At 37.1% G+C, this 72,089-nt stretch overlaps 2 protein-coding genes across 5 annotated transcripts; both read right to left on the reverse strand.

Annotated features, from left to right (window-relative positions):
• Positions 1 to 27,875: 27,875 nt before the first annotated feature.
• LOC141674429 (uncharacterized) lies at positions 27,876 to 28,439 on the reverse strand. The gene has a single exon (XM_074481135.1). The coding sequence runs from the start codon at positions 28,437 to 28,439 to the stop codon at positions 27,876 to 27,878; it is 564 nt and encodes a 187-aa protein (XP_074337236.1).
• A 5,032-nt stretch (positions 28,440 to 33,471) lies between these two features.
• On the reverse strand, positions 33,472 to 38,471 carry LOC141670559 (protein DETOXIFICATION 43-like). 4 transcript variants are annotated; one of them, XM_074476465.1, is made up of 13 exons: positions 38,364 to 38,471; positions 36,377 to 36,496; positions 36,140 to 36,261; positions 35,472 to 35,986; positions 35,239 to 35,374; positions 35,060 to 35,156; positions 34,833 to 34,933; positions 34,559 to 34,722; positions 34,378 to 34,449; positions 34,176 to 34,292; positions 33,983 to 34,078; positions 33,765 to 33,886; positions 33,472 to 33,678 (listed from the first exon to the last, which is right to left on the reverse strand). In XM_074476465.1, exons 2-13 carry the CDS (start codon positions 36,451 to 36,453, stop codon positions 33,633 to 33,635), a joined length of 1,665 nt encoding a protein of 554 aa, XP_074332566.1. In that variant the 5' UTR covers positions 36,454 to 36,496; positions 38,364 to 38,471; the 3' UTR covers positions 33,472 to 33,632. The 4 variants fall into 4 exon arrangements, with proteins under 4 accessions (XP_074332566.1, XP_074332569.1, XP_074332567.1 ...); XM_074476468.1 differs by lacking the exon at positions 38,364 to 38,471 and adding an exon at positions 38,160 to 38,180; XM_074476466.1 differs by lacking the exon at positions 38,364 to 38,471 and adding an exon at positions 36,662 to 36,731.
• Positions 38,472 to 72,089: the final 33,618 nt, after the last annotated feature.

Here is a 72,089-nt window from a genome sequence, read left to right on the forward strand (position 1 = left end):
AACTTGATATAGCTCAACATCTGCTCCAAAGCTTCAGCAAATAAAATATTTATAAAAAGTTTCTTGAAGACATCCATAAAGTTTTAGAACCGTTTATCTTGCTTTTGTTTCTGCAAGCGTTGGGGATATAGAGGAGGCGGATATACATGATTCTTTGGTGTTAGTGCTTGACCTTGGGACTCCTGTTGAAGTGTTGGTGCTTGAACTTGGGACTCATGTTTAATTTCAATTAATTCTTCATGTATCAACTTTTGAGGTTCCTCATTAGATTCAGATTCCCTTGCAGCCTCTTCATCAGTATTCTTTGTATTCCCCTTAATCTCCTTATCACTTCTCAAAGTTACTGATTTACAGTACACCTTCATATCATTATTTGAATTTTGATCAGTGTCACTGGGCAAGGAGCCTTGAGGATGATTATTAAGTGCACTAACTAGTTGCCCCATTTGCATCTCCAAAGCTCTCATGGATGCATTTTGACTTTGAATCATAACATCTATTTTTTCCATATATTGAAGAAGATCTTCAGTATTTGACTTCTTCTCAATCTTTTATGACCTTGGTTGTTGTTGAAAACCTGGAGGTACATTAGAATTTTAAGGCATTTCTGGTCTAGCATTGTTATTCCATGAAAAATTGGGATATTCCTCCATCCAGGATTGTACGTATTTGAATATAGATTATTTTGCTGATTACTGAATTCCCCACGTAGTTCACTGTACTCGACTGTGATGCACCATGATACATCAGTGGACATTGGTGAGTTAGATGTCCTTCCCCACACATATCACAGAATGTTGGAGAATTCTGAACTTGTTAAACCTGTTGCACTGGCTGATGCCTATCCACTGATAATGACTCAAGCATTTTATTTAAGGCTTCAAATTATGATACCATTTTAGCTGAAAATGATGTAAATGGATCAACTTCATATAATCCTGCTAATTTCTTTGAACTTGCTCGATCATACACTCTATAGTTATTGGAAGTGATGTCTTCTAGTATCTCGAAAGCATCTTCTGGATATTGGTTTGTCAACGAACCTTTTGCATCTCCGTCAACTTGAGTGGCACATTGTAAGGTCAACCAATTATAGAATGTATGAATCTTCTGCTAATCAGATAGTCCATGATGTGGAAACTTCCTCAAGAGATCTTTGAACCTCTCATAAGCTTCATAAAGAGATTCCATATCGAATTACTGAAAACTCTGAATTTCTTTGATCAGATGATTTGTCTTTTATAGAGAGAAGTACTTGTTTAGAAATTTCTCAACAAGTTGATTCCATGTAGTGATAGATTTGATTGGTAGAGAGTTCAACCATTCCCTTGCAATTCCATCAAGTGAGCGGCTGAATAGCCTTAGTCTTATAGTCTCCTCAGTAACACCATTAACCTTGAAATTATCAACAATCTCAAGAAAATTCCTCAAGTGAGCATTAGGATCTTCAGCCGAAAGACCATGAAATTTGTTGTTCCTGATAGCCTACATTGTAATTGAAGCAACATAAAAATTATTTGCAGCAATGGCGGGTCTTGGAGTGAATGCCATCGAAAGAAGGCATTATGTACTCCCTAACCCGCAAACGCTTTTCCGGTGGAACTCCATCAACTTTATTCCCATTATCACCCATTGTATTAAACCGGTTCTTAGATTCCTTGACTTTCTTACGCAACTGTTTCGTAGTTTTCTTAATCTCCAAATCAAGTTAAAGAAGTGAAGACGAGTCACGTCTACGCATAAAAAATCAAGCCCATACTAAGCTGAACAAAAGTATAATTAATAAATTCGATTTCAAAGTATGAAATAGTGCAATGATATTAACAAATAATTACTTAAAAAAGGTTCCCTGACAGTGGTGCCACAAACTTATTGTCGATTTTACAACCTTAACACAAGAGCACGTATTGCAACAAGTAGTATAAAATTCGTTCCCACGAAGACTATTAATAAGCTGCTAGATATCAATTACTACTTTTTTTAATTCGAGTCCATTAGAAATCAATCAATTATTTACTAAATTATCACTAAATAATTGAACTAACACAAACATTGAATAATTATTTTCAAGAGAATAAAAACCAGGCCTTTAACTTCATCTTATGTTCTTCAACAAGCTTCTTCGTTAACCTCTATTATCGTGGTCTAATTGTTAGTCTAAGACAATAATGTATTCACAAGGACCTTCCAAATCTTAAGTGACTCTAATCTATGCAATAACCTCCATGTAGAGTTTAAAAGTATAAACATCATTAAGTTTCATCTCAATCGAACTTCTTAGGGTGTTTAGTTATATTCATATCCTAACCACAAATTAATATAAACATTAATCCTAAGATATATTGATTTGGCCTTAACCTAGAATTTCTCTTCCAAGTCCACATAAATTACGAAATCAATCTCAAGTGTGATCAATCTTTGAGAAGCATTAAACATAAATCAACATAAACAACTAATACGACCACAAAAATAGAGAAAAAAGAATTAAACTTATATATTAACAAAAGAATTTATTAAAGGACTAGAGAGAAAATTAGTTCATCATCTCAAAAGAAACCAATACACAAGAGTATGTAAACATAATAGAAAAGTAAGGAGAATATATAAAATCTGTATTGCAACAATCTCCTCTTCTTCAGCTTTTTCCCTCTTTGAGCATAGCCTCTCTTTTCTTCTCCAGGAACGTTATACCTATTAATAATATATCGCTAATGCTTCTTGGTTCCACTTTTTCACGGAAGGTAGTGCCTTTGTCAAAGCTCGTGGAATAATGGACCATAACCCCATTCTTTATGAGGAACCAATGCAACTCCGTAATTTTGGCAAACCGTTTCAATTTTTCAATTATATGATTAATATTCCAGATTTTCTTGATGTCATCTCCTTGACCTGGGGCCTTGATTGTATTGGCTTTCTTATAGTTCAGTTCAATACCAAGCATAAGCACGCTAAACGTTTGCTTCGTGATTTTAACAAAGCCCGTGGTTTAGTTCACAATAATGTTCAAATAGCCAGAACCAAGTTTGAGGATTTTCAAATCAAGTTGGGTTCCTCAAATGATAGCTCTTTGTTAACTATTGAAAAAGATTTAATCTCTAATATTAATGTTACTCTTCTCCATGAGGAATCCCTTCTTTTATAGAAAGCTAGAGTGAAATGGATGAATTTGGCTGATGGAAACAATGTTTTCTTTCACCAACAGTGCAAAGTTAATTGGAACCACAACAAAATTATGTCTCTTGAAAATGATCAAGGGGTTTTAGTTCATGGTCAGATGGCCTGTGACAATGTTGTTGTCCAGTACTTCACCAATTTACTGGGACCTTTGAGAACTCCTAACCATGTGGATTTATCTATGGTCGATTGTAAGACGCTTACTGAGAGCTAAGCAAGAATGCTCGAGGAACCGGTCAATGATCTTTTCATCTATGATACCATCATAAAAATGAAAAAAGAAGAAATCCCCAGGTCCTGACGGGTTTAATGTGGAATTTTTCCTTGCTTCGTGGGATATTACTGGTCCTAGCTTTTGTAATGCAGTAAAGTATTTTTTTTCCAATCAGGCTTTATGCATCCTGCTGTGAACTCCTGTTAGGTCACACTTTCACTGTAGAGGGGGTGAATACAGTGTTTATTACAATCAAATCAAACTTCAAGAACTTATGTAACAGAAAACAAACTTTATTTAAACAATAAACTCTGTTACAATCTGGAACTGTTATCTCTCAGTGATGAACAAAATATCACGAGAGCTGCTAGGGTTATAATAAATAATATTCTCGATAATGATAACACTTATAGCGTAAACCCTATGTCTGTGTTTATATACTACACAGTTACAAGATAATCGCTAATTGATATGGAATATAATTCTGCTTCCTAAAATATATCAATCAGATATCTTCTATTCCAAGTATTCCATTCTTCACGGAATTCCTTCTTCATGCATATCTCTTCTTATGTTTATCTTGATCTTCTTAACTTTAATCAGCTACTGTCCTTATCTGATCGTCCTTCAGCACTTAAGTTCTGATATCTATCTCCTGATAACATAAGTACTGATATCCCTTAAGTTCTGACTTCCAGTATAAGTACTGATCAGTTAAGTACTGATTTGTTCTGTTCAAATAAGATCTGAAATCTAAACATAAAACATATTAGCCATGACATTATCAAATATATCTAACAATCTCCCCCAACTTGTAAATTAACAAAATATACAAGTTTAACAGATATTTGATGATGTCAAAAACATTAAGTACAAATGCATGAGAAATAGACAAGATAACTACAACTTACAGTCCTTAAAGTTTTTACCAATTCAACTTCTGATAACAACTTCAATTTGTATAAATATCAGAATTTAAGCAGTTGTAGATCTTCGACTTGGCTTCATCATTTTCTGATCTCTCTGATGTCAGGAGTTGTTCTGAGATAATTCTTCAACAAACATTTCTCAGCATATCTGAGTTCATCAATCATTCTCCGTTTGACATCTTTAAGCTCTGCAGTATCTTCACCAGTTTGAAATATTGCAGCTCTGAGATCATTAATCTTTGCTTTTCTCAACTCCCGATCTAGTCTTATGACATAAGCTTTATTAGACTCTAGATTGAATTCAAGCCCCTTAATACCAAGATATGTTCTGATCTGTGCAGTATTAGGCTTCATATCAACAATATCACCATTGTGATTTCTGTACTTTGAAACATATCTGCTGTCAGACTTAACAGAATAAAGTCTTTTCTGTCTCTGAATCTGTTCCTTTAAGTAGTTTGCAGCAGTCTCTGTTATTCTGTCATCCACTTGAAGTAAGAATAATACATGCTCCAATTCTTCAAAATACTTCAATGGAATGGCATTTTGTCTTATATGATAAACCCTACCATCTGTCATGAAATACAACATGATGTATTCTTTCAAGTAGGTATGGTAAACCATCTGTACAGATTCTAGTTGATTCAATCTCTCAGGAGTTGCTCCAATACCTGGTTCACTCAAGGAAGTTGGATCATCGGTAGTGTTGTGTACTCTTCTTTCATCAGCACTTCCCAATCCAGTTTTATCTCTAGCTTCCTTTCCAGTAACTACTCTTGCTTCAAAACCACTTGAAGTAGTCTTCAAAGATTGAGTCTTTTTTGCTTTAGTGAATCCTGGTAGGAGTGTTTTAGATTTATTTTCTGATATCAAGTTAACTTGAGCACTGTCAGAGGTTACTTGCTTCTTCTGAATATCAGAACTTACAATTTCTTGACTCTGAACAACTTGAGCCATGTCAGAGGTTGTTTTAAGAACTTTTCTTGAAGTCAGAGCAAGATTATCTTTTCCATCAGTAATTTCTTCTTCATCAGGAGGTACATAAGGCTTGATAGGTTCACCAACCTTTTCTTTACCCTTGGATCTTGGATCTATCTGTGGTTGTGATCTAGCCAAAGTTTCTTCAGTATGTATCCTTTCTTTGATCACAATGCCTTTAGGTTTTGGAAGTAACTTTTTACCAGAAGCTTCAGATTTAGATGTGACTTTCTCTGATTTAAGTCTGGCTTCTTCTTCCTTTAAACTTTCCAAGTCCATCCCTGGATTTTCTTGAAGAAATAACTGTCTTGACATTTCCTCATCAAGATCTAGAAGTTCATCAGAACTTATCCTTTTACCAGCAGCAGAACTTATTCTTTTCCCAGTATCAGAACTTGTTCTGTGACTAGCTTGTCTTGATGTAAACCTTCTACCTTGACTATGACCACCACCCATTCCAGAGTTTCCTTGGTCATCTTTTCCATCATCCTTTCCTTGCAGTGACTTGTTGGTTTTGCATTTGGACTTAATTACCTTCTCCCCCTTTTTGGCATCAGCAGGTAATAAAAGAGAGATAAGTAGTTCCACTGAGGTCTGGATTTCAGTAAGTTGCGATTGCTGAGAAGCTTGATTTGTCAGAATTTGATCAATCTGAGCTTGTTGCTTCTCTTGAGTTTTCTCAATATAAGCAACCCTGTCAATGGTAGGTTGGAAGAACTTTTTCTTATCAAGTTTCCAAACTTGTTCCTGTTTAATAAAGTTCTCCTGAATCTTGTGTAGCTCTGCATGAGTGTTGGAATGAAGACCTTGTAGATGTTTAGTACTCAATGCAGTGACTCTAAGCTGGATTTTAAAATCATCAGAATGTAACATTTCATCAGCTTTAGTCAAGTGCTCAGCAAGATGTAAAGCATTTGGAACACATGAAACTGAGTTCCATTCCTTAGTCCACTCCTGACCTGCAGGAGTTTCACTCCAAGGTACTGGTGCATCCCTGATAACAAACTCCTTTAGCAGTTCAGACTTAGGAGGAGTATGTCCTGAAGGACCTGCTTCATCAGCATCTACAGTTGTAGCAGCTTCACCAGTATCTCCAACATTTGCAGCATCAGAACTTAAAGAATCAGTATCTTCTGATAAAACAACTGTATGAGTAGCAATGGAGGCTTCAACATCCTCTAATTGCTGATCTGATACTAAGTTCTGATCAACAGCCATATCCTGATGCTCACCTAAAATCTGATCATCATCTTGATGCAGAGAAGGTGTTAGTGATAACTCAGGAGTTTGAACAGCATCAGTAACAGGTGTTGTGGAAGGATTATTTGCTGTTGGAGCTTCTAAGAAAAGTATTTCAGGCACAACCAAGTTCTGAATATCAATTTCAGCACTTGTGCCTGGATCAACAAGAGATATAGAAGGTGAATTAGCCTTGTCAGATACAGGTTCCTGAGATGGAGTTGATGGAGAAGAAGTGACTGGAGCAAATTCCTTGTCTTGTGAGATCAGAGATTCCTGATCCCCTTCCTTAGCTGCTTCCTCCTCATCATCTGAAACTGGCCTCTGTGCCCTCTGTTTCTTGTACTTCCTTGTTGATTTGGATTCCTTGGGAGTTGCAGGAACCGTCATACGTCTAAGCCTCTTGAGAAGCCTAGAACCCCCAATTGCAGAATCCTTCTGAGAAGTTGCCTTCTCAGCTTCATCTATCATAGGTTCTGAAGAGGGAATCTGATCCTCAGAATCTGATTCATCTCTCAAAGTAATCCTCCTCTTCTTCTGAGATGTTTGAGGAACAGTCTTTGTTCTCTTTGGCTTAGAGGATGTAGGCTTCACAGTAGGTGCTGAAGAAGAAGGTTGAGCAGTCTGTGAAGTGGAGAGATAGGATTTGAGATAAGTTCTGAGGGTAGGTTGAGTAGAATGAGAGGTAGGGACTGAGGTTGATGGATTTTGGTTATGGTGAGTTGGTTGAACATTTGAGTAAACAGATTTGTAAGTAGCAGGATCAGCATTTACCAGAATCTGTTTCACAGACTGAGGAATCTGTAATTGTCTCACCATTGATTTCTTTGTGTCAGCATTTATCAGGTCGTTAAAGTACCTTTTTGCAACCTTAAAAGGTGGGGTTTGAGTGCTGACTAACTGGGGTTCAGCAGTACAATACGTATAAATAAGTTGACAGAATCTAGCAAAATAAACAACATCTCGATCCTCTGTCATCCTATCCCCAATAAAACCAATTATTCCAGTTGCAAAATCAAAATGAGTTTGATGGATAATAGCATACCCGATGTGCTGACTCAGAATTGGGATGGCATCAAAATTTGAACACTTGTTGCCAAAAGCCTTGGTGATGCAATCGAAGAAGAAACTCCATTCTCTTCTGATATTAGCCCGTTTCAACTGTCCAAGTTTCGTCAGACTCTTTTCATATCCCAAATCAGTCATTAACCCCCGAAGTCCTGATTCCTCTGGTATAGAGAAGGTACAATCTTCTGGAAGATGTAATGCTCTTCGTACTGTACCAGGAGTGACTACATAGGATGAGTCACCCACTTGGAAGATAATACTGGGAGTTCCTCGTTTACCACCATCATCATAAACTCCAGTCCTCCAGAACCGCAGAACTTGTTGACTTGAAAATAATTCAGGCTGAGTTAAGGCGTACCCAACCTCACTATGTGCAAGAAGATCTTGCACAAAATGCAATTCAGATGGAGCTTCAGTATGATCAAGAATTGCAGCATAGTTGTTTGGAACAAACTTTGCTCCATCAATGATTAAATCCTTTGGTGCCATGTGAAAAAATATTGAAATTCAAGTATGCCTGTTAGGTGTGTGAGATAATGTCTGTATGAAAAACCAACGTGAGAAAGAATGAGAAAGAGAGTAAAAGTAAGAAGAGAGATAAAGTATAAAGAAAATAAAAGATTAAAGAAATCTTCTCTCTGTTGTTCTTATACTCGAAGAAAAATGTTACCGTTGGACACCTGTCAGACATGCAGTAATAACGGATAGTTACTGGGCTCGAGAAAACAGGAATGATTACTTATCCAGTTGCCTTGATTCAAGGAAAAACCATTTCAGTTATCAAGAGACACAGGTTTAATTCAAAATTGAAACCGTTAGCACTGATTGAATTGTTTTTTCACTGCAACATTAATATTCTGAAAATGAATCATGTTAAAAATGACCGAGATAATTTCGATGAATAAGTGCTGACAAAGAATCAGAACTTAAATAAAGACAAAATTTAAATGGTCATCAGAATATCAAGCAGGATTTAACAACACAGATAAAATAACTCAGAGACAAAATCTTGAAGTAAAAACAGTTTTCATTAATATATCAAGTCAATACATATATGAAATAGAAATTACATCAATACAAGATTTTCCCTAAGCTTCTAATCCTAACGTCAACAGCTTTAGTCCTAGCTAAGAAGCCTGACAAAGCTGAGGATGAGAAGAACAGGAAGAAGATGAGATTAAGTCATCCTCCTCTTCCTATCTTCGACAAACAAGATAGCGAGTCGAATGATTCGCTCTTGCTGACGGATAGCTTCCCGCCTTTCCTCCTCCAGGCGCTCCAGATGGCGATGGTAATCCATCTCGAAGAATAGAAGGTGAGCCAGCACCTCCTGTGGGACAGAGTCCCAGATCTCCTCAGGAATGGCTGTTATATGCCACTCCTGCTGCTACTCGGCACAACTGAGCTCCATTGTGAAGGTTTGTGTGTTCAAAAACATGTTGTATCGAACCATTGTGTTTTTGACAGAAGAAGGAGGATAAGTGTGTGAGAAGAATGTGATGGAAAGACTGATGTGAAGTGGTTGCATATATAGGCAAGAGAATGCCAAGAGACACAAATATATTGAATGCAGACAGGTAGAATTAATTCTACCTCGTCTCCCTAGACCTTGAAAAAGAATAACAGTCATTGGAAAAGGAATGTGCACATGTAACAAGAGTGAACTGTTCAAGGACGAGTGCCATTATGTTTTAACCATAGACTATTAATCTTCCACTTCAACATTTCGAAATTAATCTGAGACTGTTACCAAATTTTACTCACAGATAAGTCAAGTAAAGGGTTAGACTGAAAAATCAGAACTTAGACCTATACCAGAACTTAACAGTCATCAGAACATAATGTCTTAACTCGAACAAGGAATATCTATCTTAGTAAATACTCATACAAGTTCTTAGTTATGAACGTCAGAACTTAATCATCAGAACGTGTAACTAGAACTTGTCCTCAGAATTTGTGCAAAAGTGACACAATGACTGTTGATCTAAAATAACATAGACCACCACAGAAATTTCATCATTCATATGGAGTGATGTGTGTGTGCATTAAGCTAAATAACAGACAAAGAGTAAAGTCTGATCTACTTCAGTACATCTTAGAAATAAGTCATAATTAAAATTTTGCTAAAGAGCTGCCATTATCCTGAAACCTACTGATAAATGAGTTCATGCATGAGTTCACCTCTACTGTTTTTGTGCTAATTTTATGCATCTTTTGAAATTCTATTTTACAGAGGCTTCTCAGTGTAAGTGAGTCACGACTATTTATCAGAATTTATGCTATTATCAGAGTATTTCTCCAGTAATCATAGAGTGTGAAAAGTCACCAAGAAAATATTTTGCTTTTCTAATGCATATTTACTTAATACCAGCAATGCACTTGGGTCGTCCCTTTCACATTTTTACTCTAGATCTCAAAGGAGTACCTGATATTATTCTTTGATTATTGTTCTTCTTCTTTTGATAAGTGAGGTTTATCAGCACTTAGTACATTCAGCAGTTTTACTAGAATCAGAACTTAAACAGATGAGTAGCATTATTCTAATTTGTGACTTAGTAATAAGATATACAAAGTAAACTTAACTAAGCTCAGTTATCAGAATTTGCTTGTGTCATAAGATTTCCACAGAAATAATTACTTCTTTCATGGGATCATTTGTTTATTGAAGACTAGTAGGTCAGTATCTAGCACAGTTATCCTCATAGGATTGAATAGTTACTGAAACAGACATATCACTTATCAGAGTTTAGAAACATATATCAGACAACAGTCAGTACTTAAAGACATTTATCAATTAATGCACAGAATATACAAAGAGATTAATTCTGTAAATACTGATCATAAAGTCTGATAACATAGAACAAGTTTAAGCAGATTTAGAGAAAGAACCTGAAATCATTCCAAGTTCATTTACCAATTTTGAAAAGGTAGCTTCACACAGTGGTTTTGTGAAGATATCTGCTACTTGTTGATCTGTGGGAACAAAATGCAATTCCACTGTACCTTCATCCACATGTTCCCTGATGAAATGGTACCTGATGCTGATGTGCTTTGTCATAGAGTGTTGAACTGGATTACCTGTCATAGCAATAGCACTTTGATTATCACAGTAAATAGGGATTTTGAAATACGTTAACCCATAATCTAGTAACTGATTCTTCATCCAGAGAATCTGTGCACAGCAGCTTCCTGCAGCAATATACTCTGCTTCTGCAGTTGATGTGGAAATTGACTTTTGTTTCTTGCTATACCAAGAAACCAACCTGCCTCCAAGAAATTGGCAGCTACCACTTGTGCTTTTCCTGTCAATTTTGCAACCTGCAAAATCTGCATCTGAGTAACCTATTAATTTAAAATCTGATTCTCTAGGATACCATAATCCTAGATCAGCTGTTCCTTTAAGATACTTAAAGATTCTTTTTACAGCTGTTAAGTGAGGTTCTCTTGGATCTGCTTGAAATCTTGCACAAAGACAGGTAGCAAACATGATATCTGGTCTACTAGCAGTTAGATAGAGAAGTGAGCCAATCATACCTCTGTAATCAGTAATATCTACTGAATTACCAGTATCCTTATCCAGTTTTGTTGCAGTGGCCATGGGAGTGGATGCACTTGAACAGTCTTGCATTCCAAATTTTTTCAGCAAGTTTCTGGTGTACTTAGATTGACAAATAAAAGTTCCTTCTTCACTCTGCTTGACTTGAAGGCCCAGAAAATAACTAAGTTCTCCCATCATACTCATCTGATATCTTGACTGCATTAGGTTGGCAAACTTTTTGCAAAGTTTGTCATTTGGAGACCCAAAAATAATATCATCAACATAAATCTGGATCAAAAGTAAGTCCTTGCCATGGTTGAGATAACAATGTTTTGTCAATAGTTCCTCTGTTGAATCCACTTTCCAGAAGAAACTGAGCTAAAGTCTCATACCATGCTCTAGGAGCTTGCTTAAGTCCATAAAGTGCTTTATCAAGCATGTAGACATAATCTGGATGTTTGGAATCTACAAAGCCTGGAGGTTGTTCAACATATACTTCCTCTTCCAATTCTCCATTGAGAAAAGCACTTTTCACATCCATTTGAAAGACAGTAAACTTTTTGTGAGCAGCATAAGCCATGAATATCCTTATGGCTTCTAACCTAGCAACTGGAGCAAATGTTTCATCATAGTCAATTCCCTCCTGTTGAGAATATCCTTTTGCAACCAGCCTTGCCTTGTTCCTTACAATTATGCCATCACTGTCAGTTTTGTTTCTGAATACCCACTTTGTACCAACAACCGATCTATTCTTGGGTCTTGGCACTAAGGTCCAGACTTTGTTTCTTTCAAATTCATTCAACTCTTCCTGCATTGCTTGCACCCAATCAGCATCTTGAAGAGCTTCTTCCACTTTCTTTGGCTCAGACTGAGAGAGAAAAGAATTGTAAAGACATTCATTCGAAGTACCTGTTCTAGTTCTGACACCTGCCTCAGGATTTCCAATTATTAAGTCAGGTGTATGTGATTTTGTCCACTTCCTTGCAGATGGAAGATTTTCTCTAGAACTGGATGCTCCCCCATGATTCATGCTGTCTTCGGTTTCATTTTCTGATGCTCCCCCTGAAACTATGCTCTCTGAGTTGGATCCTTCAGTATTTAGATTTTCAGTACTGTCAGTACTTGGCTTATCAGAACTTGACGAATCAGAATTTGAAGAGCCAGATGTATGTTCTGATGCTTCTTGAGATGTGATAATATCTTGAGTATGCTCCCCCTGCATTGGTGCATCTTCCTTTGACGTAGTCACCACAGTTTCAATAACATCAGAGTTTAATCCATCAGAATTTACAGTATCAGGACTTAGACTGTCAGGACTTGAGGTATCAGAATATGAATCTTCATTTTCAAATCTCAGCTTATCATGATCAATGAAATCTTCAAGTCCGGTGATCTTCTTGTCATCAAAAGAGACATTGATAGATTCCATGACCACTTTTGTTCTCAAATTATAGACTCTGAAGGCTTTTGTAGAAAGTGGATATCCTACAAAGATTCCCTCATCAGCTTTTAGATCAAACTTGGATAGCTGTTCAGGATGAGTCTTGAGAACAAAACACTTACATCCAAATACATGAAAGTATTTGAGATTTGGCTTCTTGTTCTTCACCATCTCATATGGTGTTTTTCCATGCTTGTTAATGAGTGTTGCATTTTGAGTAAAACAAGCAGTCTGCACAGCTTCAGCCCAGAAATAGGTTGGAAGCTTTGCTTCTTCAAGCATTGTTCGTGCAGCTTCAATTAGAGTTCTATTCTTCCTTTCAACAACTCCATTTTGCTGTGGAGTTCCAGGAGCAGAAAATTCCTGCTTTATTCCATGATTTTTGCAGAACTCTTCCATTATCAAATTCTTGAATTCAGTGCCATTATCACTCCTCAAAATTTTCACAGAATCTTTGATCAATTTATCCAGATGTTTGACATGATCAATCAGGATAGATGCAGTTTCACTTTTTGTGTGCAAGAAATACACCCATGTGTATCTGGTGAACTCATCTACTATGACCAACACATATTTCTTCTTTGCAATAGACATGACATTCACTGGACCAAATAGATCAACATGAAGTAGATAATAAGGCTCAAGAATTGATGATTCAGTCTTGCTCTTGAACGAAGATTTTCTTTGTTTAGCCTTCTGACATGAGTCACAAAGACCATCAGGAACAAACACTGATTTTGGCAGTCCTCTCACAAGATCTTTCTTGATCAGTTCATTTATCTTGTTGAAGTTTAAATGAGAGAGTTTCTTGTGCCAATTCCAGCTTTCTTCAGTTGAGGCTCTACTCACTAAACAGATTGCAGAACCATCAGAACTTGTTGAAAGCTTAGCTTCATAAATGTTACCACGCCTGAATCCCTTCAGAACAATTTTTCCTTTAGATTTACTAACTATTTCACAATGTTCTGCAAAGAAATCAACATGATAACCTCTGTCACAGATTTGACTTATACTCAGTAAGTTGTGTTTAAGTCCTGAGACCAGAGCTACATCTTTAATAATGACATTCCCAAGATTGATATTGCCATATCCCAAAGTTTTTCCAATGTTGCCATCTCCATAAGAAACACTTGGGCCAGCTTTCTCCACAAAGTCTGATAGCAGGGCCTTATTTCCAGTCATATGTCCTGAACATCCACTGTCCAGAACTAAAATATTTTTCCTGTTGCCCTGCAATCAAAAAGACCACTAATTATTAGTTTTAAGGACCCAGACTTGCTTGGATCCTTTGGCCTTTTTAGGTTTGTTAACATTTGCAGCGGATTTAACATCAGATTTTATGTTAACAGTTTTCTTATCAGAACTTATACTAGAAGGAACAACAGAAACTTTCTTTAAAGAAGGTTTTATTTGATAATAATCATAGTACAAACTATGATATTCCTTACAAGTATAAATGGAATGCCATAAACTACCACAATGAAAACAAGGATTTTGTGGTTTGTATCTAACAGACTGACTCTTAACTCCTGACTTTGTAGATAAGGAGTTAATATTCTTATTCTTCCTGCAAAAAGAAGCCAGATGGTTAGAATTTCCACAGTTATGACATGCTTTCCTAGGAGCATCAGGAACAGATTTATAGTTATTGCTTTTATTCACACCTTCCTTTCCATTCCTGTTTTTCCTAGGTGATTTTACCTTGTTTGCATTCTTAACATCTTTCAGCTTATGCTTAAGCTGCTTCTTTGTCATTAAGCCTATGTTAACTTCAGCTGTCTTTTCCTGTTTTAGTTTGTCAGAAGCTAATTCCTTTTTAACTTCTGATTTCTCATTTTCGGATTTTTCAGTTACAAACTTAACAGGTTTTAACTTCGGCTTTTGCTTATCAACAGGCTTAATTTCTACAGTTCCTTTTTTATTTTCTCCATAGCCTAAGCCCTCTTTCCAGTTTTCACTGCTTAGCAAATTTTGAGTTGTTTTGCCAGAGTTAGTCCAAGTTCTGATAATCTCTCTCTCCTTTTCTAACTCAGTTTTTAGAGATTCATTCATTTTTAGCACTTCATCCCTAACATAAAAAGCATCATCTCTATCCTGCTGAGTTTGATGAAACATGACTAACTCTTTTTCTAAGAAATCATTTCTTTTCCTAAAAGCAAGATTTTCAGAAGTTAATCTTTCACATGTTAAAGTTTGATCTCTATAACTAACAAACATGGTTTTAAGATATCTTCTCAACTCATTAATATCATCAGTATGAAAAGCATAAGTAGTCTGAGGTACCTTTGTTTCAGCAGCTTCAGAACTGCTCTCAGAACTTGATTTATCAGCATTTGCCATCAATGCATAGTTCTCCTCACTTTCAGAGTCTGAGGTGTCTGTCCAGCTTTTCTGCTTTGTGACAAGAGCTTTGCCTTTGTCATTCTTGGTCTTCTTGCAATCAGGAGATATGTGGCCTTTCTCACCACAATTATAACATTTAACATTAGCGTAATCTCCTCTGTCAGACTTTCCTCCTCTTCCTTCAGATCTTCTGAAATTCTTCTTATCAGAACTTATGCCTTTCCTGGAAAACTTCTTTCCCTTCCTGAACTTCCTGTATGCAATCTTTGTGATTCCTTTCACCATAAGAGCACACAGCTTCATCATCTCCTCATCAGCATCAGTTTCAGGCAAGCTTTCAGAATCTGAGTCATCATCACTCTCAGAACTTGATGACTCAGTATCAGATTTTATGATAAGAGCTTTACCCTTATCTTTCTTTGAGGAAGGTGGTTTGGGGGATTCCTCTTCAACCTTGAGAGCAACTGTCCTTGACTTTCCTCCTTTCCTCTTGCTTCTTTGTTCCATCTCAAGTTCATAAGTCTTGAGCATTCCATAGATTTCATCAAGAGTTGTTTCATCAAGATTGTAGTTGTCTCTTATTGTTGTTGCCTTCAAATCCCAACATTCAGGAAGAGCTAACAGGAATTTGAGGTTTGTATCTTCAAGATCATACTCCTTATTTACTAATGACAAGTCATTCAAGAGTTTGACAAATCTATCATATACATCAGTCAATGACTCATTAGTCCTAGAGTCAAAGTGTTCATACTCTTGAGTGAGTATTGTCTTCCTGTTCTTCTTAACTGTTTCAGTTCCTTGACACCTTGTCTCCAGTGCATCCCATATCTCCTTAGCAGTCTTGCAGTTGATTACCCTGTTTGACATTACATTATCAATGGCACTATGCAATAAGTGACGTACCTTGGCATCCTTAGCAATAGATGCTATATCTTCAGCAGTGTAATCATTCTTTTCCTTTGGTACGGTCATTGCTGCTTCACCTGCAACTACAACAGCGAGCTTGGTAGGTTTGTGAGGCCCTTCCTTGATTCTATCAAGGTATTCTGGATCTGTTGCTTCCAGAAACATGGTCATCCTTACCTTCCATATGGGATATTCAGATGGTCTCAATATGGGAACTCTGATAGTCTCATATCGACTCTGAGTTGATGTCTTTGATGATTCCTCAGTTTTGGTAGGCTTAGTTGGAGTTTCTGTGTCAGACATGATTGTGTTTGGATCTTTAACTGTATGTGTGTTAACAGATAGCTCTGATACCACTTGTTAGGTCACACTTTCACTGTAGAGGGGGTGAATACAGTGTTTATTACAATCAAATCAAACTTCAAGAACTTATGTAACAGAAAACAAACTTTATTTAAACAATAAACTCTGTTACAATCTGGAACTGTTATCTCTCAGTGATGAACAAAATATCATGAGAGCTTCTAGGGTTATAATAAATAATATTCTCGATAATGATAACACTTATAGTGTAAACCCTATGTCTGTGTTTATATACTACACAGTTACAAGATAATCGCTAATTGATATGGAATATAATTCTGCTTCCTAAAATATATCAATCAGATATCTTCTATTCCAAGTATTCCATTCTTCACGGAATTCCTTCTTCATGCATATCTCTTCTTATGTTTATCTTGATCTTCTTAACTTTAATCAGCTACTGTCCTTATCTGATCGTCCTTCAGCACTTAAGTTCTGATATCTATCTCCTGATAACATAAGTACTGATATCCCTTAAGTTCTGACTTCCAGTATAAGTACTGATCAGTTAAGTACTGATTTGTTCTGTTCAAATAAGATCTGAAATCTAAACATAAAACATATTAGCCATGACATTATCAAATATATCTAACAACTCCGCTTTCATTTCTCTTATTCCTAAAGTTGTGACCCCAACTCGGATGCAAGACTTCAGGCCTATCTCTCTATGTACTGTGATGTACAAATGTATCTCTAAAATCATCGCCTCTCGATTAAAAAAGGTCTTGCCTCACATTGTGGATAAAGCTCAATTTGCGTTTATTCCAGGACACTCTATTTCTGACAATATCCTGCTCGCTCAGGAATTATTTAGAGGTTATGATTGATAATCTGGCATTCCTAAGTGTGCTCTCAAAATTGACTTACACAAGGCTTTCGATTCGCTCAGTTGGGAGTTTATCTTGGCAGTCTTGAGGAAAATCGAAGCTCCAACAATGGTCATTAAATGGATCTCTGCTTGTTAATGTACCACCAAATTTTCAGTCAAGCTAAATGGTGTGATACATGGTTACTTCAAGGGTTTCAAAGGATTGAGGCAAGGGGATCCAATGTCCCCCTACATTTTTGCCCCTGCATGAACATTCTTTCGTCGCTTTTAAACCGCACCCCTAAAGACTTCAAATTCCATTGGAGATGTAAAGAGCTTAAAATAACTCATCTTTTTTACGCTAATGATGTGTTATTCTTCTATCATGGTTCCCAAAATTCGGTCTCTCACATCTTGAATTCTATTAATATCTTTTTGAATTGGAGTGAGTTGTCACCTAGCATTCACAAAAGCTCAAGTTTTCTTTTTAATTGTGATGAGAGCTTCTCGGCTTGGTTTGACAATTATGTGGCCACTCCTAGAAGTTCCCTTCCAATTAGAGTTTTAGGGGTTCCCCTTATCTCCTCTCAACTCAGTGTTAACAACTACAACTGTATGCCTTTGGTTGATAAAATCACTTCCAGGCTTAATTCTTGGGCAGCTTTGTTACTCTTTTTTGCTGGTAGAGACCTTCTAATCAAGTCAGTCATTTATGCTATCGAAGCCTTTTGGAGTAATCACTTCTTACTACCGGTTAATGTTCATGAAAACATTCAATCTCTCTTTACTCAGTTTCTGTGGAAGGGGAATATAAATTACAAAGGTAGAGCTAAAGTCTCCTGGACCACCGTTTGCTTGCCTCGGGAAGACGGTGGTTTAGGTATCAAAATCATGCTAGACTGGAACCGTGCTCAGATTTTGCACCACCTAGTTCGAGTAGTCACAAAGTCCAATGGTCTCTGGGCAACTTGGATTAATGAGACAGTTCTTAAAGGAAAGCATTTTTGGACTATGCCTCTTCATACAGATTGTTCTTGGATTTGGAAAAAGATTTTGTGACTTCATCAGGTTGCTTTACAATTCATCTCCTTCTCTATTGTTAATGGTGATTCAATTTCTCTTTGGTTCGACCCGTGGTGGGGTAATGCTTGTTTGGCTAATAGCATCTCCTCCCCTATCATTACTGTTGACGGAGGAATTTGGGAACAATAAAACTTAAGGTTAGTAGCCGGAAACAAGATCTGTGATGGTAGTTCTTCGTCGGAAACGTGAACAGTAACCGATGAATCCGATAAACAATATTCATCGGAAAAGATGAACAGTGTTTGGTGGTGATGATTATTGGGGGCTGAGATTGCTTAGGATTAGTGGTGGCTCCTTTGCGCTCTCGCTTCTGACCCTTCACAATGTGCCTACGTACCCCTATTTATAGGGGATCAAGCCCACGTAGTTCTTGGGGAACAAGAAACCTAATGGGCTTAGATTTCTTATCACGAGGCCCAGTAGGAAACCCACTGGAAACCGTCTTCTACTAGTTGTAGGAATGTCCACCGATGAGGCCCAACCACAAAGGCCCAAGGCTCGTCTGCTGCTTCAAGACTTTACGGATAAGGCATCTCCCTGGCCAAGGATAACCCTCCGCTACCGGCTGTTTCTCTAGTCCGCGGACGCAGGTATAGCCGTGGTTCACCCCAAATGTTGGACGCATCCTTGTCCCCCGATAAGGAGCCCCTACCAGATTGCAGGACAAGTGATCCCAAGCTTTTGGGTGCAAAGTGCAGGATACTCCAAAGTCTCCCAACGAGGACACCCGTTGACTACAGAGACAGAGCTCCCAAAGCACACACCAGATTTCACCCCATATCCCCAGTGAGGACACCCATTGACTACAGGAGGAGGCCTTCAGTCCAGGCATACCCCTGGAGGTCTCTGACCACGGACACCGCCTTTCCTGTAGATATGCTACAGGAAGGAGTTCTTTAATAGAGTACCTGCATCAAATAGGTTAGTAATAACATTCTCCATCTTCCTTGAATCTTCCAGAGAGTCCATCCAAGTAGCATATCAAAGTTGCATTTATATGTCAAGTAGAAGTTAAGGGCGCGCCCTTACATTCCTGTATATTGGCGCCGCCCTATGTCATCAGCCTTTGATCTCTTCCTATATTATTCTACATCATAGGGCGCTCCCTAAATTATTCATCGTTAAGGCTTGCTCTAATTCTGTCCAAGCCAAGGTGTAAGTCTGTCAAAGCAATCCGTCCAAGGAGCCTTTCTTACTTAAGGCGCGCCCTAAAGCTCTCCGTAGGACATATCCCAATCAAGGAATTCCTCTCCCCTTTTTCAATCATTGGACGCGCCTCCTTATTACCTTGAAGGCGCGCCTTTGGGGATAATAACCACAACCATTAATCAGCTATTCAATCAATGGGGCGCGTCCCTAGGGCGCGCCTTCTTTTTTATGGAAAGTTAATCTTATCTTTTCCTAGATTTCAGGCGTTTCTCCTTCGATTTTTCCTATTTTATCAATCTCATTCTGAATATTGTTTATACCAATTTTTGGGCATAACAACTACCCCCAAATTCCATATGTCATTGAAAATGGGATTGGAATTTTTCTCATCCTTATCAAAATCTGTATAAAGAAATCTTCCCATACTTTTTACAGGGCGCACCTTAAACAGGGCGTGCCTTCTAATTTTTCTTTACAGTTTTAATGATGCCATAATAACCAGATAAGGCGTGCCTTCAAGAGGGCGCGTCTTGGAAGTTCATACGGTTTAAAAATAGTCCCCCTTAGGGATTCGTGATTGATGTGACTGATTTGACAGCTATCTTCTTTTTACTATAAATACTAGTCACAATCAGTCATTTTTTTACTTTTACCCTCTCTCTTACTTCACCCCCTTTTCCTTTTCAGAGCACCACCACCAGCGGCACTATCCTTCTGCTCGAAATCCTCTCTCTCGGCCACCATTTCTCCAATTTTTTCCGATCATTCTCTTCTCCATTCGAAAAGGTATGTAAAGCTTCTTTCTTTTTTGAATTTCATTGCATAAATCACATTGCATGTTACATTGTCTTTTCAACTTCCTTCACTGTTCTTGATGATATGCATAAAATGATGTATATATATGTGTATGTATATGTTTAATTCTGACTTCTTGTTGTTTTAGATCTAAATTTATTAGGTCTAATTTCTAATTTCATGTTTCTAGGAAGCCTAATCGTTTATCCCTAAATTCAAAAGCATATATTTTATGATAAGGCGCGCTTTTACATTTATACTGGGCGCGTCGTCGTCATCTACTTATCCGATAGCTTATCGCTCATAGCAGTCTCTATGGATCCTTTAAATGTTAGGACGCGCCTTCTTAGCGTATGATCCGTCTCAAAGTAAACTGTCATAGATAATAGGAAACATCATTTTCTTAAGCCTCCCCTTATTTTCTCTATTTCCTTCATACTTTCGTATCTCATTCTTTCGCACAGGACGCGCCCTCAAAATTTCTTTTGGTTTTCTTGACAGCTGGAAGACGAGGGCGCGTCCTCTCCTTTTCACCCTTTCAAGAATTTCCTCACAAATTTGGGGATCTATTCGCCTCCAAATACTTACTTAGATCCTCAACCCCCAAACGCCCACCATACTCCTGACTTTCTGAACCGGGTGGCGCACCTTCTTCAAGACTCCAAAAAGGGTACTTTAATGGCAGATTCCTCAGGTAGTTCTTCTACAGACAACATTCCTTTGTCTCGTAGACACGGGAAGCAGAAGCTGGTCCAAAAGGACAGATCCCCAGCCCCAGATAGGACAGAACTGGACGACGATGACTAGTTTGAGAGTTTGAATGCTGATAGGTATAGGGGTATTGAGAGGGGTGTCAACGTAGGTGCAGGACCTTCTAAAGTATCCTACAAGGCTGTATCCCCAAGCCCATCTCCTCAACAAACAGAAGGCGCGCCTACTTCTCCCGTCCCTAAGGGCGCGCCTGAAGTAAGTGTGTCACCTCTACGTGATGAGGAAAATTTCTTTGACGAGGACTCCTTCCAATTTTCTACCTCTCCTGAGCCTTCTCCAATTCCCTTCCAACACTGGGAAGTTTCTGATAGTGAATTAGACTTTGATTGGGACGAATTCGAGCCATGCAATGAAGCTGTGAAGAAACGTTTCAGGAAGGAGCATGGGAAGCTTTTCTGCGTGGGCCTGTCCTCAGCTTGTTCAGATGAGCAACTGGGATGGCTCATGGAATTTTATGACATGGAGGGCATATGGGCGCGCCCTTTAAGCATGATGCGGCCCCATATCTTCAATTATGGGAGAAACTTTAAAATTCCCAGAATGGTGACCAGCCCCAAGCTGGTATCTTTGGGTATAGGCGCGCCCTTACATCCCTACCTTAGGGAAGTGATAGAACTGTACGATGTGGCTCCACTCCAACTTTCTCCCAACAGCTACAAGTTTATCCTGGCTCTGTTCATCCTCTATATGGACTTGGGTTTCCCTCAACCGTCAATGGCAGAAGTTGCTTATTTTTTTAATCTAAGAAAATCTGACCATGGGTACTACTATTTGGTGGTGGACAAGCAGCACAACAAGAAGGGTTTTTCCTCTGGCAAGCTTAGCCATGAAAAAGGCTGGAAGGAAAACTTCTTTTACCTGTACGACGTTCCCAGAATAAGGATAAGATTTAACAAGTCACCAAGTAAGGGCGCGCCCTTTCGTTTCTTTCCTTGTGTTATTTCTATGTTCTTTATTTCTTTTCTCATCCTTATACTTATTCAGACAGACCAGCGTCCAAACCTCTTAAAGGCGAGCCCAAAAAACGAGTTGAAGCCCTCCTTAGAGTGGTTGCTGACAGGTGGAACTTAAAAACCTTAGTCACCCGGACCAACTTGATGTGAGTAGAAATTCTTTCTGACCAAGTAGGAATGAAGTGTAAATATGTAAAATTTAGGAAGGGTGCTCCTGTTTCTCGTGTTATTGACTTAGACAGTGAAGAAGAAGCTGAAGAAGAAAACGAAGAAACAGAGGATGGCTCCTTACAAGGACAAGATCCTTCAGGTTCATTAATTGTAGAATCTAAAGGCGCGCCTTTTTACTATTGGTGCGTCCTTCTCTTCTGTTAACTTTTTGTTGTCATGTTGGATAAAAACTTATGTTTATTTAATCTTTCCACATCTTTAGGGCGCGCCCTTTTACTCTAGGCGTAGCATTTTACACATGTTTATCGATACTGCCTTTGTCAATTGCTTTTATTTATTGCTCTGTTCAACATACTTAACTATCACGCTTAACTAACATGTTCTATATTTTGTGCAGAAATGGCTCCTCCAAGAATTCCCAAGTCTTTTGGGGCGCGCCCTGGTGACAAATCCAAGCCTAAACCGAAAAAAGATGCTCCTGCAGCACCGACATCCGTCCCCAATCCAACTCATATTCCTCAAACAACTCTTATCTTACAAAGGTCCGTAATTGACCTTACAGATAAATAGGGCGCACCTAAGAGGCATAGAGTAGAGGGCACGCCTTCTGGCTCTTCTGCTGCCTTGAACGCTCTTGGCCCCATGGGTTTCCTTCATGTTTCGGATGAAGAAGTGGAACAGTGGCAAGCTATGGATTTGGGAGATGCTGCGCGTGCTTCTATAAAAGCATCTTGCCAATTGTTCATCCACTCCACTCGAGTGGTGGACAAGTTACTTGGGAGATGCTGCGCGTGCTTCTATAAAAGCATCTTGCCAATTGTTCATCCACTCCACTCAAGTGGTGGACAAGTTACTTGAGGAGGGGGCGCGCCTAGAGAGGCTGCAGGGTGACAACAACATTCTGAGGAACACTCTCAAAGACAAAGACTTTCTGCATGCCAAGGATATTAAAGCTAAGGACTCTGAGATCTCTTTTCTCAAGGATGAGGTGGCCAATCTTACTTCTCAGTTGGAGATTGCCAACAAAAAGGCTACCTCTCTTCATACTGAGCTTGGTGGAGCCAACCTGAGGATTGAGTACCTTGAGGAGCAACAGAAAATAGGTTGGCCTGATGAAAAGAGGGAAATGGATGATGAAGCATTTGCCAATGGCTTCCACTTCTACAGGGTTGGTTTTGTAGCCAATGACCCTGATTATACTTTCGAGAAGTTTGGGGAGGAGAAAGATGCCGAGATGGTGGAGTTTAAGAAAAAACATGCTGCTGAAATCAAGGCGAGGAGGATAGAACTTGGGTTGGAGGAGGAAGAAGGCGAGGGCACGCCACAAGAGGAAATCTCCAAGGACGCGCCTGAAGCTGGTACCACTGTTCCTCTTCAAACCATTCCCCCAACAGATCAATCTTAAGGCGCGCCTTGATTTATGCCTTTCCTTTATTTGTACTTAAGTTTTAAATACTTCTGAGGAGCCAACCCTCTTTTGATGATGTGCAAAGTTGTATGACTTATCTCTCTGCTACCCTTTTACTTTTGCACGTATGGCTCGACGTTAATTTTATCTTTCCCTGTATGCATAAAAATTTGTTAAGGCAATTTGATTTTTTTTCTTTGGCCAGTTATAAAAACATGACTCATATTTTCACGAGGGCGCGCCCTTATATCATCACAAATCTTGTCAGTTCATTATGAATGATGTTGATTCAAGGCCCGCCCTTTTATATCAGAGCACATTCGTGGGTGTTTTATGTGATCTCGAAGTTATTATCGTCCCTTTTATCATAGCACTTAGATACAAGGGCGCGCCATAGTGCGAATAATGCATTCTTTTTCTTATCAGTAATGCCTTCGCGATTTTTTATTTATTTATTAGTTCAAGGGTGCGCCTTAATTCGATTAGCTTTTGTTTTAGCTAATTTTTCTGTCCATGTACATTTATTCCTTTCACCCTTGAATACTATATTTATCTTGGTTGTGAAGCAGAAGTTATTAGATAGGGCGCGCCTCAACATAGGGCGCGCCTCTGGTATTTTTCAAATGAGAAATTTCATGTTAAGCAAATAAAGTAATTTTGAGATAACTTTTCTTTTATTGATAAAGCGCTCTAGTGTATATATTACACCAGTCCCATGGCTACTATGCTCTATGGGGAAATTATTTGAAATTTTTTTTTCTTCCTTCTGCTAGTTCCAAGGTTTGCAGTCACATGTACTACCCCCTAGGCTAGGAGGAATTTATTTGCTACTAGCCTATTACATAAAAATCAAAATAAAAAAATAAGGGGGACACAGCCACACCCTACTGATAGTACTTCAGCAAATGTTCTGCATTCCATGCTCGAGGAATAAGTTTACCATCCAGATCTTCTAAGCGATAGGTTCCCTTCCAGAGTATAGCTTTAACTTTGTCTGGTCCTTCCCAATTAGCTCCAAGCACCCCGTGCTGAGCTATCTTATTGTTATGCATAACCTTTCACAATACAAGATCTCCAACCTTGAACGGTACGGATTTTACCCTTTTATTGAAATACCTTGCGACCCTCTGCTGATATGCAGCAAGCTTCAATTGAGCGTTCGCTCGGGCTTCGTCTAACAGATCCAAGTGGAGCCTCTGGTTAACTTCTGCATCTTCCTCGACAAACACGTCTCTCCGTAGGGATCCTGCTCCTACCTCCACGGGAACCATGGCCTCATACCCATAAGTCAGCAGAAAGGGGGTTTCTCCTGTGGTCGATCTAGGGGTCGTATTGTAAGACCAAAGGACCATGGGCATCTCTTCTGGACAATCTCCTTTTTTCTCTTCTAACTTTGCCTTCAAGGTGTGTTTTATGATTTTGTTTATGGCTTCTGTATGACCATTACTCCGCGGATGATAAACCGCGGCGAAGTCTTTTTTAATCTTTAAGTCCTCACACAGTTTCCTTAACCCTTTACTGTCAAATTGCTTTCCATTGTCTGAGATGAGTTTATAGGGGATACCGAACCTGCATACTATGAAATTGAACACGAAATCCCTTATCTTCTTTGTCGTGATCGTGGCTAGTGGCATAGCCTCTGCCCATTTGGTGAAGTAGTCCACAGCCACCACGGCATATTTCACGCCCCCTTTAGCTTTGGGTAATTCTCCAATGAGATCAATTCCCCACATGGCAAACGGCCAGGGGCTCGCCAATGATGTAATGGTGGATGCCGGGGCGTTGGAATAGTTGGCGAATTGCTGGCAACGATCACAAGCCCGGACAAAATTGAAGGCGTCTTCCCTCATAGTCAGCCAGTAATATCCTTGTCTGAGCACTTTTAATACCAAGGAACCACCCCCCGAGTGATTGCCACAAATCCCTTCGTGCACCTCTCTGAGAATATAATTTCCTTCTACCATATCCATACAACGTAACAGTGGCTGATTAAACCCCCTTTTGTATAATATCCCATCGTATTCCACATACTTTGCAGCCTGGTACCGAAGACGTCGAGCTTGTAATTTGTCTTCTGGTACAACTTCTGTTTGAATATAGTTATGGATTGGGGTCATCCAGTTTTCTTCTGGGATTTCTTGCATTTGAAGCACCTCTACCTCCGGAATACTTGGAATTTCCTGGATTCCCAAAGGGATTTGCCCAAGTTGAACGCTGTCCATCTGTGAACCCATATTGGCCAAAGCATCTGCATTACTATTTTCTTCTTGCGAAACACTTTCTAGCCTGGCATTTGAAAATTTGTTCAATAGGCGCTGCGCACATCTCATATATAGCTCCGTTCGCGGTCCCCGAGCTTGGAATCCTCCATTGACCTGGTTCACAACTAATTCGGAATCACTCCGAACTATCAGATTCACGGCCCCTACCTCCAGAGCTAATTTCAGACCGTTGATCAGGGCTTCAAATTCAGCATCATTGTTAGTAGCATAAAACTTGAAGTGGATAACACTCATCAAACGATGCCCCTCCGGCGTGATCAAGACAATCCCGACACCTGAACCATTATTGTTCACTGCCCCATCCACATGTAATATCCACCAAGGGTGGGGGAGTCCCTGCTTCTTTTCATCCTGGTGACTTTCTTGCGAGGTTGGTTCTGTCAACACTATGGCCTTATCATCAACTTCTTCATCGAACTCAAGTATGAAATCGGCCAGCGCTTGTCCTTTGATTGCCGTGCGAGGACAGTATTCCAAATCGAACTGCCCTAGCTCCACGGCCCATTTTAACATTCTTCCTGACAATTCGGGTTTATGTAGAATATGCCGGAGTGGATAAGCGGTGCGAACTTCTATTCGGTGAGCCTGAAAATACGGTCTTAGCTTTCGTGCCGCAAGAATAAGAGCGTACACTAGTTTTTCCATGTTGGTATACCTGGTTTCCGCGTCCAACAACCTTTTGCTTACATAGTATACGGGCCACTGGTGGCTTGCTTCTTCCTTTACCAATACTGCACTAACGGAATATTCAGACACCGCCAAGTAAAGAATCAATGTTTCTCCGTCTTCTGGTTTGGCCAACATCGGAGGATTTCCCAATTGCTCTTTGATTTTCAGAAAAGTTTTTTCACACTCAGGAGTCCACAGAAAATCCTTTCCCCTTCCTTTGATTGCCTTGAAGAATTCTTTGCACCTATCTGACGACTTTGAGATAAATCGATTTAGGGCCGCAATCCTCCCTGTCAGACTCTGTACTTGTTTGACGCTGGTGGGGGGTTTCATGTCTAGCAGAGCTTTGATTTTTGCCGGGTTAGCCTCAATCCCCCGGTGATTGACCATGAATCCCAAGAACTTCCCCGACTCCACACCGAACACGCACTTCTGCGGGTTTAGTTTCATCCTATATTTTCTCAGAATATGAAACATTTCAGCTAAGTCGGTAATGTGGTCTTCCGCCCTTTTCAATTTGACGAGCATGTCATCCACGTATACTTCCATCGTCTTCCCAATCTGCTTCTTGAACATTTTATTTACCAATCTTTGATAAGTGCCACCGGCATTGATCAGTCCAAATGGAATTCCGATATAGCAGTAAAGCCCTCTATCAGTGATGAAAGATGTGTGCTCTTGGTCGGGCTCATACATAAGGATTTGGTTATACCCGGAGTATGCATCCATGAAGCTGAGCAAAGCATGTCCTGCCGTGGCGTCGACCAACTGATCAATTCTTGGTAGGGGAAAACTATCTTTCGGGCATGCCTTATTCAGATCGGTGAAATCCACGCATGTTCTCCATTTGCCGTTGGGCTTTTATACCAACACCAGGTTTGCTAGCCATTCGGGGTAGAAGGATTCCCGAATTAGTCCAACGTCCATGAGCCTTTCTACTTCCTCTTCCAGGGCTATAGCTCTCTCTCCGCTTACGGCCCTTCATTTTTGTCGAACCCCTTTATGCTTGGGGTCGATATTTAGTCGGTGGCACACTATCTCTGGATCAATTCCTACCATATCGGAATGGCTCCATGCAAATACATCAAGGTTTGCCAAAAGAAATATTGAAAGACCTTCCTTCAACCTTGGTGCCAACTGGGATCCTATTCTCAAGACTTTACTCGGATTTTTTTCATCGACAGGGATTTCAATTGTATCTTCTGCTGGCCCCATCTTCTCCGTCGGCATTGGTATCCGGGGATCCAGGTCAGGTGAATCATGGATTTCATTTTCTTGCGGAGAGGGCGCATCCTCTTTAGGAAGAGTGTCGACTTCTTTAGAAGGCGCGTCTTGCATAGCAGGGGCATCAACTTCCTTGGTATGTTTTGCGGATAAAGGTGTTCCTTTAGGGGGAATGGCACTATCATGTTCGAGGCTTTGCAAGGCATCGAATCTCCCTTCTAACCGTTCCCCATGGAAATCTTTTTGGACTATGGTATCCATCGCCTCCTCTTCTTCCAACATCTCAATTCTGATTGCGTCTTCTAAGTACAACATTGTTGGGGGTGACCCGGAGGGATGCTCATCTTCTTGCTCAACATAATAGTGGACTCAGATTTCCTCGGTTGGTTGCTCAATGCTTTTCTCTTGGTCTACGTCTGAAGTATCTTCGGCATGGGAGTCTTTTCTAAAACCTTTCATAGCTTGCCTGTAGCACTCCCGAGAGTCATACTGAGAACCCTTTATACTCCCCACCCCATTTGGCGTTGAAAATTTGATAGTTAAATGGTGGATTGAAGTGATAACTCTCATCTCCCGCAGAAAAGATCGTCCCAGCAACACGTTGTGGGATGATTCCTGATTCAGGACCTTAAATTCCAGCATCTTTGTCACCGACAACGGGCTTTCCCCCAAAGTACATGGAAGCCGAATCGATCCCATGACTCTAACTCCTACGCCGGAAAAGCCATAGACCCACGAATCTTCTCGTGACATATCCCGATTAGGCAGTCCCATCTTCTTAAAGGTGTTGTAGTACAGGATATTTGTCGAGCTTCCATTATCCACGAAGGCCCCGTGAACATTTTTGGTTCCGATTTGGATGGAAATAACTAGTGCATCATTGTGGGGATGGTGTACCCACCGGGCATTTGCTTCTCTGAAGGTAATATCCATGGACTCGCCCTTAAACACTTTGGGCGGTCGAGTTTCCAACCTGTGAATGTCCGTGAGAGGCCTGAATCAAGCTTCCCTGGCGTATCTTACCAAGGCTCGGTTACTGCATTCCATCCCGGGATCTCCCCCGTAGATTGTTCGGATACTGCCATCCCTGACAAATTTACTTTCCTCCGGGGTGTCATTGTTCGATCTGCGCGGGGCTCGTCTTTCTTCTTCCCTCGTTCTGTCATCCTTGTGTTTCCTTACTTCCTTGACTACCCATTCTCCGAGGTACCCTTCCTTGATAAGCGCTTCGATTTCATCTTTTAAATGTCGGCACTCATATGTGTTATGTCCAGATGATTCATGGTATTCGCAATATTTTTTCTTATCTTTGCTTTGCCATGATGATAAAGCTTCAGGTTTTTTAAATAGCCCTTTATTTTTGTTTACTTCGTAGATATGATCGATAGATGTGACCAAAGGTGTGTACCGGCTTGTCCTGTAGTCATAGTTTGAGGGAGGACTCCATCCCCTCCTTGTGCTTGCTGTATTCACCCGGTCCGGGCTTCGACTATCTCTTCGGTACCTTGGGCTTGGAGACCTATCCCTCTTCCTCCCTTTGTTTCTTTGACTCGATTGTGAAGTCGTTTGTACTTCTGCCAAAGATTGTTCTATGGCTTTAAAAGATTCTGCCAAAGCGAAGACATCTACTAGAGTGGCCGGATATTTCCCTTGCAAGTGCTTCCAAAAATCCGAACCAACCCTTAATCCTGCGATCAAGAAGCTTTTCAGGGCTTCGTTCGATGCTCCCCTTACGCTAGTAGATTCAGCGTTGAACCTTTTGAAGTACGATGTCAAGCTTTCATTTTCCCTTTGCCTAACATTGGCAAGAGTTGTGACAGAGGGCGCGTATCTCGCCGCGGCTTGGAACTTGGTTAAGAACAGAGTCTTCATCTGATCCCATGAGGTGATCACTCCTGGCCCGAGCTTTTGAAACCACTGCTGGGCACTTTCTCTAAAGGTTGCTGCCAAGAGACGGCATCGAGCCAAGTCCGGGACTTGGTACACATCCATCTCTATATTAAAACGACCCAGGAATTCCACCGGATCTGAGTTTCCGTGGAAACGGAGATCGCTAGTAGTGTTGCGATACACGGCCGACAACTGTGCCTCTCTTACTGCCACCGAAAATGGGGAAGGGATTTCGGCTGTGGCCGTCACCCTGCCTTCCAGGTGGTTAAGTAGCCTTTTTAAGTCTCCCACATTGAAAGTTCCCACGCCTGGAATGGTCTGTATTTGAGGTTGCGGACCTTGGGGCTGTAATGGAGGTAACTCCACTTGATTTCCTCCGGGAAGGGCTTGCTGCTGGCTCGTATTCTGGGCGTCTTCGGGTATCACAATTACTTCAGGATTTCGTCCTTGATTTCTCCCTTGATTCTCTTCTCCACCTTGGCCGCGGCCCGAACCGTACCGCTATCATAGTTTCCTACATTTCTGTGATCATCATGTTCCGCATAATCATAGCCATCTGTTTGGTTATTCCTGGGGGAATCGAGGTGACCGCGGTAATTGTCGCGACGGTATCCCTCTAAATATCTACCTCGGCCTCCACCTCTTCCTCTCCATTGAGGCCTTCTTCAACGATCGTTTCCATACCACGCCCATATCGATCCAGCGATCTGCGAGGAGGAGCTCTCTTATGATCGCGGTGCCGCTCCCGACTTTCCTGGGAATTCAGGGGCACACGCGTTGGATCGCCATGTAGCTCCTGATTTTCCTGGGAATTCAGGGGCACACGCGTTGGATCGCGGTGCCGCTCCCGATTTTCCTGGGAATTCAGGGGCATACGCGTTGTATCATGGGGCGTCACATCTCCACGATCAGCTTCTTTCTGCCATTCAAGTAACAACATTCTCAAATCATCATCGCCCAAGCGAATCCCCAAGCGATCTTTCAAAGCTGCGAAGCCCCGTTGCTGATTCTCCGGCATCGACTCTGCCTGTCGGCGTTCCTCGAGACTACGTCCAGACCGGTGCGGATGGGTGGCTCCCCGGGTGTCTGTCCGCAGAATTTCCCATCCATCAGCATCTTCTTCCACTAGCTCCATGATTGGTGACGTGTCATTAGAATAGTCCAGGCATCGCGGGGTTATCGGTACACGCCCTCCTTCAGTGCGGCCATGGCCGGCTGAGACATCCCTATCAGTCATGGGTGCTTTTCCAGGTGCATGGTTCGCTCGGTTGTGGCGAAGACCCCTCCTGGCCTTGCGCCGTTCCACAGTGCTCAACCTTGAATCAAAACCATTCAAAGCATTTCCTATGCGATACAGTTGTTCCAACAAGTCGGCGTTGCTGATGAGCACAGGTGGCTGTCCTCCGACGTCCGGCGTGGGACGATCAGTCATTGGCGGAACGTAGGGTTCATATTCATAGCCATGATCAGAAACTTCTTCAGAACTTCCATCATAAAAACTTCCATCATGATATTGAGACATCCTTCCTCCCAGATGTAGATCTTGATTAGCCCCTCCTTCTAGCGCCAATTTGTTGACGGAGGAATTTGGGAACAACAAAACTTGAGGTTAGTAGCCGGAAACAAGATCTGTGATGGCAGTTCTTCGTCGGAAACGTGAACAGTAACCGATGAATCCGATGAACAATATTCGTCGGAAAAGATGAACAGTGTTTGGTGGTGATGATTATTGGGGGCTGAGATTGCTTAGGGTTAGTGGTGGCTCCTTTGCGCTCTCGCTTCTGACCCTTCACAATGTGCCTACGTACCCCTATTTATAGGGGATCAAGCCCATGTAGTTCTTGGGGAACAAGAAACCTAATGAGCTTAGATTTCTTATCCCGAGGCCCAGTAGGAAACCCACTGGAAACCGTCTTCTACTAGCTTTAGGAATGTCCGCCGATGAGGCCCAACCACAAAGGCCCAAGGCTCGTATGCGGCTTCAAGACTTTACGGATAAGGCATCTCCCTGGCCAAGGATAACCCTCCGCTATCGGCTGTTTCTCTAGTCCGCGGACGCAGGTATAGCCGTGGTTCACCCCAAATATTGGACGCATCCTTGTCCCCCGATAAGGAGCCCCTACCAGATTGCAGGACAAGTGATCTCAAGCTTTTGGGTGCAAAGTGCAGGTTACTCCAAAGTCTCCCAACGAGGATGCCTGTTGACTACAGTGACAGAGCTGCCAAAGCACATACCAGATTTCACCCCACATCCCCAATGAGGACACCCATTGACTACAGGAGGAGGCCTTCAGTCCAGGCATACCCCTAGAGGTCTCTGACCACGGACACCGCCTTTCATGTAGATATGCTACAGGAAGGAGTTCTTCAATAAAGTACCTACATTAAATAGGTTAGTAATAACATTCTCCATCTTCCTTGAATCTTCCAGAGAGTCCATCCAAGTAGCATATCAAAGTTGCATTTATATGTCAAGTAGAAGTTAAGGGCGCGCCCTTACATTCTTGTATGTTGGCGCCGCCCTGTGTCATCAGCCTTTGATCTCTTCCTATATCATTCTACATCATAGGGCGCGCCCTAAATTATTCATCGTTAAGGCTTTATCTAACTTTGTCCAAGCCAAGATGTGAGTCTGTCAAAGCAATCCGTCCAAGGAGCCTTTCTTACTTAAGGTGCGCCCTAAAGCTCTCTGTAGGACAGATCCCAATCAAGGAATTCCTCTCCCCTTTTTCAATCATTGGACGCACCTCCTTATTATGCTTGAGGGCGCGCCTTTGGGGATAATAACCACAACCATTAATCAGCTATTCAATCAATGGGGTGCGTCCTAGGGCGCGCCTTCTTTTTTATGGAAAGTTAATCTTATCTTTTCCTAGATTTCAGGCGTTTCTCCTTCGATTTTGCCTATTTTATCAATCTCATTCTGAATATTGTTTATACCAATTTTTGGGCATAACAATTACTAAACGTGGTTTGCATCACAACAATGAAGTCAGTTCTATTATCTCCACTGGGAACTGGTGTTTACTTAGACCTAATTCGAGACACCATCATCTTGACCCTCTCCTTCAGCATTGGTTGCACTCGTTTGACTATCTAGCCCTCTCTTCTACAGCTCAGGATACTCTTCTCTGGGACGGTCTTGTAGCCTCCAAGGTCAAAACTAGGGATATTTAGAATTCAATTCGTAATAGAGGCACCATTGTTTCCTGGCATCGAGCGGTTTGGCACAAGCTTTGCATCAACAGATTCGCTCACCATCAGTGGCTTGTTTGTCTTGGTAGGCTGAACACCTTAGCTATGCTTTATAGATTTGGCATCTCTACATCTCAACAATGCTTTCTTTGCATTTGGGCTCGTGAAACGGATAATCACCTATTTCCGCAATGTTCTTACAGTAGATGGATCGTGGGACGCCTTTTATCTTACCTTGGTGTCTTAATCAGTGGTGACACCTGGGTTGGGTTTCTGCAAGCCCTTCTAGATCTTCATGATAAAGCTAAGAGTGTTATTTATCTTTGTTATGCTCAGGATATGTCTAGAGAGAGCGTAATGCTCGTGCACACAGTAATGTCGTCTTTGGTCCTGCAAAGCCGCTCCAAGGAATTCTCAAGGATGTCAATGCTCGCATTTATGGCTCATGATTTTCTAATTTAGTTTGTAATAGGCCTGCCTTATTTGTATGACTACTATTCTATCTCCAATCTATATTTTAGATTGGTTATAGATAGCGTAGTTGACTTTTCTTCGGAAAGTCTGGGCCGCTCCATATGAAATCATCAATATCAATACTAACAATAAATATTTAAATTAAATAAATGGCGGTGGGAGGATTCGAACCCGATTCTCACCCTAAACCGAGCTCTGGTACCATGTTAAGTAACCAATTCATCTAAAACCTTAAGGTAATAGAGCAACGTCTGAAGATGATGTTATTTTGTTTAACAGAAATAAATGGAGTTGCATCAGCTAATGTGAACATATCTTGTGTTTTATACTCGGAAGTTATTGACGCAGTTTAACAAATTTGATTCTTAATCCGAAGAGCCTACTTATGTATTAGATATATCAGCAGAGGTATGGAAGCGTATTATTGATATATTATTAGTACTATAATTACACGTACAAACGATGGAAAATGAACAAAGTTACAGACCTCCAAAACTAAATCGATAGCATGAGAAACAAAGAAAATTTTCTAAGAGCTGAAAGGAAAATTTAACAATCTTATAGTATCTACAATCCCCTGAGAAAGCGCCAAGGTCCAGTTCCAGTCCCCATTCTGCACATAATATTTGTCAGTTAGTCATTGTTATGTTTGTAGAAATATATATAGTTAACAAATTTATTCAGGAAAAAAATATATACCTCCAGACACCAGCTAATGCCCTGAGACTCATGTAAATGGTTAAAGCAAGCCATATCCCAACAAAACCATTACTCTCAGACAAAAGAAACAACGACGTAATGCTTAATAGAGCTACTAGAACCTGAAGAAACACAGAACAAAATGTGGTTGGTAAATCATACATTAGGCATGTATAGATTGTATTTACAAATAGCAGAGCAGGGGTCTGATAAGTTACCATGGAGTATGCAGAATAAGCAAAATCAGATACGCCATAGTTGACACCATCGAAAACAAATGCTAATGAATTTATTGGCTGTGTTGCTGCAACAAACTGATTTTGAAGGGAAGGATTTAAGCATTGACATTTCAGTTGGGTATATTATGATCAGTATTTTAAGGAATTTAAGTTTTCTACAAGAATGTATTACCGGGACACCTAGGGTTATAAGGTGGAGAACGTGTTTATCTTTGGTGAAGACCACAGATCCAAACTGCAACCCAAGTCCTACGACAAGAGACAGTCCCAAGCCAAGTACAAATGCCATCTGCCATATAAAAGTTTTAAGACAATTAAGGTTTTCATCAATTAGCCAGAATAATAATAATCCTCTTTTTCTCGTAGTAGCAAACCTGTAGTACTCGAGATGCAGCAGCAGTTGCCTTTTGATAATCCTTCTCAGCAAAAGCACAAGCAATGATAGCCTGTAGCAATAAATTACTTAATGTGAGTTCCTATTACTTTCTATTATATAGTTTAGAGCTTTTACCCGAGATTATGAATTTTTAAAAACTTGGGAAAGATGGTGATTACCTGTCCTGCAACAGCCAAACCATCAGCAAGAAGGGAGGATGCCATCCAAACTTGTAAGCAAATCTGAAAAGCTGCCATAGGAGTTGTACCCAACCTTGCAGCCAACGACGCGGCCAAAGTGACACAAGATGTTGCTGCAATCACCCTTCCCAGCAAATAAAATCCTGCGATTTACAAGTAAGAACATTAACTTACATGAAAAAATGGAAACTTCAATCTAATGTTACTGTTATATCAGTGAAACACAATGACAGACAGTTAGGCAATAGACTACCATTTTTTAGAAATCGACTGAATTGCAAACTTTTGAGGCTTGGAGGTATGAGGTAAACTTGTTTCATCAATTTCCAGAAGAGGATCACCAAGATTAGATACCTAAAATGAATTGTTACATGTAAGGCAGCTGTTTTACAGCATCAGGAGTTCGGTAAAAGATAACTAATTTAGAGAAGCGAATAGCAGAACAATATTTTCAATTCAGTTGCCTTTTACTGAACTTACTGAGAAAGCACATGAACAATTGCTGCACCACTAACTCCCATATGGCAAACAAATATAAGAATGGGGTCCAAAACAACATTTGCTAGATCTCCAGCAACTGTTTCAAACGTTGAGTGTGGGCTTAGTAGGTTCTGTGCATAGATGTTATCCTTGCTCAAGTATAAGTAGTGTAATAATACCTGTGGCATATAGGGGAGTTGTAGTATCCTTAAATCCTCGAAAAACTCCTTGCATGGCTAAAGAGAGAAGAACCGCTGGAGCACCCAGTGATCTTAGTTTCAAATACCTTTTTGCAGGCTCTAGCATAGGGGAATCCTGTATAAAAGAAATATCAGATGTATAATCAAGTTTGATTTTTGGAGTGATTAGAAAACAATTAACTCAAGTGCATGAAAAGAGGAGATGTACTTACAGATCTGACTCCCATAATTCCAAGTAATGGTCTAGCTAAAGAAATGAGAAATATAGTTTGAAGGATGCCTAGTACAGCTCCCATAACCAACGCTGTGGATGCCGAGGGAATATGTCGTTTTACTCTTGCTACATTAGTTTGTGAATTGGTACTTTGATGCTTCTTAGCTTTAGTTTGAGTTTTATCTGAATCAGAACAGGCCACATTTTGAGGCTTAGATGCACCAGTCTCACTAGCTGATGTTGCTAATACAGACTGAGTTGTATTTTCTGCCTTAACTAATTCTTGAGCTTCCATGTTTGTAGCTGAACCACCCTTTTCTAAGCTGTCAAGGACTACATCTTCTGCCCTTACTTTTACCATTTCATTTATTTTCATCTCCTTTTCTAATCTTCCAATAGTATCTTCCTCAGCAACAAAAGAAGTTGTTATACTGACAAGAGGAAATATGGTAACTTTGGATGCTTGATTGAAAATGGCAATAGAAACCCCCACAGCAGCCAGCTCCACCGCGCCTATACAAAAGGTGTTTGATATTTCATAAGAAATGATTATGTAGGTTTTATCCCTAAAATGAAGCATCCATCCCTATTACTTGCATGGAAACAGGAGCATTGAAAGTTAAGATGGCTGAAGCGTGTGCAAGGGAAGAAATCATAATCAAGTACCTAAGTGGCCGATAAACGCAGTGTCGATTATAGAAGCGATAGGATCAGCCGCTAACGCCAAGGCTGCTGGGAATGCAATGCGTAGTATCTCTGATCCAAGTGCATCCATCTTGAATAACAGCCTTTATAGAAGATAAAATTATAATTATCCATTAACTTATATTACCAGAACAAGACTTATTTCCCTTTAATATCATAAATTTTGAACACACTAATAACATTACATTATAAATGTACCTGGCATCTCTAAAGAAAACCATAATAGGCATCTTCCCTTTTACTGCTGCTGAATGCACGACATCATCTTCAGCCATAATTGTACTGATCCAGCTGGTTCAAATGCTTGTTTATCAAGGCCTAAAAAGTGATGCAACCAAAATCACTTTTATATCTTTCCGAATCATCCGTAAAAATGCATATATAAAAATATAAAGACACATACATTTATAAATATCAAGGCATGCAATCTCGAAGTCCATTTGCAAAGAAAAGATAAGAGGCAATACGTGAAGTAGTGACTACCTTAATGTGAGCTTCTGTAGATGAGTAACGTTTTGGTGAGTGATTTTAATATAAACTTCAAAGGAAAACTAACTTATTTATATATACAAGTTATGATGATAACACCTTCCTCAGTTGTTTTAATGTATCAGACGCACAGTCAACAAACGTCAAGAAAAGGTCTCATGAACACTGTTAGAAGTTATGAAATTATATATTTTGAGTCGTGCATGTTTTATGCGAGTGCACATAAAACAGACAATCATAAATTAGTCCTTACAAAATAAACTACTGACAGTTTGTTTTAAATATTCTGAACATCAAACGACGTCTTTAAATTAGTTCCAACATAAAACAAACTATGTTATTCAATTTAAAACTAAATTGACCCTCGCCAAACTTCACATGAGAGAAAAAAGTGAGAGTAATAGCATTGAAAATTAATGTAGGAAGCTAACTGACAAGACCTCCCTCAGTTCAACCTGATAACAGCAGCAGACCATAAGAGGTGTAAAGAAGTTCAAAATCAAATTACTTGTAGTTGTTTATATATAAAAAAAATAAAAACTTCTGTCCTTTGTGATAAACATTTCTTGGTTTCTAAGATTTGCAATTGCCTCTATAAAAATGCATGAAAGTACAGAGAAGAGGACACCGTCGAAACCTACGACTCATAAAGATTCAAAAATGGCCTTATCACTCAGTCCTTAAGATACACTTAATAATGCATTTAGCAAAAAACAAACAACATACAATGCATAAATTTTTTATTAACCAAGTGGTTGTAAGAGCAATATTCTTGCAGGTGAATGTGATGAGTTTATGTAATAGCACCTGTACCGACTCTCTAGAACCTAATGATATTTTTAGTGTTAATGTTGATATAGTTATGTTAATCCCAAAGGTAATGTTAGTACCTTTCAAAATTATATACATTGTTTATAGCCATGTATAATATGGGCACTGCTTCTAAAAGAAAATGACAAAAAGAAAGGGTTTGAGACCATAACCTTCTAATACATGTTACTATATATGTTTCGGAAAATGTTAGAGTCCCCAAATATTGTTACAAAAATTGTTCCTAAATATTTTATAAATTGTAACTTTCCTACTAATAATATGGGACCCCGCGCGCATTCATATGTACCCACGAATTATATTTAAACACGTGTCATGCCACTATTTTGGTACGAGTTTTGTGTTACGCAGCATTACTCATATATTTGCTACTACTTTATGTAAAGAGATATTCGCTACAATATAGGAAACTTACTAGACTTCCACATATATTTTCTTTGTAGAGGAGTCGACCTCAAAACGAACGACTAACATAAATCGTTAAAACACTTACTAATAAACTAGCTCTGTACCTAAATGCAACAACTGCTAAGATGATGATGTGCTAACTCTGTAAAAACAATGCAATGTTTGGCCAAAAACTTGTTTTTCATCTATGCATTGCATGCAAGATACACACTAACTCAACAACGGAGCTACACGGGGGTTAGAAGGATCTAACCTACACGTCCGGTTCGGAGGGGCAGATCTTATGAATACACTTTGTAGATTCACACAAATAAACACATGCACCTTCTCTCCATATATACGTATCTATAATATGAACTACGAAAGAAACTGAAAATGATGAACCAAATATGAAGGATGCATGACATCAATCAAGTAAATAAACAAAAATTGAACCGAATCGAGAATAGAAACGTACCTAGAGTACTTGAAACTCAAGTTATTCTTCGAGTCCTAACATTTCTTACTACATTTGATCCCTTTATATACTCTCCCTACACCTCTGTCCCAAAGTCGCTTCTCCATTTTCATTTAAAGAAAACATTTTTAAAAATTTAAAGTTATAAAAAGGATGCAATATCATTGTAGCACACACAAGCACATTGCAAGACACACGAAACCCACACGCATAAATCAGCTTCATTTTTTTTATTTGGCAATTTTCGGGGACACTTGGCTATTTTCCATTAGGTAAAACATTAATTACCAAAGTTAATTCAAGGATTAGCCACTAAGATGCTAACATGTACTGAATTTAGAGCAATTGCATGTAATTAGTATAAATCTATGTGCATTATTTTAAGAAAAATATTAGGGTACAAAATTGGTTACCAAAATAGTTATAAAATGTCACCAAATATCCCGTCAAATATCACAGTGTCATATTTTTATTTACTCCATGAAAATGAACATCCCCGCATTCACACTGTATTATGTATCTCACGATATTTGTAACAAATTTTTGTACTTTTTTTGGGGCTTCTGGCGCTACTCCTATTTTAAATAGGAAAATACGTGGTGTACATAATTTTATACAAAATTTTATGAGTCCTCTATATTTATATCAATAAAATCAATTAAAACACCCCACATCAAATGCTATATCATTATATACAAATATTTTGTAGCACTCCTCTTTTAAATCAGGGATAAGGGTACTAAGTTCCACAATCCACGTCATCTATATGTGGGCCCTAAATATATTGAAGTGCTTTTGTTGAGTGGGTCTTTCAACTTTCCATTTTCTTTTAGAAATGGGGCACGTAGGATTTGCAACATGTTACTGCATGCTGCGGCTGGTAATTAAGCTCAATTCTCTAATCATTAACAAATCATCAAATTGTATTGGTTTAGCTTCACTAATCATCTAGCCAGTTTTATGCAGTTTGGTAAAGGCTAATTAAAGAAGCGATTTTAAGTGGTTTAAAGACATTCTACAGCTGTGCGAAACCGAACTTTAATAGGTCCGGGCTAAAATATGATCATCGAATATCCTTGTCCCAAAAGATAAAATTAAAAATGGTGTAATAAGTAGATAAATAGACTAATTTTCCAGAATAATACCAAGAACGGAGAAAATATTTCATCAATGCCATGAAATTAACGGAGGCTTCAACCTCATGAGCTCCTCCCACAAATAGTCCTTGTTTTTGACAATATTGGTCTGTATTTTTTATAATATTTTGATAACGGAACAGAAAAAGTGTGTTCATTTGAATGAAATTTATACTACAGGAAATTTGGTTTGTCATTTTAACAGTCAAGTTTCAGTTTGACTAATACTTCTTATTAGTGTTTAAACTCATGTTGATAATTTGATTTTTTTTTTAATATTTTTGAATAATTCAATTGTACGAATGTCAAGACCTGTATATATTAGTGATATAACAAAATTTTCAGAAAAAAATAAATTCACTTGGTTTACTATTTTAACAGTCAAATAGTTATTTAACTAGTACCTCTTACTAGTGTTAAGTATCATATCGATGTTTCGATTTTTTAAAAAATTATAGTGGATGAAACACGTAGATGTGGAACTCTTGTTACTTTTTTTGTAATTTTTCAAATATATTCAAAAAATATTTAAATTTTATAATATTATCAAACACAAAAAATCAAAATTCTTCCATAATGTATATTTTTTCGCCACCATAATATGTGTACATGCGATAAATATTACACTTGTATATAAATATATATATTTTTTTAATATATATAATACTATTTAGATTTTTAAGTATTTTTTGTATTTTTTCGTTTACTAAATACAACTGCTTACAGTCACTTTAATTATTTCGAACCGATTTCGATTGAAATTGTTTTTTGCAATTTCGGCAAATTCAAACAAAAAGAGCGGGAAAATATCCCGCCATTTTGGTAAGGCTAGCGGTCGAATTTAGGAGCACTAAATAATTCAGATGACGGGAAAATTCCCTCCATTTTTTGATGGAGTCAAATTTAACTGCACAAAAAATCCGGTCGCATTTATTACTAAATACAACCGCGGGCCGCGGGCGGTTGTATTTAGCCGTGCCCAATGAAACAACCGAAATCAGTTAAATTTAGGTTGGTTGAATTTATGCAATTGAATTTAGGCTTACTTTCTTGTAGTGTTATACCGTTTTTCGTTAAAATTAGATTAATTGTTCATAATTACTTTTTCAAAAAAAAATTCCAAATAATTTAAACTAAAATTTAAATTTATATATTTTGGACCGAATGTTCTATTCTCCGTTTTGAATGTCATTTGATATGACACAAATTTATGCATGTACGTTAATAAAATCTAAAAAATATTTATATACAGATATTTGATTTTCATTCCTGATTATATAGTATGATTCAGGACACTGAAAGGTGAAGTGTTTTTGCTCATATTTATTAATAATTAAACATATAAGTTCAAACAAATTTAATATATTTTATGAATAAAAATATATAATCAAACTTTAATTTATCCAACAAGAAATATGGTCATTTGCGATAGAAAATTTTTGACGAAATAATCGAGCACGCCATTTTACGACATAAAACGATAAAGTGTTGTAAGTATTTAAGACTGAATACAAAATCGTCGAGGATTTCAAAATTTCTAATTGTCGAATTTCTTAGATATAAATACACAAATGTAACTATAAAAATTAAAATTAAAAGCAAGTCGTAACTTGAATTTTATTATATTACAGCTTCCATAATTTGCTTTAACCTAGCTAATGTGTTGGACAAGTAACTCAGGTAACATTATTATCGTCGCTTACTCGCTTGTAATGTTTTCTGGTATCAGTAGCTATGCTTCTACTAGCTCCCCGCACTAGTAGTGGCTAGGAAATGTACCGAAGTATACAACACTATGTTGACATTTAACAACATTATAATCTGCAGATTAGTGCATAATGCGAATTAAGACAAAGTTTTAGTAGAAACAAAGAACAATTATCTGCAGATTAGTGCACTATGCTAACTGAGCACACAGTTTCATTAATAACTTTGTTCGATTAACTTTGGCAAAAAAAATTATATACTCCACCATGCCAATTTAATTTGCACTTTGTTTTCCATTTTCATATAACTTGCTAACACAAAAGTATAAAGCAGACGGACTGTTTTTAAATGTACCTTCTATTCCTCAAAATCTAATCAAAATTGGTCACTTTCTGCCTACAATTAACTACTTTTCTGAATAAAATTAATTGAAATTAATATATATATATGGGAATGATCAAATACAAATTAAAATTAAAATAAAACTTAGAACTAATATAAGTCATTAGATCTACTCAATCTAATGGTCCCCCTAAATCACACCACCCAACACCCTCTCACCCCCAATTTCAGCTTTTTTCTTCCGTTTTTAATTTGATATTTCCTGTTAAACCGTAACTTTTTTTTAAAATCCGATTTCACTGTATTTTTCTACATCTCTCAACGATCGATTTGCATAACATATGTGTTATATTTCGAATTAGTTTCTTTTAAAAAATTATTTAATTTCTAATTTCTATTCTAAATTGGTTTTTATTGGAGTAGACATTTATATATATATATAGAAAAGAGATATTTACTGAATATATTCATTTAAGATTTAACGAAACAATAGATTTTGTTTTTAAAGCAAGTAGGTAAAGATAAGTGATGGTTTCGGTACTAAACAAGTAAAATTTGAGAGTGCTAATATTGTATTGATTATAAGATGATAACGTTGAATCAATGTAGTCCCCTTGTCACAGAATAATAAGTAAATAAAATAATGTGCTAAAGGGAACGTAATTGATTAAACAATTCTTCAAGAGACCGTGTGTGCTGCGTGCCCAAATTAGTGCAAGACGCATACTAATTATTTTAAGGACCCTTATATTTTTAGCAGCTTGGGATAAGCACTATGATACTGTTCTACTCGTCCTCGAATATAAATAAACTAGACCCCTTGTTGATATATTAACAACTGACAATACTATGAAACATAAAGATATGTATAGCATGAGAACCTCCTATTCCGGGGTTAGTCGGCGATCTATGGGTAAATTGTGACTAATCCATAAAAAGCATCAAGTTTGAAAGTTAAAATTTGTCAATATTCCGTAAAATTTGACTTAATCGATCGAAAATTGATTTAATCGATCGAAAATTGATTTAATCCACTACAACGAGTAATAATTTTTTGTGTTAAAAAACTTATGACAAAACTAGTATAAAAATTATGTATCATCTTTGTGTTGTAGTGATCTGTGAACACAATTATTTGAACATGCATACATATAAATCTTGGAAAATTGATATAACCAAAGGAGACTCATTAATAATTGAATTAATTAGGCAATTCTAATTCCTATTGGGTAGGAGGATTCAATTTTCTAAAAAAAAAACAAATATATAAGATATAAAAGGGATGAAGCTAGTGTTATACTGAAGGGACTCCATTTGGAGACAATACTGATGGCATGATGAACAAATTAAAACTGAACCCAGTACAAGATATAGTCGTCCGTACATCTGTAGTTGCATGCTTGTTTCCTCGACTGCAATGCAGCTAGTCTTGAAAACGGCACTACATTCCGCGATTATGATCATGATAACAACACCAATAACGCTATAAATTGTCGGGTGGAAGTCCAGTTTTGGTGCTAAAGCAATCCCTCAAGTAATAAAATTTATGAATTCCATTCATCACTGCTATTTGCTCATATGTACCAATTTATTTTATTAGATAGTTTTAGAATCATTTGGAACGGGACTACCACAACCGCACAACGGTCTCTATTACACAATTTATTCTCGGACCAAAACTCGTCATTTGAAAAAAAAATTAACTCGAAAGTGAATTCATTTTTATTCTTTATATCCAATCTCAACATTAATAGCTTAATCCGCCAAGTTTTTTACTTTTCCCACTTAGTTTTAACTGATATTGCTCAAAATTTTGACTTTTTTCAATTTTTATTCTTTTTCAGTTTTCCATATGTATCAAGTTTTATACATGACGTGTTGTGAGAGACATTTGGTAACAACACTCCGAGATTATCATGCATAATAAATAGATTCACCCATGGTTCTCGAGTGAATAGAGACTGCTACAGCTACTGAACAAAAATATAACCGCATAAATAAAGCTGAAATAGTGTATGAAAAATGAGTTGAATCGGCAAAGAACCAATTAGAAATGGCAATCCAGAAAAATGTACTCGAAAAATAGTCAAAATGATTACACGTGCCAATTCGCGTAGAAAATGATTATTCGAAACCCTTTTCCAATTGCCTAAATATCCTATATTTAGGGATCAAATTCAGTGTAGTTCTGTAAGGTTGGATTTCATTACTTGGAAAATATCCCCATTTTTTATAAACCAGAATCAGTTCCCACAGTTAATCCAACTGTTTCCAAGTGAGGTTCTGGTGTTCAAGTGCGGTTGGACACTGGAAACCTAATTTTATCCACAACCGAGACATGATTATCATTAAGCCGTGTATTTATCCTTTAATCCTTGTTATTTGTCACGTTTATAGTGGTAGAATCCTATTAAAAATCAATTCCATAAATACAGGAGCCGTTCTCCTTTGTTTTGGGAGGTACAATCATAGTTTAACACTGAGTCAGCCATCAGAGGTACGCTGATGCTCCTACATCACACCTCACCGTCCTTTCAAGCCATCCAGGTGCTTCCAGCACATCACCTGTCTATCGAAGACTACTCCCAATACCTCTTAGTATCTTTCATGACCATGTGGACCTGCCAGAAGCTAGCTGAACCTTCTGGTTAGCTACTGCTTTACCAAGAGCCCTGCACCTCAGTGCAGGTACCTCCAAAACCATAAACCTTTTTGGGCCAAATCCATACCAAAATAGACCCTATTCCATGCCAACTGAGCCCAATCTTTTTACGGGACTTAAATCAAGTCCATGCAAGATTATTGGGCAAAACAACTACCTCTGGTTCCTTGCAATATTGAATACAAGTGGAATCTGAATAACATTTTGCCGATAACGCCATTTAATTATTTCCCTAGAGCTCCAACTCCAAGAGTACACCTTTATACCCTCTCTTGGGTCAGGATCAGCTGCTTCACATTTCTATTTTTACGATCACGTCTTGTGACTATATTCAGCCCAAGCACACTGGGCTGTTGTGGACTTAAGCATTTCCCTCGAGTAACGAACATTTGCTAAATTCCTTTTGGTCGACATGTGAATCCGTTTTCGGGGTTTCCAATGCAGCCTGCTCATGGAAAATAGCTAATCCAAAATGGGCGCTACGGGCATCCTATTCAGGGGCATTAATAACAGCTGTCAGGGTACTGTGTCAACCCTCCAAGAAACTTCAATAAGTTGTAATAACTTTTTATAGTAGAACCTTCGAACTGACATTCGCTGTCTTGAAAGCTCCTGATTCGCATGTGAACCCTCACACCCACTCAAAGGTGCGGTTCAGTCACCTTAAACAAACATTTTTCTAGTTCGTATCATCAGTTTCCTAGCCTTGTCCCACGCTCGTCAAGTTTGAGTGCTGGAGCTGAAGGTCGATCCCGTTAACAAAACCAGCGCTTCTTCCATAAAAGATATTGATTCAGAGACCCTTGTTCCATGACCTCATTTTCCGTTATTCCTTGTGATATTCTTTTCTTCTACAATGTTAATCTCAATGTGAGAATTCCTTGTGAATAACACCTAAGCTTCTACTGTTTTAAAGATTCTTCCATCTTCCAAAACCTAAGCTATCAAAATGACTAGAAGAAATGATTAGAAGCATGAGCTAAGTAGCTCACACATGTAATAAATGTAGCTCAAATATGTATAATGCATAGATGCAAGTATAAATATAAATGTGCAAATGAATTTGTATATATGTATACATGTAAAACCATTGTTGCCTTAGCAATCAAGTAGAACCTAGGCGAAAACACTCTTCCACACATAATGTCGTAACTTTCAGAAATCTCAACCTTTCATCCCGATGTACCTTTTAAGGTGTTACATAATTTTCCCGGGACTTTTTAAATAATGCACATTAATCACGGGTCTTTTCCAAACCGTGCCTACATATCGTGGGGCTTTTCCAAACCGTCCCCATATCTCATGGGGCTTCACCAAACCGCAAGAGAGATTATAGGAAGGTTATGGAGACCTCCTCAAGTTGCTGATATGTCTTTCCGAGTGGTTACATTTAACGGGGCATATAGCGTGCATAGGTACCTATTGACAACTTCAGCTAGCAAGTTAGAAAATAATTTTAAACCTTTTGCATGGGTTAAGTAAGTATTCAAGGCATAATGATCTATTATGCTTAAATCCATGTAATCTTCCTACCTTGAAATCATACAATACGCATATTATAATAACCATGAGTGCATGTAAGATAAATAATAAAACATTAGACAAGATGAGGTTCGCACTGAGAACTTTTTACAAAAATTATTTAACAATTTTATGTATGCACATTAATTATGCATGATAATGGATATGTAAAAATATAAGAGTAGAACTTATCTCCTTTTTACTACGTTGCTTTACGCTCAGGTTCGAGGTATATCATTGAACCCTACACTGGAAGCTCCTCTAGTCAGAGAAGATGTATTCCATTACGTCTAATGTCCTTCCATACCTGTTGATATGTTTCCTTACTTCCTTTTGGGATTCATGCTATTGTTTGAACCTGCCATGTCAGTGGTCTCCATGCGTAGCTAATCCCACAAGTCGGGTAGCTCAACAAATAATAAAACATATAACATGCTTAGTAACCAATCAAACAATAGCATGCCATATTTAACATACATCATGTTAGATATCACAAATCTACAAACATAATTAATCACCCAATATAAATAGTTTACATTATAGCTAATGTATTTGATAAAGGCACATATAAGTGATTATCACACACATAGAGATGTCAAGAATTCATTATAAGAGAGTTTAATAGTCCTATTATGAAGGAAAAATCCTAATTCTCATCATAAAGCAATTTAAATTATTCTACCCAAAAGGTAAACCTAAGGTACATATATGAACCTAAACCTTACGATTCCCTTATATTTTTCTAGTTTTGAATAACATATGCCCGGACTCCACTCTACGTATTATACCCCTTCCTAACTAGAAGCCTTGGTGTGTTATAGACCTAAGTTCTTTGAAACTTCTACCTTTTAAACACTCGCACCCGGGCCTCCACAATGATTATGAGGGGCATAATTTAGACTTTACACCATGTTAAAAATAGCCCTAGCTACCTACTAGCTTTAGTCGATTAATCAAAGTCCTTAAGTGTGAGCATAACATAGAGTTCCGGGGATTGTACGTACCTTACTTAATAACAATTAATCAATATAACCAATAGTGGTTTTAATATCTAACCATGTTTAGGTTCTTACACGCAACTATCTCAAAAATGAGCTACTTAAGCTCAAGCCCTTAGCTTATATAATAAATTCCCTAGTACGATTATAAAATTCTATTTTTAAGGAATGTTTTCTAAAGATTGAAGATAACCAACTAATAGCCATTTATAAATCTTAACCATCCTAAGGTTCTCACGCGTTAGTTAATCTTCATATAGTTTATCGAAATGCACCTTTTTACTTAACTCTTGTTTCAACTTAGCCTCCACATAAATGGAATTTACAAACTAGTTAACTCAAATTCCTTTTTAAACCAAAAATGAATTATCTTTATTCTAGCCCAATTTTATTAAAATGAGACTAAGTTAACCGACTATTCACATACAAAGTTCCCTACTTGAGGTACCAACACAAGCTTATATCTCTAGCTGAAACTATATTATGAACTTATTATGTAACATTAAATCTAAAATTTCTTACTCACCATTACTCGCAAAGAATACTTAAAATGACCTAAAAGGTCCTACTAATACACTTTTAAATTAATCACGAGGTTTTACAACAACATAGTAGTTTATACAATTTATTCTACGCATGCCTTATTAAATAGAACGATTTAAAAAATAGAAAGGAACAGGATTACCTCTTATTTCTATCTTTTATTTTTTATATCCCTATGCCTACCTCCATTTTAAATTCCAATTCCAAGGTTCGTATTTGAACCTGAACTTACATCCTCGTAAGCCCTTGAACTTTTAGTGTCCCTAGAAGCCCTTATTCCCTGTGCAAGTACCTTGCACTCCGACCGTACTTATGCAAAACTTCACAGGAACTACACTAGCTCAGTTTCCCTGAGATCGGCATGCACCTATGGAAAACCTAGAGACTCGTATTATCATACAAACCTATCCATCCAGGTTCACATACCAACGTAAACCTAATTCATGAATCGAGTACCTACGCAGATTCATCCATTACCCACATATCAATAGACATGTTTTTGCATAAGTAATTCCTTGCCACCCAAAGGGAATCACATAGGCTAAAGAATCCTGGGTCTTTCCATATATAAACCATACATTTATTGATGTATTAACCATACACTATACTATCCAGGTACACAATTTCTTCCGTACATCTTACCTTATCCAAGAATTACATTAATTCTAAATTTCCATTGTATTTCCATATAATTTGTTTAATAAAGCAAGATAATTCTGAGGTACATGTAACTAGACACACCTCCATATATTATTCATATCCAAAGTATAAATCTTTATTCATTATAACATGCATTCACACAAGTCATATATTCAAGAATAATTACAAAAAATGAAAGTCTACTATATGCTCACAGCCAATTCATACATCCATGAGGTACGTTCCCTCGTTCTCTTCACATATAATCCATATGTAATTATAAATTCAGGTACGCAAGCTTTTGCGCACATCCTCGTGTATATTCCATACATGATGTAATCCATCTATAATCCAAATCACCTTATGTGATTCCAATTCTGGGTTATAAATAAATTATAACCAATTCCAGTTCCAAGCTACAACCATAGCTATCTCCAAACCTAAGCTACACCAGTAGCTGTATTCAATTCTAAGCTAGGCCAGTAGCTATATTCCTAGCTACACTCATAGCTATTTTTCAAGCCACACTTGTAACTATCTTCTCCATGCTATGAACATTCGTTTATTTTCTTTTGGGTGCCAAGCGAGTCTGAACCGACAACTGACATTTGCTTCTCACCCAATGTAAAACGTGATCACCAGCGCTTCATATGTCCGAGATACCGGCATACTTGCAAACCTGTCAAACGTGGTAGATTCTATTCGCAGATTCACACATAGGCGTATAATCATCATGACCAATAACAAATTATCTAATCCAGTCCAATCCAATCCATGCATTATGTGTAATCCGTTGTTTTGAAATTTATCCATTTTAATAACATTATTATAGGAGGTGCGCATACCCACTACCCCCCAGTTCTTTAACATATAATCATTTATGGTGAAGAACTAAGATCCAGTTACCATGTACCACACATTCCACGTAAAAAATATATATTCAAAATATATAAGCATGCGCTTATTTATTAGGAATCTCCTCCGTTTCATATAACCAATTTTACTTATTTTAGCCTGATAACTATCCATGCGTTATACCTCTTACCTGAGGTGCCAACACATGCTTGCAGCTCAAGGTGAAGTTACACTATATATTTTCCTTGTACCATTAAACCTAAGTTAGCTTACTCAACATCGCTTACAAAGATTACTTAGTTCGACTTATTAGTCTTATCATCATGTATCCCTTTTAAATAAGAGATTTTTAAATAGTCCTGAATTAAACATGTTATAATCCAATTTATCCAAACATGTTATGCCAATTGACAACATATAATATGCAAGCAACCGAATTACCATTATATCAGTCGACTATCCTTTTAATATTACTTATTAGTTATCCAACCGACTAAAGGTGAAGTACTACCCCTCGGGCATACTAATAATAATAAACCTTCTCGGGGACCTAAGCATGTCAGCTATGAGTACCAAACCATTTTCGTTATTCCCAAGATTTTCTTAAATGAACCAAAAATAGTAATAATAAGTAATATGTAAAAATCAAGAAAGTATGACTTATCTTTGCCTCTGCCATGTCGATTAAGTTCAGGTTCAGACATTAAGCTTCCAAGGTCGAAACCTTCTTTATTTGATCTTCATATGTGGCACAAAGCATGCACTAATAATTTACGCAAGTATACGCATTCGCAAGTAATATAGAATGATTTCTATTTCGTTCCCACAGAGACTCTGACTAATTATGTTAAATTAACAATTACTCACCAATGTATGATTACTTCTCAATGTCAAGACAATAACACTTAAGGTTGATTAATTAATTATTAACTACTATTAACTACAAGAATAAAACACTTAAATTAACACTTGAATTAACAATATTAAACATACATGAGATCATAACTTCATTACTACTTCATTCAATAGTCATTGTTGTTACCCTTAGCATGTAATGGTGATGATATTAATCGAACAACACGAAACTAATAAAAGCCAACTTTCGTTGCACAAATACTATTCTACCAAGCATCCACAATTAAGATAGAAGTTGAATAGGCATCAGTTATGTTGAGACCCTATATGTCTACAAAATTTGATAACATAACGATTTAAGCGCAAGTTATTCATTATGATTACACAGGGCAAGTAAAACGATTAGAGTTACCCACTAATCATGCATACAATACATGAACCTATGCTAGCATGGCAAGTTCTAAATCTCAAGATTCACTGTCGCTTCACAAGAGATTAACAGGCTATCTTATATGTTCACGACGCACATAAGATGAATAAGCACAACCTATGCTAGATATCATACAATCATCACATACCAAGGTATCAAACAATTAACTAAAGAAATCCATTGTAAATCCGCTACGACCCCATGATCACGATTAGCCCATGATAGAACTCATCGTCACCATGGGTTCATATGAAAATATGATAATAACACAACGATATAAACTAATAAAATACTTAATAGAATCAGAAATCAGAGTACGTCACAAGAGTATTAAGGTTCAAAGTAAAGAAAACTAGCATCCATTGTTACAACGAATAAAAGAATCACAAGATAACGTATCCTTCCTCTTATTCGTTGTGGTGTACTAAAACGGTCTTCTTAATCTTCTCTCCTTGCTCCTTGCTTGTTACTTGTTATTGTGAAATGTCTCCCAAGATTGCTTATATAAGAGTCCACAAGAGACAGCGCCATCAGAAGCCCAATAGAAGTTGAATTATAAAAATCCAGATTCTAAAATTACGACCCCAGGAGGCCGCCTCAGTTCCTAGGCGGGTGCCTGGATCTCCAGGCGGGCGCCTGCACATCCCAGGAGGGCGCCTGCACAGCTTCTGGAAAATCCCACTTTCTGCTTCTGATTTTGCTGATTTCTTTGCACAACTCCCCGCAACTGGTTCCAAGTACTTCCCTAGGCTTATTATGATGAAATCTTCCTAATTACGCAAGTTATACCCTGAAATGCAAAGACACTAGAAAAATGCATCAAATACATAAAATACTTGATTTCAAGACATCAATTCAAGCCATAATAAGACGTTCTAAGTGATATAAAATGCCACTTATCAACAGAATATTGAGAAACCTAGTTACCCCTGATCCATCCGACTTTCCTTTGATATGATGTATAAACTTCCTATTTTAGCTAAGAACCCTCAGCTTTAGGTAGAAACCATCAACTTTGGCTGAATATAAATGAACCTGTTTACCATGGGTGAATGTCGATTATCCGTCCAAAAAACCAACTTGCTGAGGTACGACCTCTCCTCGATTGCAACAGATACACCATAGTCAGGAGCCTTCACGACATAACATATAAGAAAAGCATCTGACTACATCTTTATACCAAGCATCTTTGGAGTCCTCTTCTCACATCAACCAGTTTTAGCTACGAGTTGGCTCGAACCTCCAATTATATTACGTCTCATCCTCGACGTACGTTCAGGTACAAATTTTTTTTCATCTTCTATAGGTGAAGATTCCAGGAATCACATCTTGAAGAAAGCTACTCTTTTAATAATAACAACCTCTTCTGAAAATGACGTGAATGTCTCCTTCCTGATTTATTTCCTTTGTCTTCTGCATATGTAAATCCGAGTCCATTCCAAATGAGATCCTTTTGTTTGCTCCATCATTTCCTTGAGCTTTCGTAACACGTGCTTCTTCCTTTAATGAGTTTAAATGTGAACCTCACACCAACCTCGTCATTCACCGAGAGATCATTATGCACCTCTTTCATCCTTAGGGATAATATTCCCATATGACTAGCCGTAAACCATGGGACTTGTTAAGCTCAAGTGAGCTTCACAAGACCTGTGAGATAACTGGGAGTGCCACCTTATCTATAAATCATATCCTGATTTTAATGAACCTGTTATGATAGAAATTTGCATGCGCAACTAATCGTTCACATATTTTTCTAGGGGCTTTGACATTTCTGCATAATAGTTAGATTGCATACAGAAGAGCAAATACCATAATATTATTTTACACTTATTCTGGAAAGCATTCCCTTAGATAGGTACATTTATCCACCTGAAACTATTCAATAGCCACGTTCATGCATAGATAAATATTAAAACTTAGCAAATGTCAACCTGTCATATATCAAGTAGATCATGCAAACAATTATGACCTTATTCTAATAAAATATATCATAGAATAAATAAACTACACTATAATCATAACATTAGGTACACGTATAGCCCAATTATAAAGAAATCTAAGTATACCGTTCATTTCAAATCCAAGGAAATTACAAATTTCCTTTAAAATTTAACTATTTTCAACTCTATGGAATATTTACACCTATTACCCCCACAAGTTCTTTAATACAACCCAAACTTATAGTAAAGAACTGGGTTCAAGCGCGTAATCATACCCCAACATGTAAAATACATGCAAACTACATAATCAACCTTAACTATGTAGATGATACAAAATAACAGATAATTCAAATCAGCGGTAAGCATCTTAACCTTGTGAAGCCACATCATATGCTATGAATATATTAAGTCTCCTTAGTCATGAAAGTTGTTCAACTGGTCGAGTACATAAGCGTGTAATAATCTCAAACCATAAAAACAATCATCCAACATACTTACTATATAAAATTAAACTCACATAATAAAAGAGGGAATAGAAAAACACATACCTATACCATATTAGGATGATGGGTGAATTCTGGAATTAAAATTCGTACCTCGAGCCTTGCCCAACCATGCCACGAATCTTGCGGAGGAGCTTCTCTGGCTTGACCCTTCGTGTAGCATGTAACCTTCCATCTATAACGCCAATGAACCTTCATAGGGTGAGCTCGAACCTTGTTGTTGAAGTACCTTCGAGTCTTTGGCTTACATGCAATAAGCTTCAGCTACAAATTGGCTTGTACTTCTAACTATGATGCAAACCCTTCAAGTCCTTGATGTATGACCTTATCTCCATCCTTTTTGGATAAGGCATACATGTTCCTCCTCGTACATGCATGAACCTCCATAGTCACAATTTCCTGATACTTGTTTATACCTGAACCACTCCGATATTCAAAGATTCACATTAACCTGCACCCTATAGCTCTTCCACCTGATACACCTCCATTCAAATATTGAAATGATTCAGATGCACACACATTTTCTTTCTCAGACACATCACTTGAACTTTCTCTTGAATTATGAGCAGAGCTCTAGTGAGGACTAAAATCTCCATCATCCTCTTCTGTAGTTAGTGTCTTTATGAACCTGGACCTGGTCTTGCTCTATATGCAACTCATATTCCTTCCATTCCAGTCCATATATAACGAAAACCATCATTCGTAACTCCAAATCCAAGCTATGACCAAGTTGAAGCCAATTTATTTTTCTTGAAAATTTAGCAGTTTTGAGATACCATCATGGGCAGTGCACCATCCACTACCCCCCGGTTCCTTGTAGCAATTAATACAGAAGGATCCTTATATAATTCACAACTAAGTTCGACCAACCTTCACCCGGACTTTTAAGCTTATGTGATCATACACATTTTAAGAAATAATAGGTATGGTAGGAGAAGCTGCTACCATATGTAATATTCCTCCCAATGAATAATATGTAATTCAGGTTGCAGAACTTTCTAAGTTTAGCTTCCTGATCCCACGATGAGGTTCCACCAACGATCCTTTTGGTAGAAGCCTTTTACCTGATCTAGTGAGGAAATATGAACCTTATATCCTTAAAAAGTTTATAAAGTTTATGAACCACAACCTCATTTATATACCCATTTGTTTGGAGACGGGTTCCTTTAAAAAACCTTTATAGGTGAAGTTGTTATTAACAGTTCCTTAGGGGAAGCTACCCCTTGAATAACGGTAACGTATTTAAAAATGAGGTGAACACATTCCTCCTATTTCCTTTAATTGACTCAACATATGGGAATCCAAATCCATTACATCTGAGATTTCATCATTAGCCTCCTCGTATCTTTAAGCTTTCACAACTTCTTATTTTTCCTTGAAAAAGTGCATGTATGTATCTCGCGATATTTCCTTTATTGACCGAGAGGTCATTTGCACCTTCCAAGATTCATTCCTTGAGGTATTTTGAGATCCCTAACTCATCGTAGCCATTAAATATAAAAGAAGTCTCATTTCAATAATCACCAATTATAACCGACCTTTAACCTTTTATTAACTGACAAACAAATTCAACTACGAACCCCTAACCCTACCGGAGCATGCTTGTTGTAGGAAAAAAGAGGTACCGCAGGAGAAATATTTATCAGTCTTCATTCATGATCACGCCAAATTACTTTTCCCTAGAGCTGAACATCCTAGGTTCAAGTAGTCAAACATAGACAAAAATGTTCCCATAAATCCTTCTAGTAGAGGCCCACTATTTACGAAGCTTGGATCACATGCACATCCATATGAGTCGGGATCTCATGATCTCATTGTCCTAATTTTCTTCCTTATGAGTCTCGTTTTTAGCCATCTAAACAAGACATGTTGTTGGAATCCTCTGGTTTATATGACCTTCCATCAGCAAACCTCCCGTATGAGAAACTTATTTCGATTCCTCTAGTAGGTGAAGCTTCTTGATCTTGGGACTCTTCTCCCTGAACCTTATTTTTCAAGAGGTCTGCGTCTTTATGCGTTTCCAGGTCCTTTTATGCCTCTTCACCTAGGAGGTGCACATCTGCATATGAACCTCTTTGCTGGTATCCAAGTTCATTTATTGCTCGTTATCCAATAGGTTCACATCCTCCTCTTCAGTTGCGTTCACCAATTAGGAGGTTCACATCCTTATATTTTTTTTGAATACTCCCGCAACTCATCATCCAGGAGATCCGTGTCTTTATATAAGCCTTTTGTTTGTACCCAAGTTTACATGTTGCTCATATAACCAAGAGGTTCATATAATTGAAAGAACTCAGCTTTAGCTGCTTCCTATCAATCAGGAGGTTCATCCCTCGGCTTCAGGTTTTGCTACTTTCTCCCCTTATGAGCTAAAGCATGGTGCGAATCAGACATTTGCTCTATGATTTTGTAGTCGTTAACCTCTAAATAGTTAAACCTTCAAGATGACATTCTCCCTTGGGCTTCGAGAACCTTCTACTATGAGGAAACCTTCAGATTAAGGTTCCTCTTGTCCCATACTCCTGTACCTCTCTCCTGGAACCCCTCCAAATGTCATTTTCTTCACTAGGATGTTGAGGTTCAGCTTCGCGCCTGTTCGTCAAATTCACTAACACTCCATATTGAATGGGCTTTCAGGTGCCTGAACCATCCCACACGTGAATCTATACCTGGTTCACATGCATGAAATATGAAACCTATTAGAACCAATTTTTGTTTTCATTGAAGAGCCATTGTTGCTCATTTGTTTCTTCATCTTTTTGAACACACCTTTTTGAGGGATTGATTCTCCTTCCCGTATGTTGGTTTGAAACACCATTCATAGGCTCATTTACAAGATTACCACCATTGTTCTTCAAGGTACGACCATCGTCGAACATCTTTCCTCTATAAAGATGATGATGATGATCCCTCCTTCTAGCGCCAAAAATATTATGAGGGAAATTTTGTAACAACACCGCGAGATTATCGTGCTTAATTAAAAATTCACCCTTGGTTCTCGAGTGAATAGAGGCTACTGCAACTGCTGAACAGAGGTACAACTGTAGAAATAAAGCTGGAATTGTGTATGAAAAATGAGCTGAATCGACAAAGAGCCAAGTAAAAATGTACAAGAATATTCTTCTTAATCCGGCCAAATGTACTCAAAAATAGTCATAATGGTTACATGTGCCAATTCGCGTAGAAAGTGATTATTCGAACACCTTTGCCAATTGCCTACATACCGTATATATATGGATCAAACTTAATGCATTTTTCTAGGGTTGGACTGCATTTCTTGGCCAATAATCCACATTTTTTATAAACCAAAACCAGTTCCCACAGTTAATTCAACTGTTTCCAAGTGAGGTTCCGGTGTCCAATTGTGGCTAAACACTAGAAACCTAATTTAATCCAGAACTGAGACTTGATTTTCATTAAGCCATGTATTTATCCTTTAATCCTCGTTATTTACCACATTTTATAGTGGTAGAATCCTATTAAAAATCATTTCCATGATTTATTTTAGGAGGTACGTCTTAGTTTAACACCGATTCTGCCATTAAAGGTACGTTGATGCTCCTACATCAGCACCTCACTATCATTTCCAGCCATCCAGGTGCTTCCATCACCTCACTTGTCCATCTAAGACTACTCACAATACCTCTTAATATCTTCCATGACCATGTGGACCTGCCAGCAGCTAGTTGAACCTCCTGGTTAGCTAATGATTTACCAAGAGCCCTACACCTCAGTGCAGGTTCCTCCAAAATCATGAAACTTTGGGCCAAGTCCATACAAAAATACACCCTATTCCATGCCAACTAAGCCTAATCTTTTCATGGGCCTTAAATCTAGTCCATGCAAGATTTTGTGCACAATAATACTCTATTGTCATAACACAGACACTTAATTTAGTAGTCAAAATTCAGTAGACGAAAAAACACGAATATATTTAGTATTGGAATTGGTTTTTCAATATGCGTATACATGATAAGAAACATAAGTACATGAAATATATTAATAAATAAATAATATTTAAAATATCTACGCATGTTTTTTTAAATATCGGATATACAGGTTTTTTTCCCATGGAATGTATAGTTTATGTATTCATACTAAACTAGCATAATAACCCGTGCGAGACACGGGTCATTTTCTAGAGTTTTTTTATGTATGCAATTATAATGTTTTTAGTTATATTCTTATTTGTAAATGTTGTATAATGTCTAATGTATTTATCTGTGTATCATTTTCATACAAGACATTACTAAATTATACAACATTTCCAATATAGCTTATTAAGAAAAATATATGTATTCTTGTTTGTGTTGTATAATTGTATTTAATGAATGAATATAAACAGGGTAGTCAGTGTACGTTTAAAATGAAATAAATATTATACTATAATAGCTGGAATGAGGTATAATTTGTAGTTTGGTTAACCCCTTTTTGGTTATTCTTTTTTCATCACTACCGTCATATCTTCTTATCAAATAATCAAAACCGTTAGATCCAAATACTAAAAAAATATACTCCACAAGTTCTCAGGTTCGAATCGCGTCAAGAACAAACATTTTCATTATTATTTATAAAAATACATATAAGTTCTCTTGTTTGAATCCCGTTACAAACAAACATTTATATTATTTATAAAGATACATATAAGTTTAAAAATTTGAATCTCTCTCGACAACAACAAACATTTATATTATTATTTATGAATAAGATCTCAACCTAACTTGAAATTATAATTATATAATAATTATTTAGTAGTTAATTATTAATATAAAATTTTAATAAAATTAAAGAAAATAGAATTAAAAATATATAAATATTAATCAAAACCTGTGCATCGCACGGGCAGTAAGCTAATAAACTTAATATGTAGAATGTCGTTGGTATGTTTACAAAGAAAAAGTTAAAAACTAACATATATGTTGAATACAGAGTTGACCAAAAATTTTGAATTTCATTTAAATAAACTATATAACTGGTCTATATTATTACTGAGTTCTCTACTAACTTACAGTTAACTTACTCAATTTAAAAAGATAAAAAATGAATAACTGAATTCAGAATTACTTGCAATCATAATATAAAATAATATAAAATTTACACTACTATTAATATAAAAGTTGATTTTAATGAAAAATGTTAGTTTTTGAAATTTAACTTATGTATGTTTGGAAAAATGTTAGTTTTTTTACACTACTCTTAATAAAATAAGATTAAGTTATATGTGTCTATGTTAGCATGTGAATTATGGTATGTTACATTTCTTAGAAAATTATGATGGTTTCAATTATTTATATGCTAAATATCTGATTTATGTATATGTATAATCATTATTAATATCTAGTGAGGCAATTGATTACTTAAATAACATGTATTTATAATTATTCAAAAATTAAAATTATGTGATAAATAAATTGCAATAATTTATATATGGTATTCACATTATCACTGACAAACAATCCATATCTATTTTTTACGCGACCGAGTATCAATCATGTAACATAAAAATAAATTATATATTGTAAGGCTTATTTTTGATGTTCATGATTTTTTTCAAGAATTTGAAAGAAAAATTGTAATTATATTGTTATTTAAACTATTTTTAAGTTTCTTTTATTACAACTCTAATATTTCTTCATATAATAATTTGATAATATTGTATACCATTTTCCTAAAATTAAATATTTTTCAATTCGATAAAGTTTTATAAATATTAGTTGAACTGCTTAATTCCTTCAAATTATTGAACAATATATATTTTTAAATAGTATAAAATGTATTGAATCAAATGCTACAATATAGTATAGATATAATTTTTATTTGAATAATTCAAAATATTAAAATAATTTAAAATATTTGTACAATATTATCTTGATCAACAAATATTATTTATCTAAAAGAATTCTTTTTAAAATGCTAGTTTTTTTAAAGTGAAAAATAAAAAATAAATCGATTTAATATATCATCGTAGTTTTAACAAATCTCGTGAGATCTCATATCAAATTTCAAATATTATTAAAATCGGGACAAGTCTCAAAACACTACTGCACTATCAGTGAAGTTAATAATTTTAATACAAATAATCAATTGACTTGATCATATAAATACCTCAAACACATTAATTTATATTAATATAAGATATCAAAAAATTTCACATTATTGGTAAGATATTCTCGTCGAACTTGTAATTTAAATTTACTAAACGTAGAATGTGACAATATTTTTCGGCTAGTCATGTAGTCAAATTTCGAGTATTTTTTGAACAATGGGCCAAATTCTGATTTCAAATTCAAAATAAACTAAAATTCATTGACTCATTATAATTCGAACTTATCTAAATATTTAATACCAATCTAGATTATTAATATATAGGCGATTCTATTTTCAATATTTTCTTTAAAAATATATATACATTTTAATTACTTTTTATAATAAAAAATTGTTAAAAATATATGAGATATATTTTCAAACTAAAAAATAATAATAAATAAAATAATAATCCTTTTATGTTTTATGCCTAACATTATATCTGGAATTCAGTTCTTTAAAATTAATTGTACAAATATTCAAGTAACTATCATTTTTTTTGCGGAATTCAAGTAGCTATCTTTAAAGTTAAATAAAATATTCCGTTAGCGTGTATGATAAAAAGCACATGTGACAATATGGTGTGGTGGTACGAGATTGTATAGAAGAATGAAGCAATCCGAGTTCGATTCCCACCAAACACAACTTTTATATGAATATTAAAAACAGGGGTAGTTTAGTCTTTTCAATGAGACTTTTTAATCTCAAAATATTATCCCCTTGTTGTTTTGTTATATATAGAAGAGATACGGTTATTTTATATATTATTTTACTAAATACTGATATATTATTCATATAATTTTACTTGACAAAAATTTGTTGAATAATATGTATATAAAAATAGTTGCACATATGTTATTTTCACAAATATTTTGACTCGTTTATGTATTTTATGTTAAGAACTTGTTTGTTGTTGTTTGAATGTTAACTTGTTAGCTAATGCAATTTTAAAATTTGAGACTTAAAATTTGTTTGATAGATAATTCATATACTTTCGTGTAAACACTAAAATATTCATTTTAAAATTACTGACATCACTTAAATGTTATATGAATATATATCTTGATTAGGATCGATTTTAAAATTTATGACATGGAAATATGAATGCGTTCGGAATGAATGTCCACAATCAAACTGGTTCCCATGTCTCTACACATGTGTGAAAACTTAAACGTTTTGATTGCCTATCTTCTTTAATTATGTCTGGCCTCGATTTAAAAAAAATGAAAAAGAAGACAAGCATACGAGAATATAACACATGTACGAGATGTTAAATGTTTTGATTATCTTTCTTCTTTTTACCTAGCATCGATTTAATAAATAAAATAAATAAAAGGCAAGCATGCTAGAATATAACATACTCTAATATTAAAATCCTTCAATATGATTTTAGCCTATAAAATGGTAAGAATAAGCCCACGATTTATTTTAGCATTGTAGGAAAAGAATCAAAGTTTTAAAAAAATTATAAATCTTTCTAAAGGCTCAATATCGTTATAAAACAAATTAGAGTGGTTCCTGAATAGTAGTAGCCTTTGGTTGCATCAGGATCGTAGAAACTAGAACTGTCGAAACAACAACAACAACAACAACAACAACAACAACAACAGTAGAGCATTTTAAATTGTGCTAAATACATATGATAGAGAGAGCATATCTCATTTTGATGTAATTATATCTTGTGCTAATACTTTATCATTTTTCATTTATAAACTATTGTGAAGTTCATGTCATAGTTTGTCATCCTTTGTATATAAACTATTGTGAAGTTTATGTTAGTAAATGTTGGATGGTGTTGGTCTTAAGCTACACTATTCCCCGTCTCGTGCTTATACATAGCTAACGCGAGGATAGTTGCTCAGCTTTCTACATTGTTTCATTAGTTAAAATGAGATAGTAATGAAGCATAAGGCAACACACCGGGTGTTGTAAATACCATTTATCATGTCGGGAATCATAGAAGAAGAGTGTGTGCACCTTAATGGACAGCTTTGGAGTTTTATATTTTTTAAAATGAAGCTAAAAAAAATAAAAGCAAAGAGTAAAACTAATTAGGTTAATGATGTAGGAAGATTTTAGGTGCATAACGACGGTGTAATGAGATGCGAGAAGGGAAAATGCATGATCACGATGAGGACTGCATGATCACGCTACTGAGAATAATTGATGACATGATCATGCTGCTAGACTTCATGATCATGCCAAATTGGGTTTTTACACCAGAAATGTTTTTAGAGGACGGGGAGACTCTGCATGATCATGCTAAAATACTGCATGATCATGCTACATTTAATTATTATTTATTTTTAGTTGGAATTTCTTTTTATTCTATTTTAAGATTTTATATACCTATATAAACAATCTTATAATATAATGTTCAATAATATTTTTCTTGAAACTACAACCCTAAGGTTTTTCTCTTATCTTTCTTGTGGATTCAAGAAAATCCTTGTGGATTCAAGGTTTGCCTTGTGGATTAAAGGTATTAAAGGATTTTTCTCGTGTAAGAGTCCTTGTGAGTATTAGCGCCTACTTTTCTGCACTTCCGTACTGCGTCAGTTGGCATCAGAGTAGGCAATATCATGTCTTCTTGTACCTGATTCATTATGGAAAAACAAATTACCAAAGAAGATTTTTGAGAGGTTCCGGCTGCTTTAACCGCGACTCTGAAGGTTTTCATAAATCAAGTGGATACGTTGACATTAAAAGCGAATAACCATAACCAACAAATTATTAGGAAAAAAGAAGATCGAAATAGAGTCCCTTAAGGCGAAAAATATCATGTTGGTGAGAATTCGGGCTTGACGTTGAATATGGGTAATCGGCTTACTGATATTGTAAAGGCCGATACACCGTTATTTTATGGGTATCTTGGAGTTGATGAGCTTCTGAATTGGTATATTAATGTTGATAAATTCTTTAATATTACGGGGTTTCTTGAGTGTAAGCAGGTGAAGATGGCGGCTATTAGGTTAAAAAGTGTTTCTGCGATATGGTGGGATAAGCTGGTTATGCAGAGGAATAGGAAAAAAAGGAATCGATCAAAATTTGGCGACGAATGAGATCTTTGATGATTGAGAATTTTTAGAAGAGAATTATTATAAGATTCATAAAGAGCGTAAACAGGTGAATGATTCGGTTCAACAATTTGAACCTGATAATGTTTACAATATGTTTGATGGTTTTCCTCAACAAAAATAGGGTAGCTTGTTGGGTTGGAAATATGAGGATGATATGGTAGAGTGTTAGGAAATGAATAACACACAAAGGGGAGGTGAATGTGTTTTACTGTTTTTGAGCTTTTCTTGATCTTTTATGATTACACAAAGTAAATTAAATCTTGTAGTAAAAATGTGTACATGCAGAAATTAAGCTTGTAGAAAATAAAGAACACAAATCTTCAAAACTCACTTAATTTTATATTAAAACTAAGAATGTTTTGCTACAAATTTCTAGGTTCTTTGTTGATAAAGAGCTTACCTTCTACTTGAGTGAGTTACGAGATTTTCTTTTTTTTTTCTCAATTGTTACAACTGACTAAAGGACCAGTGTTAACTTTATAATTCAGTTAACTGTTGATTTACACAGTGTACAATAAGACATACTATTAGCTTTTGTAAACAGTCACTTGTCATTTCCATTTATAGAAAAGTATATCTTCTATTTCTGGCTTAGCATATCTTTAGCATCCTGTGATCATCTTGATCTTCGTTTGTCAGTTAATCTTCACCATTGATCTTGCACATTCTTCAAGCTGCTTTTTGTAGACTTGTCAATCCAGCTGTTTGGATTGTTTGTTGTTTGTTGATCTTGGATATTGAATTGATCTGCAATTCTGTACTTTGAGATTTTACCTCGATATCTCCATTTGGTCTATAGAGGACTTGACTTCTCGATAAGTATATTGACTTATCGAGATCTCTAATGCTCCATAGTAAATTTGACTTGTAGAGGTCTCTGAGTTCTCTATAAGAGAATTTGTCTTGTAGAGATCTCTAGTATTCATATCTTCACTTTGACTTATCAATATCTCTGAGTTCTCTAATGGTTTATTGACTTATCGATAACTCATAGTCCTCTAGTCAAATTTGACTTGTCGACAACTCAGAGTTCTTTAATGAATTTTGGCTTATCGATATTTCTGAGTTCTCTAGTGGAATTTGACTTAACGATAACTCAGAGTTCTCTAATGAATGTTGACTTGTCGATAACTCCGAGTTCTCTAGTGAAGAAATAACTTATCGATATCTCCGATCTCTATGTATTCACTTTGGCTTATCGATATCTCTGTGAGTTCTCTAGTGCCTTTTCTAACTTCTCGATATGTCATTTTAAGTTCTCGAATGACTTCTCTATAACACTAAATCTGTGACTTGTAGAGATCTTGACTTAGAATATTTTTCCCTAAAACAGATTTATTCAACTCCAAGCTTCTTCATAATTCTTCTGAGGCATGATCTTTTTTATCTTCTTCCAGATATAATTCTTAGGCTTGACACTGTTTATAGAAAAAGACTCCAGTCTGCTCCTTTGACATTTTTATAGACTTTAACTATTACAAGTACAAGATGCAGATTTAGATAACAATATAACTTAGGATTGGCAAACTGTCTAAGTCTTGTTAAAGTACAAGCATGTCTTGTACAACAATCTCCCCCAATTTGTGAGAAGATTGCTTAACACAAATTCATGCCTGTTAACAAGACTAAACCCAAGTTTAAAAAGATGAAAAATTAATTTGATACACAAAGTTTGATCAAATTACAACTATTTGTACATTAGGAAATTTACAGAGTTTAAAGGTTACAAGTGTCAGGTAAAGACAGTTTCTACATCAGCTTGTTCTCTTTGTAGGTCCTTTAAGTAATCAAGAATTTCAAGTTCTTCTATAATAGGTGTCCCACTTAGAGCTTCTATCAGTTCCCGTCTTACTGCTTTTGAGTAACCTTTGTCCAGTAAATCAATCTTGAATCATGAAAATTGACCAGCTTTAATGTTGAGAAATTTTCCATCTTTGGAGATTCTACTCATTCCTTTTGCTTTCAACTCTTCAAATCTTTTTATGTACATCTCTATTTCTTCATCATACTTCCCCCTTCTCTCTTCAGCTTCAGCCTCTTCTCCTTTCTTTGTTTTCTCCCTTTCAATCAACCATTCAGCTAGAACTGATCTCCATGCCATTGTAGCAGTATTCTTGTCCTTTACCAAGCTTATTATTCTCTTAATTTTTGTGATTGAAAGAGAGTCCATTAACTTGCTTTCAAGAAAGGTGAAGGAACCATCTTCATAGAAAACTCTAACTTCCCTAAGAGATACAATCCAGACTTTGACTATTTCATCAGCAAGTTGTTAAAAATGGTCTTCATCTAAGATGCACCAGTTTAGAGGTAGAAAGTCAGATTGCTTGAAACAGTTCCAGATGGCCCTTTCAGTGACTTCTTCTTTCTTTGTAGGCTTGATTTTCTTAGTTTTTCTTCCAACAGATTTGAGATTGACTTTGAGTGAAGGCTTGGTTAAGGGTAGGGTTGTGATTTTCTTGAGATGTGTCTGGCTTGTGGTGATTGGAATTTTTAGAAAAGAATTGGCTGTTTGTTTGTACCGAAACTTTGGCTTTGAGATTTGAGATGATTTGATGTTTGAGATAGTTGATGTTTTAGGTTGAGCTGAGGTTTGAGCTAGTTGTGTTTGGATTTTTAGTTCTCCTCTCACTTCCCTTTTTCTTCTCATCATTCTTCTTCTCCTCCTGCTTCTTGTCCTTGCTGCCAGTGGCCTTGGATTGACTTGTATTTGAGTCAGAAGGTTTTTCTTTATCTTTCTGCTCATCAACATCCTCATTTTTCCTTAGATTGTACTTAGTAGCTGTCAACATGTTATCATAATCTCTCAGGTATTTTTCCATGATTTTTATCATCTCAACATCTTCATCTTTCTTTTTCTTCTTGATCTTTAAGTCAGACTGTAAAGTCATGAGCAGCCTTAAGTTTGATCTGACACAGTGCTTGGGAATGTAGAGATGCTTAGCATGCTTGATGGAGGGACATACATAAACAATTCCCTTGTTTGGAGATAGATAGGCTTCTGGAAAAGCTGCTATTTGTGCCTTTTTAAGCTCATGTAATAGTTGAGTGTGTTCAGGAATTACTTGGTGGACTTTGTCAATCATGACATCCAATTCAGATGCTCTCAAAGTTTGGAGATTTTTCAAAGTAACTTGAAGACATCTATCCACCCCACCATCATTTATGTTCATCACAATTCTCTTCTCTAGGAAGTTGTCAATCTTTACCACCACTACTCTTACAAAATTGATATTCTCGCCTAAAAATTTCTTGCAACTCATGTAGTTGTGTTGAAGGGACACTCTTAGTGCTGCAAGAAGATCATTGAATTCCTGATCCTGATTAGGTCCTTCTGTAGCCTTCTGTAGTCTTTTTTTTCCAACATCAACTTGAGAATGTGAGCTTTGTCCCACCTGAACAGACTTTTGAGATTGTGTCTTAGCATCCCTGGATTGTGCAATCCTAGCCTCAATCTCCCCCTTAGTCTTGGAAACAGGCATGAGAAGAGGAGATGGAATTTCTGGTCTAATCTGTTCAGGTAAGGCAGGAAGTGCAATGTTGAGCTTCCCCATGATAGCACCCAAGGCAACTGAGTTTTGCATTTGAAGATTCCTGTGAGAGTCCATCAGGGTCTGGATGTCAGTCTGTTGACTCTTGACTAGAGAAGTTAAGGCCTGGACTTGTGCAGTGAGAGAAGAGTTAGAGTCTTGCAATGCTGTAACTTGACCTTGTAGAGATTGAATCTGTAGATTTGTTGAAGTAGATGTAGGTTGATGGGAGCTTGATGTAGAGACATCAGTAAATGACCCAAATGAAGCTTGCACAAATTTCTGAATCTCATCCATGACCAAAGGAGAAGAAGTGTATCTTGCAGTGTGCATCTGATCCAACTTCAACCTTGTGTCATTAGAGTTGGTGATATGATTTTGAACTTGATTGTACAAGGCAACAAAGGAATCCTTGAGTTGTGTCATGCTTCTATCTACACCACTGAGATCATATTTGGACATTTGGTCTGAGAAGTGTTTGAATTGATTTTTGATCTCAGTTTGAGACGGAATGAGTTCATCCATCTTTTCACTCACCATCTTCCCGATTCTGTCTTCATGACCAGTCAATTTGACTTCAAGAGCTTTACCAAAAAGGTTAAAAGCCTTGAGTTGAGCTTTATACACTTCTGTGACTGCATCATATACTTCTTGTGGAGTCAAGGCCTTTGCATTGCTTCCAAGGATAGTAACATACTCTTCCCTGAATCTGGCCAAGACTTGATCCATCTCCAACACAAAGACTTGAGATAGCCATGCATCCACATTTCCATCATGTTCTTCATCATTTACAATTTTCTCCTTCTGTTTCTCCACATCTTCATTGTAGGTGAGTATGATGGCCTGATAGTCCTGATTGCTCATATCAGAGGTAAGTAGATGTTGAGAGATGTTTGCCAGTCCAGAAATCTGCTCCACTAAGAGATCATCTATAGATGTAGGTTGAGAGACAGATTCTTGCAGCCAATTGGTGAGAATATGAGGTTGGGAAGTTGAAGGGTGTGAGGTTGATGGTCCATAAACACATGTGACTGAAGTCACAGTTTGACTCATAGATTGCTCTGTGGTTTTGACAGTATGTTGTCCTCCACTTGTAGTGGGAATCTCCAATTGAATTGGAGGGGATTTGACTGGGTTACTGTCATGTACACCAGCCTCTATCCCTTGTGTGCCTTACAACACACTGGAACTTGAATGTGCTATGATTGCCTCCCCTATGACAGGAACATGGGCAATTGTACTACTAGCTTCAACTTCCAAAACAATTTCTGCTAGGGTTGTGAGGGGAGTTGTCCCTACATGAAGAACCTCCAATTGAATTGGAGAGGATTTAGATAGCTCCCCCTCAGGAGTACTACCCTCAAACCTTTCAGTTTGTGAAGACTGTTTTGCACATGAAGGTGCATTAGAAGTACTCATGGGGTCTTCAGTGAAAACTGATGAATCCCCCATGTTTGTGATGGTGTCATCAAGGTTTACCCCAACATGTAGCCTCTCACCATCTAAATGGAGTGTCTGGGTGGTGAGCAAAGCTTCTTGAGCCAAGTTACTTGATTTTTCTTGCACTTGAGAGTTAGATCCAAGTGCAGATGGAAGAGAAGAAATTTTAGAGATAAGAGTTTGTTGTTCAAGTGCGAGTGTTGGAAGCTCCCCCTGAATGGATGAGGGAGCTTCAAATGATGTGCCCTCACTGTGTGTGTCTTCCTTATTTCTTCTACCATACACTTGAATTTCTTCTTGTGCAGGCTGTGCAGACTCACTATTGGTTGCTTTTAAAACTGCATCATGTTGGGAGGATGCAGAGGTGGCTAGAGTAGTCATCTCAGTTTACTTACTCCTTTTGGATCTTTTGACCAAAGGTGACTCTTTTTCAGTTATATCCTCACCACTCTCAGTTACAACAGTTAAGGTTGCCCCCTTTCTCTTCTTTTTACTCACCTAATCCTTTTGAGAAGATGAGGTGGTTGGTTGCCTAGCTTCTAAGGGTTTTGAAAGAATGGTTACAACTTGGGAAGATCCCTGTGGGTGTTCCTGTGTTTGTAATTCCACAGATTTAGGGATCATAGTTGTGCTAGATTGATTACCAATACTTCTCATGTCTGGCATAGAATAAGGATAAATCTTAAGTCTTTCAATCATGAAAGGTGTTAACTTAAGACTTACTGGAACCTTATTCTTCGTTAAAGAAGTGATCCAAATAGAATTTTGGATACTTGCTTACAATTGCCAATTAGTGTCCTGTTTACACCTTCTAGCATATATATATATATCATGTACTTTATAGTTTAAAGCTGATATAATAAATCTAGGCAGAAAGATCTCCTTACCTCTTGATTCCAATGGCATTGTCAACCTGGTGCTCAGCTCCTCCAATATGTAGTGTCCTGCATTTATCTGTTTGTTGTGAGCCATGGAGTAGACCAGCTTCTGGAAAACACTAGATATGTTGTCAAATCCTGACTTCCTACAAGTGAGTTCCCTTATTACAGAGTCAAATAGGAATGACCATTCCCTCCTAAGATCTCGGTTTTGGATTGAAAGCTAGGTCACTTAAGATCTCGAAAGTTGTAAGTAAATGTATGTATCGAGAAGTCTGGGTATTTATAGTAAAAGCAAATGACTTGTCGAGAACTCAAAAATAGACGTTTGGAATTTGCCTTTCGAGAAGTCATTTTTAAGAATTGAAATACATATCGAGAAGTCATTTTAAATTACTCTTATTAGAGAACTAAAAATTGACTTATCGATGTGTCAAATAAATACCCAGTTTGTCCAAAAGTGGACTGAATTAATTCCAACTTATATTTCAATAAATTCAAAATAAAATTAGAATAAATTTTCTAAAAGTATTTTACCAAAATAATTATTATTAAATAATTTCAGTTTTGAGTTGTTGATAGTTCAAAAATTGTACTTATAAAGAACTCTGTGAATTAACATTACTAGAGAACTCTACAAGGACTTATCGATAAGACATTTTTAAGCCTATCGAGAAGTCACTCGAGAAGTCAGTAAATTGACTTGTCGAGAACTCACTCGAGATGTCCTAAAATGACTTGTCGAGAAGTCAATTAGACTTATCGAGAACTCAGTTCTCTATATACTTTTAAATTCTATAATTCTGCCTTGTGTTAATTTTACATATTAAGAATGTAAATTAACTACTGAGCAGTTTACTTAGAATTTGAAAAATTCCAAAGTTGAATTTTGAATTTTTGAAAAATAAATATGCAGAGATTTTTGAAATATTTATAGTTCATATTTCAGTTAATTTCCAATTAAATCAAATTAATTTTGATTTACTGGAAATTAATCTGCTGCAACACATTAGCTGAGTTCTTGCCTTAGGATGAAGAATTAAGCATTCCAATTTCACCTACAAGTCTAGTGAAAGTTGCTTCATCCAAAGGTTCAAGAAAAATGTCAGCTAATTGTTTTTCCGTTGGAACAAAATGAGCTGAATGGTACCATTTGTAGTATGTTCTATGATAAAATGGTACCTTATATCAATGTGTTTTGTTCTAGAATGATTAACTGGATTGTCCACTATAGTTATAACACTAGTATTGTCACACATGATAGGAATTTTGTGTAACACTAAGCCATAATCCATTAGCTGATTTCTAATCCAAAGCACTTGAGCACAACAACTTCCTGCAGCTATATATTCAGCCTCAGCTGTAGAAGTTGATACAGATTGTTGTTTCTTGCTATACCAGAATACAAGTCTTTGTCCAAGAAATTGACAGCTTCCACTAGTAATCTTCCTGTCAACCCTGCATCCAGCAAAATCTGCATCTGTGTAGCCAACAGTTTCAAAACCAATTCCCTTAGGATACCATAATCCCAAGTTTGGAGTTCCCTTCAAATATCTGAAAATCCTCTTTACAGCCATCAAATGTGATTCTTTTGGATAGGCCTAAAATCTTGCACATAGACATGTTGCAAACATGATGTCTGGTCTACTTGCTATTAAATAAAGCAATGATCCAATCATCCCTCTATAGCTTGAGATATCTATATTTTCGCCCTTTTATCTTCATCCAACTTTGTTACAGTAGACATAGGGATAGATGCAGGTGAACAATCAATCATACCAAACTTTTTCAATAAATCCTTGACATACTTAGTTTGGTTGATGAAGATACCATCGCTTCTTTGACTGACTTGAAGTCCAAGAAAGTAACTCAGTTCCCCCATCATACTCATTTCATATTCACTTTGCATAAGCTTGGAGAATCTTTGGCAAAGCTTCTCATTTGTAAAACCAAAGATAATATCATCTACATAGATTTAAGTTAGGATCATATCCTCGCCATGTTTCTTGTAAAAGAGAGTCTTGTCTATGGTACCTCTAGTAAAATCATGCTACAGAAGGAATTCTGACAATATGTCATACCAGGTCCTAGGTGCCTGTTTTAGTCCATATAGAGCCTTGAGTAAGTTGTACACAAAATTTGGAAATTTTGGATCTTCAAAGCTAGGTGGCTGTTGCACATAAACTTCTTCTTCTAGCTCACCATTCAGAAAGGCACTCTTGACATCCATTTGATACACTTAAAAATTTGAATGTGCAGCAAATGCAAGAAAGATTTTTATTGCTTCAAGTCTTGCAATTGGAGCAAAAGTTTCATCATAATCGATTCCTTCCTCTTGTGAGTAGCCTTTTGCAACCAACTTTGCTTTGTTTCTGGTGACTATACCATTTTCATCCATCTTGTTCCTAAACACCCATTTTGTTCCAATTATGCTTCTATTCTTTGGTGCAGGAACCAATTTCCAAACTTTGTTCCTTTCAAACTGATTCAGCTTTTCCTGCATGATAGATATCCAATCAGGATCCAGTAAAGCTTCATCAATTTTCTTGGGCTCTACTTGAGACATAAAACATGCATGTAGGCACTCATTAGCAGTTGCATTTCTAGTCCTCACACCAGCACTAGGATTACCAATAATTGCTTCTCTAGTATGACTTCTATCCCACTTCCTTGTATGAGTTTGTTAACTTGTGCCTTCATCATTTTCTTCATTATTGGTATGACTGCTAGATCCTTCTTCTCTTTCTCCCCCTGAGTTTGTGCTATCAAATTCAGGTGTCTGAGATGAGCTTTCACTTTCATGATTTTCCTGTTGAGTGGACTCTTCATTTATCATCTGGTGTGCATCAACTTCATCTTCCCCATCAGAATCACTATCAATGTTGAGGTTTTCAAAAGCAAGGGCTTCAGCTTCATTATCATCAAGGCATTCCAAGCCTGGACACTTGTCATCATCAAAAGTCACATCTGTGTTTTTCATAATCTTCTTTTGATCAATCACATAAACTTTGTAGGTTGTTCTTTCCGGTGAATATCCCAGAAAAATTGCTTCAAAGACTTTTGAGTCAAATTTTCCCACATATTCAGAGTTATCTTTCAAAATGTAACACTTGCTTCCAAACACATGAAGATGCTTTACAGTAGGCTTTCTTTTAGACATGATTGAGTAAAGTGATTTGCCATGTGCTTTGTTGATGAGATATCTATTCTGAGTGTAACATGCAGTGTTAACAGCCTCTTCCTAGTAACTTGTTGGCAACTTGGCATCTTGCAGCATTGTTCTAGCAGCTTCAACTAATGTTCTATTCTTCCTTTCAACTACTCCATTTTGTTGAGGTGTTCTAGCATCTGAGAATTCTTGAACAATGCCATTACTTTTGCAGAATTCACTCAAGGTAGCATTTCTGAATTCTGTTCCATTATCACTTCTCAATCTTTTTACACAGTTGTAATCTTCAGCCTATTTTTTATATTCTTGATGTGCTCAATTATGATGTGTGGAGTTTCATCTTTAGAGTGCATGAACTCTACCCAAGTGTATCTTGAGAAATCATCCACCATGACAAGTGCATATTTGTTCCTTGAAATTGATAAGACATTTATTGGTCCAAACAAGTCCATGTGAATGAGTTGCAATAGCGTACTTATAGAATTCACAGTTTTTGACTTGTGACTTGATCTCTTCATTTTTCCTTTCTGACAAGCTTCACAAACTTTAACTTGAACAAACTCCAGTTTGGGCATGTCTCTTACTAACTCCTTTTTGACCAAGGTGTTAATTGCCTTCAAATTCAAGTGAGACAGCTTCTTATGCCATACCTTGCTTTGTTCTTCTGATGCCTTGGTGTAGAAGCAACAAACACCATCCTTATTTGTAGAGTCAAAATCTGCAACAAACAAGCTTCCTTTCCTTGCTCATTTCAGAGCAATTTCACCAGTTTTCTTGCTGATAAAAGTGCATTATTCTTTGTTAAATAAGACTTCAAAGCCTTTGTCTGCAAATTGGCTAACACTGAGAAGATTCATTTGAGGACCAGCTACCAGTGCTACATCATCAATGACGACATTTTCTAAAACAATATTGTCATATCCCATTGTGAATCCTTTATTGTTGTCTCCAAAGGTCACTAAAGGGCCAGCTTTCTCCTCAAACTGTGATAGGAGGGCTTTATCACCTGTCATATGCCTGGAACATCCACTATTTATGATCCAGATGACTTTCTTCACTTTGCCCTGCACATAATGAGTTTTAAGTGTGTTTAGCAACCCAAGCAGTGTTGGGTACTTTCTTCTTATTAACTGATTTAGCAGAAGTAGAATGAGTAGTTTAAGATATAATAGAGTTCATTGACTGTTGAACATTTTCCCTTTCTATTGTAGATCCATTTTTTGTTTCTTTGAGGTCTACTCTCAGTTTGTGACAACTTTTCATCACTTTTAAGTTGCAAGGAATGCAGTCAAACTTGTCATAGAAGGAGTATGGATCACTTGCATTTGCTTCATTGTATTTGTAGGCTCCTTTAGTTAGCTTGCTAACTGTCTTTTTACAAAGGTGAGTTAGGTGATTCACAGAGCCACATTTTTCA

The sequence above is a fragment of the Apium graveolens genome, chromosome 7 (assembly GCF_009905375.1).
Source record: "Apium graveolens cultivar Ventura chromosome 7, ASM990537v1, whole genome shotgun sequence".
Classification (NCBI taxonomy): Eukaryota; Viridiplantae; Streptophyta; class Magnoliopsida; order Apiales; family Apiaceae; genus Apium; species Apium graveolens.

Excerpts from the sequence above, each read along its gene's own strand:
- LOC141674429 (XM_074481135.1), bottom strand. The coding sequence starts at position 28,439 with ATGGATATTACCTTCAGAGAAGCAAATGCCCGGTGGGTACACCATCCC.
- LOC141670559 (XM_074476465.1), bottom strand. The coding sequence starts at position 36,453 with ATGGCTGAAGATGATGTCGTGCATTCAGCAGCAGTAAAAGGGAAGATG. Across the intron at positions 35,375-35,471 it reads GAATTATGGGAGTCAGATCT|GATTCCCCTATGCTAGAGCC; the intron begins GTAAGTACATCT and ends TCTTTTATACAG. Across the intron at positions 33,887-33,982 it reads CTTATTCTGCATACTCCATG|GTTCTAGTAGCTCTATTAAG; the intron begins GTAACTTATCAG and ends GTGTTTCTTCAG.